General features: G+C 43.8%; 2 protein-coding genes across 5 annotated transcripts; one reads left to right on the top strand and one right to left on the bottom strand.

The window, feature by feature from the left end:
- The first annotated feature begins 1,779 nt into the window (after positions 1-1,779).
- LOC121556113 (transcription termination factor 1-like) lies at positions 1,780-16,805 on the top strand. 2 transcript variants are annotated; one of them, XM_045212457.1, is made up of 11 exons: positions 1,780-1,869; positions 4,717-5,796; positions 6,086-6,213; positions 8,994-9,179; positions 9,320-9,401; positions 11,575-11,705; positions 11,849-12,044; positions 13,643-13,735; positions 14,213-14,278; positions 15,249-15,334; positions 16,565-16,805. In XM_045212457.1, the coding sequence occupies exons 2-11, from the start codon at positions 4,877-4,879 to the stop codon at positions 16,705-16,707; spliced, it is 2,031 nt and encodes a 676-aa protein (XP_045068392.1). In that variant the 5' UTR covers positions 1,780-1,869; positions 4,717-4,876; the 3' UTR covers positions 16,708-16,805. The 2 variants fall into 2 exon arrangements, with proteins under 2 accessions (XP_045068392.1, XP_045068393.1); XM_045212458.1 differs by lacking the exon at positions 15,249-15,334 and having other exon boundaries at positions 16,565-16,656.
- A 5,086-nt stretch (positions 16,806-21,891) lies between these two features.
- On the bottom strand, positions 21,892-57,499 carry LOC121556115 (gap junction beta-1 protein). 3 transcript variants are annotated; one of them, XM_045212455.1, is made up of 9 exons: positions 57,231-57,499; positions 45,193-45,331; positions 41,893-42,803; positions 40,676-41,169; positions 40,213-40,346; positions 35,508-35,644; positions 34,784-34,944; positions 33,406-33,488; positions 21,892-25,610 (listed from the first exon to the last, which is right to left on the bottom strand). In XM_045212455.1, the coding sequence occupies exons 1-9, from the start codon at positions 57,363-57,365 to the stop codon at positions 24,769-24,771; spliced, it is 3,036 nt and encodes a 1,011-aa protein (XP_045068390.1). In that variant the 5' UTR covers positions 57,366-57,499; the 3' UTR covers positions 21,892-24,768. The 3 variants fall into 3 exon arrangements, with proteins under 3 accessions (XP_045068390.1, XP_045068391.1, XP_041725937.1); XM_045212456.1 differs by having other exon boundaries at positions 40,213-40,343; XM_041870003.2 differs by lacking the exons at positions 33,406-33,488; positions 34,784-34,944; positions 35,508-35,644; ... (3 more) ...; positions 45,193-45,331; positions 57,231-57,499 and adding an exon at positions 30,727-30,807.
- Between the last annotated feature and the right edge of the window lie 14,590 nt (positions 57,500-72,089).

The following is a 72,089-nucleotide window of genomic DNA, read 5'->3' as shown; positions in this document are numbered from 1 at the left end:
GACTGGCACGGGCACCACCTCACAGCCACAGCCACTCCTCCACTGCAGGCTCCTCCAGCTGCTGTCTACTCTGCCCTCTCCAGCCTCTGCCGATGGACTGGCACGGGCACCACCTCACAGCCACAGCCACTCCTCCACTGCAGGCTCCTCCAGCTGCTGTCTACTCTGCCCTCTCCAGCCTCTGCCATGGACTGGCACGGGCACCACCTCACAGCCACAGCCACTCCTCCACTGCAGGCTCCTCCTGCCGCCCAGAGACCACCAGCCCCCAGAGACCACCAGCACCCAGAGACCACCAGCACCCAGAGACCACCAGCACCCAGAGACCACGAGCCCCCAGAGACCACCAGCACCCAGAGACCACCAGCACCCAGAGACCACCAGCACCCAGAGACCACCAGCACCCAGAGACCACCAGCACCTCACAGCCCGGCTCAACGCAGCCAGACAGAGAATAAGTCAGTAAAGGACAGGGTAATGTTTAGAAGGAACAACATGTCAGAAAACACAGTGAAACAGAAGGTAGAATACTATCTGAACTTGTCCAATATCAAACGCTTGTTGCTGTTTTTTTGTTGCAACACGTTTTGTTATGGTGTGTTGAACCAAGCTTCAATAAAGAACATCAATAGAGGACAACATCAACAGGTTTCAGTTCAGGACCATCAATAGAGAACAACATCAACAGGTTTCAGTTCAGGACCATCAATAGAGAACAGCATCAACAGGTTTCAGTTCAGGACCATCAATAGAGAACAGCATCAACAGGTTTCAGTTCAGGACCATCAATAGAGAAACAGCATTAACGAGGTTTCAGTTCAGGACCATCAATAGAGAACAGCATTAACAGGTTTCAGTTCAGGACCATCAATAGAGAACAACATCAACAGGGTTGAGTTCAGGTGGATGACAATGAACACGTTGAAGTTAGCAGTAGGCCTAATGGAATGAGTAGAGACGATATGATTAATTGCTAGACCTACCTGGCAGAGAGACACATAAGATAATATATAGACAATTCATTTCTATCTGAACTTTCAACAATGTTTTTATCTACTGAACACAGCTCAGACACACACACACAATGACAGAGAGAGGTGAGTGACTACAACTAGATAGAACAAGATAACCAAACCAGGTTATCCCAATCCTTTAGTGTGTGTGTGTTTATGTGGACATGTTTAACCATTCTTGTGGGGACCAGGAGTCCCCAAAAGAATACTAAACAAACAAAAATGTGACCAACTGCGGACATTTTGTTGGTCCCCACAAGGTCAAATGCTATTTCTAGGGTGTTTAGGGTTAAGGTTAGAATTAGTGTTAGGGTTAGAATTAGTTTTAGGGTTAGGGTTAGGAGCTAGGGTTAGGTTTTTGGGTTAAGGTTAGGGTAAGTGTACGTGTTAGGGGTTAGGGAAAATAGGATTTGCGCCATTACCATCTATCTATTTGTAGCTAGCTAAACTTAGCTAGCTAGCTAACGTTAGCTAACCAAGCTAGTTAGATAGCTAGCTATCTAGCTGATCGTTTTGTGAACAGAACTCGTGAGCATCGCATTCAGATTAGCTTTTTAAAAATAAAATAAATAAATAAAAAAGTAAAATATTATTTGTTGCAAGCTAAGTAGCTATGTATATGATTTCTGATGACCCCATTGATCTCATCCATGATGTCTTAGGACCAATGAGAGTAGAGCTACTGAGTTTGGACGTCACACAGACATGTCCATATATGGCATTGCGTTGGCAGCCATGTTGGATTTTGTATCCGGTGGTGTCACATGAACCGGGACCACGTTTTATCTCGCAGTCGAGAGTGTTTTTTTCAAGCATGGCGGGGATAGATGGAGAAAATAAACCGGTATTGGAGATGGTAAGCGTTCCTAACTACTTTAGCGAAAAGGGGAACTAAAATATGCCACTGAATATTTGTCTGAAATTGTTCTCATGTGGTGCCATAGCTGAGCTTTCCACCCCTCGTGTGGAAGAAGATTCACTGTCACTGGTCGTGATTTTAACTAAAGTAGCGTTACGTCAGACCAGCAACTGTTAACTCAAATACACAATGTACATAATGATTTTAATGCAGCCTAATCCATGCTGTCTGTTGTGGTGGGGAGGAGTGGATGGTGGGGAGGGAGGGAGGAGGAGTGGATGGTGGGGAGGGAGGGAGGGAGTGGATGGTGGGGGAGGGAGTGGATGGTGGGGAGGGAGGGAGGGAGGGAGTGGATGGTGGGGAGGAGTGGATGGTGGGAGGGAGTGGATGGTGGGGAGGGAGGGGGGATGGTGGGGAGGAGTGGATGGTGGGGAGGGAGTGGATGGTGGGGAGGGAGGGAGGGAGTGGATGGTGGGGAGGGAGTGGATGGTGGGGAGGGAGGGAGGGAGGGAGGGAGGGAGTGGATGGTGGGGAGGGAGTGGATGGTGGGGAGCGTTGAGGGAGCAGCCCGCGCGCAATTTGTGACCACTTTTTGCCAGTTGTACGTATGCTATTTACATTGTCATTATGGAGACACCTATTTCCATAAAACATATTAATCCGCTAGAACTGGTGCACATCAATAAATAATGGAGTCACGACTTTGGGCGCATTGCTCAGGTGGTTTGAACTGAATTATAATGTTGACTTTGCTAATGGCGGTAAAGCAAAAAGCGAATTGTAATTAACTGGTCAATAATCCTAACAGTCAGTCTGTTACCTGATAAACCAGACAACTACATCCCAACAAGAGTGAAAGGACAGAGGGATACACTAGCTAGGACAGAGGGATACACTAGCTAGGACAGAGGGATACACTAGCTAGGACAGAGGGATACACTAGCTAGGACAGAGGGATACACTAGCTAGGACAGAGGGATACACTAGCTAGGACAGAGGGATACACTAGCTAGGACAGAGGGATACACTAGCTAGGACAGAGGGATACACTAGCTAGGACAGAGGGATACACTAGCTAGGACAGAGGGATACACTAGCTAGGACAGAGGGATACACTAGCTAGGACAGATGGATACACTAGCTAGGACAGAGGGATACACTAGCTAGGACAGAGGGATACACTAGCTAGGACAGAGGGATACACTAGCTAGGACAGAGGGATACACTAGCTAGGACAGAGGGATACACTAGCTAGGACCTTCTCGTCGCGGATCTGGTAGGACGAAAAGCATCAGCATGGCCAGTTTTGTTTCCCCCCCATGTTGTTCATGAGGTACTTCTGCTGTGGGTGACAGACGAGTTATGTGGACCAATTAAACAGCATAAAACCAGGTGATTTAAATTAATTAGCCAGTTAATTAATTAGCCAGTAAGTTTGAGAAACATTGATACATTTTCCCGTGTAGCTCAGTTGGTAGATGAAAAATATATGCACTCACTAACTGTAAGTCGGTCTGGATAAGAGCGTCTGCTAAAATGACTAAAAAATAAATGGTTAAGTTTACATTTACATTTTAGTCATTTAGCAGACGCTCTTATCCAGAGCGACTTACAGTTAGTGAATACATATATATATTTTTTTATACTGGCCCCCCGTGGGAATCGAACCCACAACCCTGGCGTTGCAAACGCCATGCTCTATCAACTGAGCTACATCCCTGCCGGCCATTCCCTCCCCTAACCTGGACGACGCTGGGCCAATTGTGCGCCGCCCCATGAGTCTCCCGGTCGCGGCCGGCTGCGACAGAGCCTGGATTCGAACCAGGATCTCTAGTGGCACAGCTAGCACTGCGATGCAGTGCCTTAGACCACTGCACCACTCGGGAGACTAAGTGGATTTTTTTGGTCAAATAAGAAGCTAGCTGGTAGCTTGCTCGCTAGTTAGACTTGAAATTGGCATGGGAGCTAACTAAACTAATATCTGACTAACTTGGAAATATAACATTATTTTAGAATGAAGGTTACCTGGCTAGCGCATCATGCTTTGTGACATGTTAGCTAGCTATCCCCAGTTAGATAATGTGTTTTCACTTATTGCATACGTGCTTGTTGGGTTCTCCCTGGTTTACATTTTTCTTAATTGTAGGTTAGGGTAAGGCATAAGCTTAGCAGTGTGGTTAATGTTAGGTTTAAAGTCACATTTCTAGAAGATACATTGTAACAATAAGCTACAAATGGAACAGCACAACACTATAGATCAACCATAGATCAACTGTTGTATTTTAAACACCAGTGGTGCAACTAGTGTTTTCTAACAGCACTGAACCAAAACAGCGGCGGGCGGGCGGCAGGGAAGCGAAACTTTAGTGGGAATAACCATTCATCTTCAGGAGACGGGGCAAAATGCAATCTGTTAATTATTTATTATATCATATATATATATATAAAAAATGGACGTACTGTATCTATTTTAATACAGACTAGCTCAAAACATTACTAATCATTGAAAATGACAAATGACCCAATGGATCAGGATTATTTAGTCTTCGAAAAGTGGGGGTGGCAAAAACAAAACATACGTTTGCACCCCTATTTTGAAAGTGGGGATGCAGCTGCTCCGTTGTTCAGGTGACTGTTTATGTGTGTGTTTGCAAGATGCACATGTTTACATTAGAACAATGTTGTGTGTAATCCCGGGCTATTCTTTGGGTGCTGAAATCAGTCGTTTTTGATAACTTCATTTTATTTTACATCTGAGCTCCAGTCTTCCCACACTAGACGGCGATCAACTCCATGGTAAATCGTGGAGTTGAGTTTAATATTGCTATTGTCTTTGTGCTATAGATGGAGCAAATAAGTTATGCAGCTGCCACCATGCTGGGGACGACACCCACAGAACAGAGCGAGTGAGATTCCCTTATTGCTTGAGATATTTCCAACATCCCCGTTTATTTGAAGACGTTCCTGAATTATTCTCATCAGCGTTACCTGACACAGTCAAGGGATGCAACAAAAGTCCAAAAGAAGAGGGGAAAAGACTAAAGTAGGCTCTGAACAGGGACAGGAAGAAAGACAGGAAGTAGAGAGAAGTAAGAAACAGCATGACGAGCAAACCGTGACGGAGTTGGAAATGGTGGAGAACGAGAGGAAGAAACGTAAAAGGCAAAAGAAGAAAGAGAAGCGCGTGAATGTTCAAGCTGAAATGGAGGAACGAACTGAAGGGAAAACGAAGAAAAAGTCAAACGATCTTCAAACACAACGAGACGATGGAGCGACTGTTGCTGAGGAGGCGATGAGTAGCTGGAGGAAAAAGACACACCATAATGACAGACGGACAGAAGACGGGATGGCCAGTGGCCTCTCAGCGTCTGCAGTAGATGTCTCGGATGTAAGAGTGCCAGAGGAGGCCAGAAGGAGTAAGAAGAAGCACAAGAACAGACGAACGGAGCTTGGAGATGGAGCGGAAAGCCGTCACACAGTTTTAAGATTAGCAGATGATCCTGAAATCATAGAACTATACACTGACACGGTTGAGGGAGGTGAAAATGTGGTAACGGAGCTACAGAACAATGTAAAGGAGAAGAGGAAACGAAAAAAGGAAAAAGTTGAAGAGATTCAACTGAACGTTTGTCCAGATGAAACGGAGCTTCCGGGTATTATAGAACAAACTGAGAGAAAAGGGAAGACAACGAGGCTGACAACCCAACCGGACGGAGGGTCTGCTGCTGTAGAGGGCAGCGGGAGGAAAAAGAGAAAACGCTGCAGAGAGTCCGACACGGGAATGGACCGTGTGCCCTCGACGTCTGATAACGGGACACCTGATGCTGGACCAGAACCTGAGACAGGGGAGGATGGCCCCCATACAACCATGGTTGCGACAAGGACCCAACACCGCAGACGCAGCCCAAAGGAGAAACCTCTAAGGTCAGTAGAAAGGAACCTCGTACACTCGTTTTTAAGTGTGAAATGTAGCATATTTTGAAGAGTGATTTCCCTTACTGGTGGTTAGTGAACATAACCATTGACAACAGGATTTGCTGGTGAAAGCAGACCTTTTGTGAATCATTGTGCGGTGTACCAGAGTTGAATCTGAAACCTCTTCCTGTGCAGAGAGGAAGCAGTCCTGTCCTGCTCTGTCTACTCAGAGGTTTCAAAACATATTTCAGATTGAGATGTTATGTTATTTAGATGTTCTCCCCTCCCTATGTTACAGTGATAAAGAACGGAGGGCTATGAATGAGCTCAAAGAGTTTATTCCCAATATTGAGTCTCAGGCTGATAAGGCGATCAGAGCAATGATAAAGTATGATCTTGATCGATTCAAGGGATTCCGAAGACAAGGTACGTTTATTCTTGAGTCCCTCATGGTGTTTATCACAGTCCATGGAAGAGATGTAATGTAACATGTTACTGTGTTGATGTATGATGAGAAATTGATTTCAATTCTGGAAAAAAAGGAACATGTGATTTGCTCCCTTAACACAATCAATCAACTTGTATTTATAAAGCCCTTTTTACATCAGCAGATGTCACAAAGTGCTATACGGAAACCCAGCCTAAAACCCCAAACAGCAAGCGATGTAGAATCACGGTGGCTAGGAAAAGACTCCCTAGAAAGGCAGGAACCTAGGAAGAAACCTAGAGAGGAACCAGGCTCTGAGGGGTGGCCAGTCCTCTACTGGCTGTACTGGGTAGAGAGGAACCAGGCTCTGAGGGGTGGCCAGTCCTCTTCTGGCTGTACTGGGTAGAGAGGAACCAGGCTCTGAGGGGTGGCCAGTCCCCTTCTGGCTGTGCCGGGTGGAGATTATAACAGTACATGGCCATTAAGGCCAGATTTTTCTCCAAGATGTTCAAACGTTCATAGATGACCAGCAGGGTCAAATAATAATCACAGTGGTTGTAGAGGTTGCAACAGGTCAGTACATCAGGAGTAAATGTCACTTGGCTTTTCATAGCCGGCATTTAGAGGTTGAATCCACATTTTAGTGTTTTGCCCTCTGACTGAATGTATTATCTTTTAGACCCAATGGGTTAAACCAGGCCTCTAGACTGACACCATTTAGTCACATTTTGCAGCCTTAAAGGCGTCCGCACACGGTAAACTTTAGACTTGGATGTGCAAGGAACTGTTTTTATTGGTCGCATTGATGTGAGCTGTGTTTTGAGTTTCCTCTTACTCAGGTGGGGAATTAGCCCCAAATAAATTAGCATATGATATTAGATTTAGGCAAATTTTATCTCTATTGAAAAAAGAAAATTCGAAACATTCTGGAGCCCTATTTTAACAGTCAACTATAACTACTATAACCTAATTGTCAACCCAAAATTCATCACTGGATTAGGTTGCACATTAAAATATCCTGAATCATGCATCTCTGCTAGGACATGTTAGATTAACCAATGTATTTCTTGAATCTCAGTAATCTGTTCCACCTCTTGATAAAGCACTGGGAACGACTTTAAACATTATACTTGTTCTATTACGTGACACCAACTTTTTTTGGGTGCGACCAAATCATGGGCTGGTGCCACCAACTGAAAAAGTACCAGTGTTACAGGAGAACATGTTAGGGGCACCAGTGTTACAGGAGAACATGTTAGGGGCACCAGTGTTACAGGAGAACATGTTAGGGGCACCAGTGTTACAGGAGACCATGTTAGGGGCACCAGTGTTACAGGAGAACATGTTAGGGGCACCAGTGTTACAGGAGAACATGTTAGGGGCACCAGTGTTACAGGAGAACATGTTAGGGGCACCAGTGTTACAGGAGAACATGTTAGGGGCACCAGTGTTACAGGAGAACATGTTAGGGGCACCAGTGTTACAGGAGAACATGTTAGGGGCACCAGTGTTACAGGAGAACATGTTAGGGGCACCAGTGTTACAGGAGAACATGTTAGGGGCACCAGTGTTACAGGAGACCATGTTAGGGGCACCAGTGTTACAGGAGACCATGTTAGGGGCACCAGTGTTACAGGAGAACATGTTAGGGGCACCAGTGTTACAGGAGACCATGTTAGGGGCACCAGTGTTACAGGAGACCATGTTAGGGGCACCAGTGTTACAGGAGAACATGTTAGGGGCACCAGTGTTACAGGAGAACATGTTAGGGGCACCAGTGTTACAGGAGAACATGTTAGGGGCACCAGTGTTACAGGAGACCATGTTAGGGGCACCAGTGTTACAGGAAAACATGTTAGGGGCACCAGTGTTACAGGAGAACATGTTAGGGGCACCAGTGTTACAGGAGAACATGTTAGGGGCACCAGTGTTACAGGAGACCATGTTAGGGGCACCAGTGTTACAGGAGACCATGTTAGGGGGCACCAGTGTTACAGGAGAACATGTTAGGGGCACCAGTGTTACAGGAGACCATGTTAGGGGCACCAGTGTTACAGGAGAACATGTTAGGGGCACCAGTGTTACAGGAGAACATGTTAGGGGCACCAGTGTTACAGGAGAACATGTTAGGGGGCACCAGTGTTACAGGAGAACATGTTAGGGGCACCAGTGTTACAGGAGACCATGTTAGGGGCACCAGTGTTACAGGAGAACATGTTAGGGGCACCAGTGTTACAGGAGAACATGTTAGGGGCACCAGTGTTACAGGAGAACATGTTAGGGGCACCAGTGTTACAGGAGAACATGTTAGGGGGCACCAGTGTTACAGGAGAACATGTTAGGGGCACCAGTGTTACATGAGAACATGTTAGGGGCACCAGTGTTACAGGAGACCATGTTAGGGGCACCAGTGTTACAGGAGACCATGTTAGGGGCACCAGTGTTACAGGAGACCATGTTAGGGGCACCAGTGTTACAGGAGAACATGTTAGGGGCACCAGTGTTACAGGAGAACATGTTAGGGGCACCAGTGTTACAGGAGACCATGTTAGGGGCACCAGTGTTACAGGAGACCATGTTAGGGGCACCAGTGTTACAGGAGAACATGTTAGGGGCACCAGTGTTACAGGAGAACATGTTAGGGGCACCAGTGTTACAGGAGAACATGTTAGGGGCACCAGTGTTACAGGAGACCATGTTAGGGGCACCAGTGTTACAGGAGAACATGTTAGTCTGGAGCCCTAGGTTAAGCCTCTGTGGAATCTTCTGTCTTTCTCAGGCATTTCCCTGCGAACTGGACGATTCAGTGCACAGGAGAACAAACAACTCACGAGGAACATAGACGACTTCCTGGCTCTCACAGGGATTGAGGATGCCTCTAAGCTCTTCCATACAACGCGCTTCACAGACGAAGTAACCAAGATCCAGAGGTTGAAGAGTCATCACAGTTTCCCTGAAAGAATAGGTGCGGTGTATTCCAGCCAGGTTCATAAGATAACTTGTTGTCAGATAAAGCTTCATCCCCACATTGTATCCCTGTTCTTTAGCGTTGTCTACAGTGATCTGTGAACTGATCTCCCTTCTCCCTAACCTGTACTGTTCCAGCTGAAGGGATCCCAAGGCCTTGGCATACGATCTATACTCGAGGTGGGAGGAAAATGTTTGATGGCAGCAGCTACAAGGGCAGGTAAGACGGGGCTGGTTACATTAAGGCTAGGTAAGACGGGGCTAGTTACATTAAGGGCAGGTAAGACGGGGCTGGTTACATTAAGGCTAGGTAAGACGGGGCTAGTTACATTAAGGGCAGGTAAGACGGGGCTGGTTACTTTAAGGCTAGGTAAGACGGGGCTGGTTACTTTAAGGGCAGGTAAGACGGGGCTGGTTACTTTAAGGCTAGGTAAGACGGGGCTAGTTACTTTAAGGGCAGGTAAGACGGGGCTGGTTACTTTAAGGCTAGGTAAGACGGGGCTGGTTACATTAAGGCTAGGTAAGACGGGGCTAGTTACATTAAGGGCAGGTAAGACGGGGCTGGTTACTTTAAGGCTAGGTAAGACGGGGCTGGTTACTTTAAGGGCAGGTAAGACGGGGCTGGTTACTTTAAGGCTAGGTAAGACGGGGCTAGTTACTTTAAGGGCAGGTAAGACGGGGCTGGTTACTTTAAGGCTAGGTAAGACGGGGCTGGTTACTTTAAGGCTAGGTAAGACGGGGCTGGTTACTTTAAGGGCAGGTAAGACGGGGCTAGTTACTTTAAGGCTAGGTAAGACGGGGCTAGTCACATTAAGGCTAGGTAAGACGGGGCTAGTCACATTAAGGCTAGGTAAGACGGGGCTAGTTACTTTAAGGGCAGGTAAGACGGGGCTGGTTACTTTAAGGCTAGGTAAGACGGGCCTGGTTACTTTAAGGGCAGGTAAGACGGGGCTGGTTACTTTAAGGGCAGGTAAGACGGGGCTGGTTACTTTAAGGGCAGGTAAGACGGGGCTGGTTACTTTAAGGCTAGGTAAGACGGGGCTGGTTACTTTAAGGCTAGGTAAGACGGGGCTGGTTACTTTAAGGCTAGGTAAGACGGGGCTGGTTACTTTAAGGCTAGGTAAGACGGGGCTGGTTACTTTAAGGCTAGGTAAGACGGGGCTGGTTACTTTAAGGCTAGGTAAGACGGGGCTGGTTACTTTAAGGCTAGGTAAGACGGGGCTGGTTACTTTAAGGCTAGGTAAGACGGGGCTGGTTACTTTAAGGCTAGGTAAGACGGGGCTGGTTACTTTAAGGCTAGGTAAGACGGGGCTGGTTACTTTAAGGCTAGGTAAGACGGGGCTGGTTACTTTAAGGCTAGGTAAGACGGGGCTGGTTACTTTAAGGCTAGGTAAGACGGGGCTGGTTACTTTAAGGCTAGGTAAGACGGGCTGGTTACTTAGCGGTAATAATCGGCTTTGACGGTGTACAAAAGTGTAGTGATATTGAATAGGACTTACAACAGGGTTATCTTTCTGACATGAAGCACTTTACAGTTCGCTAACATTTGCAGACCTACAGTGTATATCCATATACACTAGATATACAGGGCATACAGAAAGTATTCAGATCCCTTAACTTTTTCCAAATGTTTGTTACGTTAAATTTGATTAAATTGTTTTTTTCCCCTCAATCTACACACAATACCCCATAATGACAAAGCAAAAACAGGTTTTTAGAATTTTTTGCAAATGTATTCACACAAAAGACCCGGAAATATCACATTTGATATAAGTATTCAGATCCTTTACTCAGTACTTTGTTGAAGCACCTTTGGTGGTTCCAAACTTCTTCCATTTAAGAATGATGGACGCCACTGTGTTCTTGGGGACCTTCATTGCTGCAGAAATGTTTTGGTACCCTTCCCCAGATCTGTGCCTCGACACAATCCTGTCTCGGGAGCTCTACTGACAATTCCTTCGACCTCATGGCTTGGTTTCTGCTCTGTCAACTGTGGGACCTTATATAGACAGGTGTGTGCCTTTCCAAATCATGTTAAATCAATTTAATTGACCACAGGTGGACTCCAATCAACTTGTAGAAACATCTCAAGGATGATCAATGGAAACAGGATGCGCCTGAGTTCAATTTCGAGTCTCATAGCAAAGGGTCTGAATACTTACGTAAATAAGTTCTGTTTTTTATTTTAAATACATTTGCAAAAATGTATAAAAACCAGTTTTCGCTTTGTCATTATGGGGTATCTTGTGTAGATTGAGGACATTTTTTTATTTAATCCATTTTAGAATAAGGCTGTAACGTAACAATGTGGATAAAGTCAAGGGGTCTGAATACTTTCCCAATGCACTGTATATCACCACTTCGTTTGAATTCTAATTTCTTTGAATTCTTAGACGAAGGTTCAGCGAAGATGAACTTGCCTCTTTGAGAAAACTGCAAATGTTGCACGGCAACAAATGGGTGAAGATCTCGCGGTTGACTGGTCGAAGCGAAACGCCCCTTCTGAAACGCTTTTCTCAGATGTGTAAGTCATTAGGAACTTGGGAATTGAAATATAATGACTCTTGATACTTGCCTGACATCCCCATATATTTTGGGACATTTGTTACCCAGCGTTGTCTGAACCATGTTCCCGCTTTGTTTGGTGTGTGTTTTTTTTTTTTTCAGTCGCAAACTTGGGTTCTTGGAGCGAGGAAGAACTGAAGAGACTAATGGAGGCTGTTCGAGACCACCTGCTGGGACAGGCAGAGCCTGGCAGTGGACCTGCCACCATCAGGAAAGACAAGCTGTACAAACACATCCCCTGGTCAGATGTGTGCCGGAGGGTGAAGACACGCCACCGGGACCAGTGTAGAATGAAATGGTGCGTAGTTTTCATTGGTTACGGGGTTTCAGGGTTAACATTTTGTAACAAAAAAAACTATGGGCGTCATTGTCATAGTGCAAAATAGTGCAGAAATTAAAATTCATTATGATCTGGAGATTGAATTTGGAAACTTTTCTTCAGTGTGCGAGGACAGACTGTAAACATAAATAGTACTGTAGAATCTGTCGAGACTATTGGATGCGTCAGATAACGAGCAAATAATGCTTGTAGACTTAACAGTGAAATGCTTACTTACGGGTCCTTTTCCAACAATGCAGATTTAAAGATAAAATACAACATTGAAATAGCGACACAAGGAATAAATACACAGTGATGTAATGATTACAAATAAGTTGGCTATATACAGGGAGTACCTGTACCGAGTCGATGGGGTACGAGGTAATTGAGGTAGCTAAAGTGCATTCGAAAAGTATTCAGACCCTTTACTCAGTACTTTGTTGAAGCACCTTTGGCAGCGATTACAGCCTCGAGTCTTCTTGGGTATGACGCTACAAGCTTGGCACACCTGTATTTGGGGAGTTTCTCCCATTCTTCTCTGCAGATCCTCTCAAGCTCCGTCAGGTTGGATGGGGAGCGTCGCTGCACAGCTATTTTCAGGTCTCTCCAGAGATCGGGTTCAAGTCCGGGCTCTGGCTGGGCCACTCAAGGACATTCAGAGACTTGTCCCGAAGCCACTCCTGTGTTGTCTTGGCTGTGTGCTTAGGGTCGTTGTCCTGTTGGAAGGTGAACCTTCGCCCCAGTCTGAGGTCCTGAGCGCTCTGGAGGAGGTTTTCATCAAGTATCTCTCTGTACTTTGCTCCGTTCATCTTTCCCTCGATCCTGACTAGTCTCCCAGTCCCTGCCACTGAAAAACATCCCCACAGCATGATGCTGCCACCACCATGCTTCAACGTAGGGATGGTATTGGCCAGGTGATGAGCTTGATGGCTCTTTTGTGGGAATAAACTCATTCTGATTGGCTGAGCCTGGCTCCCAAGCTAAAATGGCTCTTTTGTGGGAATAAACTCATTCTGATTGGCTGAGCCTGGCTCCCAAGCTAAAATGGCTCTTTTGCCAGTCAACCTTTTTAAGGACAACTGTTGCAGTGGCTTTAACGAAGGGATGGAATGGGCACTGCTAAGATTCTATGATGGAATGGGCACTGCTAAGATTCTATGATGGAATGGGCACTGCTAAGATTCTATGATGGAATGGGCACTGCTAAGATTCTATGATGGAATGGGCACTGCTAAGATTCTATGATGGAATGGGCACTGCTAAGATTCTATGCTACGGATGTTAAACGGGTTAATTATCAGAAATTATTCATATAGCTAACACGTCTCAGAAGATTTGAGTTCTGGGTTAACCCAGATTAATTGCTCACTAAACTCTAGTTAAATAGTCGCCTCCTTTATAACTCGCCTTGTTTTAAAATTTTGCAAGATAATAATTAGGTTGACTGTGTTTTTTGCACATTGCACAATTCTTGCACTATGAAAATATCGCCCTTGTTTTGTTTCCACAAGCGTTCAGATTCAGAACATGGTCCAACTTTTGAGACGGAGGCTGCATCTTTTCTCCTACTTTTCCAGGTTGGGTGTTCTGGCACACAAAATGACATATGGACGACCAGTATTCAGTGGAGGTGTGAAAACCATAAAGGCTAAAGTGGATTTGATCAAAGCGTAAGTTTTGTGGTGATTTTAAATGCTATTGTAGATCTGTGTTTAGCTGATTTTATTTTGAAGATTTATTAGCCCAGTCTAATTTATATTTTATTTTATTTATTTAACTCGGCAAGTCAGTTAAGAACAAATTCTTATTTACAATGACGGCCTACACCGGCCAAACCCGGACGACGCTGGGCCAATTGTGCGCCGCCCTATGGGACTCCCAATCACGGCCGGTTGTGATACAGCCTGGAATCGAACCACGGGGTCAGTAGTGACGCCTCAAGCACTGAGATGCAGTGCCTTAGACCGCTGCGCCACTCGGGAGCCCAATAATAATAATAATATGCCATTTACTTTACCTTTCTGCGTAGTCCTGATTTACAGGGCCAAATGTAGTATTTTGTTGTTGTTATAAAGGCATATGAAACTGGCATTGGTCCACAATTTTTATTTTGGGAATGTTGATTCAATGTCATTTCGACCTTTCAGGTTGAACGCAATGCAGGTGGAAGATGCTTCAGATGTTGACTGGGAAGAAATTGCTCACACAATTGGGTAAGAGGTTGTTATTATAATTGGGTAAGAGGTTGTTATTATAATTGGGTAAGAGGTTGTTATTATAATTGGGTAAGAGGTTGTTATTATAATTGGGTAAGAGGTTGTTATTATAATTGGGTAAGAGGTTGTTATTATAATTGGGTAAGAGGTTGTTATTATAATTGGGTAAGAGGTTGTTATTATAATTGGGTAAGAGGTTGTTATTATAATTGGGTAAGAGGTTGTTATTATAATTGGGTAAGAGGTTGTTATTATAATTGGGTAAGAGGTTGTTATTATAATTGGGTAAGAGGTTGTTATTATAATTGGGTAAGAGGTTGTTATTATAATTGGGTAAGAGGTTGTTATTATAATTGGGTAAGAGGTTGTTATTATAATTGGGTAAGAGGTTGTTATTATAATTGGGTAAGAGGTTGTTATTATAATTGGGTAAGAGGTTGTTATTATAATTGGGTAAGAGGTTGTTATTATAATTGGGTAAGAGGTTGTTATTATAATTGGGTAAGAGGTTGTTATTATAATTGGGTAAGAGGTTGTTATTATAATTGGGTAAGAGGTTGTTATTATAATTGGGTAAGAGGTTGTTATTATAATTGGGTAAGAGGTTGTTATTATAATTGGGTAAGAGGTTGTTATTATAATTGGGTAAGAGGTTGTTATTATACACAGATTAAACTTTGTTTTAGACAATGTTGCATTTTTATTATTCATGACATTTTCACTGATAGAGGGTTTTATATTGTGTACGTTTTTTAGATTCTCAAATCTCTTAATACAACGCTGAGATGTTGTAATTGTCTACTAACTCGGTCAATAATCGTCAAAAGAACGGGGATCTTGTACAGTACAAAGCAAAGCCTTTGTAGATGTTTGCTTATCGTCTAGGAGTGAGGAGTACAACAGCACGTGGCAGGGTTATTGAGGAGGAATGCAGTGCTGTGCGCTAACATCTCTTTCACGTTCGAAGGGGTGTTACTCCTTACTACCTACAGAAGCACTACCACAAGCTAAAAGTAACCAAAGTTCCGCTGCGGGAGAGCATGACCTTCTGTGGTAGGTGTAAGCTGCTGTCATGTGTTTCCATCACTAGGTTTTTAGCATACGGTTGAGGGAATGCAATGTCTCTTTTCATTAGAATAGTTGAATGCGAGTCACTGTGACATAACTTCCAAGGGAGAGGAAGTGTAGCCCTGTTTTTAACCTGTTCATCACCAGCACTATAAAAGTAGACTGTTTTTAACCTATTCATCACCAGCACTATAAAAGTAGACTGTTTTTAACCTGTTCATCACCAGCACTATAAAAGTAGACTGTTTTTAACCTGTTCATCACCAGCACTATAAAAGTAGACTGTTTTTAACCTGTTCATCACCAGCACTATAAAAGTAGACTGTTTTTAACCTGTTCATCACCAGCACTATAAAAGTAGACTGTTTTTAACCTGTTCATCACCAGCACTATAAAAGTAGACTGTTTTTAACCTGTTCATCACCAGCACTATAAAAGTAGACTGTTTTTAACCTGTTCATCACCAGCACTATAAAAGTAGACTGTTTTTAACCTGTTCATCACCAGCACTATAAAAGTAGACTGTTTTTAACCTGTTCATCACCAGCACTATAAAAGTAGACTGTTTTTAACCTGTTCATCACCAGCACTATAAAAGTAGACTGTTTTTAACCTGTTCATCACCAGCACTATAAAAGTAGACTGTTTTTAACCTCCTATTCATCACCAGCACTATAAAAGTAGACTGTTTTTAACCTGTTCATCACCAGCACTATAAAAGTAGACTGTTTTTAACCTGTTCATCACCAGCACTATAAAAGTAGACTGTTTTTAACCTGTTCATCACCAGCACTATAAAAGTAGACTGTTTTTAACCTGTTCATCACCAGCACTATAAAAGTAGACTGTTTTTAACCTGTTCATCACCAGCACTATAAAAGTAGACTGTTTTTAACCTGTTCATCACCAGCACTATAAGTAGACTGTTTTTAACCTATTCATCACCAGCACTATAAAAGTAGACTGTTTTTAACCTGTTCATCACCAGCACTATAAAAGTAGACTGTTTTTAACCTATTCATCACCAGCACTATAAAAGTAGACGTTTGTATGTGAAAATTAGTTTTTTTCTACATTCTGAAAGATATGAAAAGCTCAATGTCATCACAGTAAAAACACTGATCGCCCCCCAAAAAATGGAAATCCCCTTTTTAAATATAAACAAGGAAGATGTTGTTGTTTGCTGATTTTAATGTATATGTGTTTTACTTTCAGAGATCATTGATTTCCTGTACAGTAGTGTTCTGCCCCAGTTTGAAGAGCTCCTCCGCCAGGTTCAGACGGAGTCAGGGGAGACTGAGTCCGGAGACGAGCCACGAGAGTTCTTCCTGCTTTCAGAGATATTTGAAAATGACTGAGATTATTACAGCGAGGTTCAGAGCAGATAAATAATCAATACATAGAACACAGATCTGTCTCAGAAGCTCAATGGGGTTTTTTTCTGGGTGAAAATAGGGGGGTGAATTTTAGAGGCCACAATCTTACTCCATGGAGTTGAGATTTTTTTTTGTAGTTTTAAAGCACATTTCCTGTAATTCTATGCATTTTGTCTTGGCTAATACTGTGTTCTTTTGCTCAAACATAACAAAATCGATACTGCTAAATTCCTTGTTTTTGGAATTTCAATTCTCTTTGCTTTTATTTTGATTGTTACTTCTCAAAGATTATATTATAAAATATATATAGGTCCTTTATATTTTAATTTCTATATCTGGTTTTAGTCGTTTAAGTTTACACTCAAAGCGTTTTTCCATCCTGAAAATATACACTATACATACAAAAGTATGTGGACACCCCTTCTAATTAATGTATTCGGCTATTTCAGCCACACTCGTTGCTGACAGGTGTATAAAATCGAGCACACCACCATGCAATCTCCATAGACAAACATTGTCAGTAGAATGGCCTTACTGAAGAGATCAGTGACTTTCAACGTGACACTGTCATAGGATGCCAGTTAAGTCAGTTAATCAAATGTCTGCCCTGTTAGAGCTGCCCCGGTCAACTGTAAGTGTTGAATCACGCTTCACCATCTGGCAGTCCGACGGACAAATCTGGGTTTGGCAGATGCCAGGAGGACGCTACCGGCCCGACTGCATAGTGCCAACTGTAAAGTTTGGTGGAGGAGGAATAAGGAGGCAGGGTGGCTGAGAGATTCCTTTAGTGAGGGTGGAGACTCCCAGGTCTAAACCAGTCCCTGATTTACAGGGGAAGAATGAATAAAGCAGTGGAACTGGCTTCGAGGTCGGGTTTGAATTGAAAATAACCTACAGTATGTGAACTACTCATCCGTACAGTCACCTCAAATGTAGACGTTGGGATTGGTTTCCTGTCAGGGATGAGTAGTAGTCCTAGACTGTACAAATATAAGATAGGAGTCATAGTGTAAAATGGAGAGCGTGAACCATGATGATGATGATGATGCCAGGGATGAAGACGCGTCTAGCAGCCGCTGAGGCCCAGCGTGATGACGCAAACGATTTATGACATTGTCTGGATGGATGACCATATGCTGACTATCACAAGAGTCAAACACACCTTATCCGTGTCTTTCTCCAGGGGGCGGACCCCGGAGGTGTGATGAGGGATAAACTTGAATCAACTAAATTAATGTTAATTAATATTTCCTTGTTTTGGTTTGTTTCGAGAGTTCATAAAGCGCTGCGAATTTTTATGTTCTATTGTACTTTAAGTAATATGGATTTATTTTTACAGAGTTACTGTGTTAATCTGTTCGTCGGACAGTGGTCAGTTCAAAGAGGAAGCGACATACAGTACCAGTCAAAGGTTTGGACACACCTACTCATTCCAGGGTTTTTCTTTATTTTTACTATTTTCTACAGCGTTCTGCAGCGATACGCCATCCCATCTGGTTTGGGCTTAGTGGGACTATCATTTGTTTTTCAACAGGACAATGACCCAAAACACACCTCCAGGCTGTGTAAGGGCTATTTTACCAATAAGGAGAGTGATGGAGTGCTGCATCAGATGACCTGGCCTCCAAAGTCACCCGACCTCAACCCAATTGAGATGGTTTGGGATGAGTCGGACGGCAGAGTGAAGGAAAAGCAGCCAACAAGTGCTCAGCATATGAGGGAACTCCTTCAAGAGTGTTGGAAAAACATTCCAGGTGAAGCTGGTTGAGAGAATGCCAAGAGTGTGCAAAGCTGTCATCAAGGCAAAGGGTGGCTATTTGAAGAATCTCACATGTAAAATATATTTTGATTTGTTTAACACTTTTCTTTGGTTACTACATGATTCCATATGTGTTATTTTATAGTTTTGATGTCTTCACTATTATTCTACAATGTAGAAAATAGTAAAAATAAAGAAACCCTTGAATGAGTAGGTGTGTCCAAACTTGACTGGTAGTGTGTATATATATATATACACACACTTTCATTCAGGTATTCATTGTAAACCAATCTCCTGGTGATACGGTTCATATGCCATAGTGTTTATACTTTTATACTTAGATATTTTGTGACTTCTGGTAGGCTACTGTATGTACCATTTGATAATTGTATTCTTATTGCATTACTAATAAATCTGTACTTTTAAATGGATACGTACGTTAGTCCTCATATTTCTGAGTAATATTCCTTGAATTATTCTTTGATGTATGGTCTAATGGTAAATGTTATTCACACTACACAAAGCATTATGCTTGGCTTCTAAAGGCATTGTCCACATGCTTCCCATCCAAAACAGTTCGGAAAAGTTTGTGCATATAGTATGATGAAATTCTGTGACGTTTATGTTCACTTTGGTCTTCGTCAAGGCTTTTTTCGGTTGTTCGTGCACAAAAACTTTTTCTTGAGGCAAGCCGAAGTTTGGTATCGGAAGCCTATGCCCCTTCGTCGGTTATTGGTCAACTTTAGTGGTGATGAGAGTTTCTTCTTTTCGATTCAGGCCGAAACTGTGTGCATTCAACATGGCGAACGACAACTTTGAGAATCGCTTGGACGAGGAGGTACACAAGCAAGACAGAAGGAAACATGCCGTCTTCACCAGAGGATGATGTACTGTATGTGAAGGGAATGGTAGACGTAGTAGTAATAACTATTCTAGTATGTGAAGGTGGAAGTAGTACTAGGGTGACCATAGGTCCTCTTTTTCCCGGACATGTCCTCTTTTTGGACCTAAAAAAATGCGTCCGGCCGGGATTTCTAAATCGCCCAAAATGCTTAGAATGAGAATAGATGTATTTCGAAACACAGCAATCCAGAGTGGAAGACAAACAGAAATCTCTCTCTCTCTCTCTCTCTCTCTCTCTCTCTCTCTCTCTCTCTCTCTCTCTCTCTCTCTCTCTCTCTCTCTCTCTCTCTCTCTCTCTCTCTCTCTCTCTCTCTCTCTCTCTCTCTCTCTCTCTCTCTCTCTCTCTCTCTCTCTCTCTCTCTCTCTCTCTCTCTCTCTCTCTCTCTCTCTCTCTCTCTCTCTCTCTCTCTCTCTCTCTCTCTCTCTCTCTCTCTCTCTCTCTCTCTCTCTCTCTCTCTCTCTCTCTCTCTCTCTCTCTCTCTCTCTCTCTCTCTCTCTCTCTCGAAGGAATGCCCTTGAATGAACAGGAAACACCAGACCAGCCCACAACAAGGCCGTTCCACACTACGGGACACACCAACACACTCATTCAGTCAAGGCTTCAACCAGGACCTACAGTTCCTCTCCAACCCTCTCTCCCTTCCAACCAGCTGAACACTGCTACTACTGATACTGCTGCTAGCCTCTCCCTCCCGATCCCCTCAGGGTTACATTTGGCCCAGGGCTGAGGGCGCTCTCTAATGTAAACTATGAGAGCCCCTGGCCAAACTCCCCTGCCTGTTGAGGTGATTGACAGGGCAGCTGGCCAATAAGCTTGACTTCCTGGTCTGTCTGGCATCAAGTGCAGCTCATTGCTAAATATAGGGAGAGGGTATCTATCACTGTGGTGGAGGAGGGGGGGAGGGCATGACTCTAGGGAGAGGGTATCTATCACTGTGGTGGAGGAGGGGGGGAGGGCATGACTCTAGGGAGAGGGTATCTATCACTGTGGTGGAGGAGGGGGGGAGGGCATGACTCTAGGGAGAGGGTATCTATCACTGTGGTGGAGGAGGGGGGGAGGGCATGACTATAGGGAGAGGGTATCTATCACTGTGGTGGAGGGGGGGCAGGGCATGACTATAGGGAGAGGGTATCTATCACTGTGGTGGAGGGGGGGCAGGGCATGACTATAGGGAGAGGGTATCTATCACTGTGGTGGAGGGGGGGGGCAGGGCATGACTATAGGGAGAGGGTATCTATCACTGTGGAGGAGGAGGGGGGAGGGCATGACTATAGGGAGAGGGTATCTATCACTGTGGAGGAGGAGGGGGGGAGGGCATGACTATAGGGAGAGGGTGGGGGGGCAGGGCATGACTATAGGGAGAGGGTATCTATCACTGTGGTGGAGGAGGAGGGGGGGAGGGCATGACTATAGGGAGAGGGTATCTATCACTGTGGTGGAGGAGGGGGGGAGGGCATGACTATAGGGAGAGGGTGGGGGGGGCAGGGCATGACTATAGGGAGAGGGTATCTATCACTGTGGTGGAGGAGGAGGGGGGAGGGCATGACTATAGGGAGAGGGTATCTATCACTGTGGTGGAGGAGGAGGGGGGAGGGCATGACTATAGGGAGAGGGTATCTATCACTGTGGTGGAGGAGGAGGGGGGGGCATGACTATAGGGAGAGGGTATCTATCACTGTGGTGGAGGGGGGGAGGGTATCTATCACTGTGGTGGAGGGGGGGCAGGGCATGACTATAGGGAGAGGGTGGGGGGGCAGGGCATGACTATAGGGAGAGGGTATCTATCACTGTGGTGGAGGAGGAGGGGGGCATGACTATAGGGAGAGGGTATCTATCACTGTGGTGGAGGGGGGGCCGTTTGGGACACAGCTTTGGAGAAGAGCAGCCATTTATGTCCTGAAGCCACTAATGACAGGCAGGCGAATACCGTTAAAGCCACCAATGACAGGCAGGCGAATACCGTTAAAGCCACCAATGACGGAGTGGAAAGGAGGTAATGACAAACTCCAGGAAGGCTGGGGACACGCACATCTACATGGATTTACTGTACACTAAGACATTATCCATCTACATGGATTTACTGTACACTAAGACATTATCCATCTACATGGATTTACTGTACACTAAGACATTATCCATCTACATGGATTTACCGTACACTAAGACATTATCCATCTACATGGATTTACTGTACACTAAGACATTATCCATCTACATGGATTTACTGTACACTAAGACATTATCCATCTACATGGATTTACTGTACACTAAGACATTATCCATCTACATGGATTTACTGTACACTAAGACATTATCCATCTACATGGATTTACTGTACACTAAGACATTATCCATCTACATGGATTTACTGTACACTAAGACATTATCCATCTACATGGATTTACTGTACACTAAGACGTGAAACCAGAGGTTAGGAAGTACAACAACATACCGGTACTGACACTTTGCAATGTCAGTCAATGTTATAAAGAACGTCTACACATTTGAGTTGTTCAAATAATTATGGATTTTATTCCTTAATGTACAATAATATACATATATACATTGTTACAACCTGTTTAACCGGTCATATATACACCATGGACTGGTTAGGGTTGCAAAATTCTGTTTACTTTTACCAATATTCCCAATAATCCCGGTTGCAAAATTCCAGGAAGCAATAAAGCAGGAAATCCAGAATCCTCCAACCAGGATTTCTGGAAAACAAGGACATTTTGGGAAAGTAACCGGAATGTTGCAACCCTAGACTGGATGTTTACCCATAGTAGATGGACATTAATACTCTAACTAAAGCAGAAATAAAGAGCTGCTTTACAGCTGAATGAAAAGCACAGGTTAAATTCAATATCTTTATAATTCTTGTATTTTTACTGTACAACAAAATGTATTTAGCCTTTTATGAGAACAATGTGTATGATTAAATTGTAAACTGACGAACTGGAAACTAGACAGGAATAAAGAGGAGATGGAGCAGGATTATATTCAAGTACAATAACTTTCCTACATTAAATATGAAATAAATGTGTAAAATGAATAATATTATGCAAATAAAATGATTTAACAGATTAAAATGATTGTGGGTAAATGTAAAATGGCAGCAGCCTGTTTTCAACCAATCGAAAACCAGGAAGTTATTGGTTAATCTGATTTGCCTGGCTACGCCCAAGCCTGAAGAAATAATCTCTAATCTTGCCTCTTCATAGGTTCCACTGCACATCATGTGACTTCTCAGCAATGCCACAATTTCACAGATCGAGAATAATGTGTTGAGATGACTGATGTTTAACACGTCTGAGTGTCTAGAAACATCATCAGTAACATGTTGATGACTGATGTTTAACATGTCTGAGTGTCTACACATACTATCAGTATACTATATAGTACCGTCTGAGAGCCTAGAAACACTATGTCAGACTATATAGTACCATCTGAGAGCCTAGAAACACCATGTTAGACTATATAGTACCGTCTGAGAGCCTAGAAACACTGTCAGACTATATAGTACCATCTGAGAGCCTAGAAACACCATGTCAGACTATATAGTCCCGTCTGAGAGCCTAGAAACACTGTCAGACTATATAGTACCATCTGAGAGCCTAGAAACACCATGTTAGACTATATAGTACCGTCTGAGAGCCTAGAAACACCATGTCAGACTATATAGTCCCGTCTGAGAGCCTAGAAACACCATGTTAGACTATATAGTACCGTCTGAGAGCCTAGAAACACCATGTCAGACTATATAGTACCGTCTGAGAGCCTAGAAACACCATGTCAGACTATATAGTACCATCTGAGAGCCTAGAAACACCATGTCAGACTATATAGTACTGTCTGAGAGCCTAGAAACACCATGTCAGACTATATAGTACCATCTGAGAGCCTAGAAACACCATGTCAGACTATATAGTACCATCAGAGCCTAGAAACACCATGTCAGACTATATAGTACCATCTGAGAGCCTAGAAACACCATGTCAGACTATATAGTACCATCTGAGAGCCTAGAAACACCATGTCAGACTATATAGTACCGTCTGAGAGCCTAGAAACACCATGTCAGACTATATAGTACCGTCTGAGAGCCTAGAAACACCATGTCAGACTATATAGTACCGTCTGAGAGCCTAGAAACACCATGTCAGACTATATAGTCCCGTCTGAGAGCCTAGAAACACCATGTCAGACTATATAGTACCGTCTGAGAGCCTAGAAACACCATGTCAGACTATATAGTACCGTCTGAGAGACTAGAAACACCATGTCAGACTATAGAGTACCATCTGAGAGCCTAGAAACACCATGTCAGACTATATAGTACCATCTGAGAGCCTAGAAACACCATGTCAGACTATATAGTACCATCTGAGAGCCTAGAAACACCATGTCAGACTATATAGTACCATCTGAGAGCCTAGAAACACCATGTCAGACTATATAGTACCATCTGAGAGCCTAGAAACACCATGTCAGACTATATAGTACCGTCTGAGAGCCTAGAAACACCATGTCAGACTATATAGTACCATCTGAGAGCCTAGAAACACTATGTCAGACTATATAGTACCATCTGAGAGCCTAGAAACACCATGTCAGACTATATAGTACCATCTGAGAGCCTAGAAACACTATGCTGTTGAAAAGCACAGTCTCTGTGCTGTAGGAGTAGTCTCTGTGCTGTAGGAGTAGTCTCTGTGCTGTAGGAGTAGTCTCTGTGCTGTAGGAGTAGTCTCTGTGCTGTAGGAGTAGTCTCTGTGCTGTAGGAGTAGTCTCCGTGCTGTAGGAGTAGTCTCCGTGCTGTAGGAGTAGTCTCCGTGCTGTAGGAGTAGTCTCTGTGCTGTAGGAGTAGTCTCTGTGCTGTAGGAGACTCAGTGAGTTCCAATACAATGGGTTTCTCAAGTCATGTGCTGAAACAAATGTTCCTTTATCCACCAGTTCCTGCCCCAAGGTTGTGAGACAAAACAGCGGCTGTGTCGATCACCAGGAAACAAAGTTCTCCCTCCAATCCAGCATTGAGTTTGTCTGGGTTGGTTTTATTTTAATTTTTTGGGGCCCATCCAACACCCTCCGTCTGGGTTGGTTTGTTCCTCTTCGTATCCTACCACAGGAAGGAATGTTGAGAACCTAGCACCAGTCACTAGAATAAATGGATGAAGAACTAAATGATGATTGATGTTATGACTAGATGGAGCTATTGAGGATTTCCATCCAGTATGGTTCCAAGCTGGTTAGTTCTTTAGTTTGAAGCCGTGAAAATGAGTAGGAACTAAGACTTGGCAGCCTATCAGAAAGCAGAGCACCTCTCTCCCATCTCCATAGGCAGCGAATCAGAACACCTGCCTCCCTCCAGGGCAGCCTATCAGAAAGCAGAGCACCGCTCTCCCTTCTCCATAGAGGTCTTCCTAGCTCCCATGTTGAACTTGAACTTTGACTGGTCAGCGATCATTTGGTTGATTTCATTCTGTTTGTAGGAGGACAGTTTCTGACCGATCCATGCTACCTTAGTCTCTTCCTGGTTACCATGGATACACCTCAGACAGGCTCGGCCAATCAGGTAGGCCACCTCGGCCAGGTTGAGGAGAACACACACCCCCGACACTGAGAGCATGAACACGGTGAAGATGGTTTTCTCCGTGGGTCGCGACACGAAGCAGTCGACAGTGTTGGGGCAGGGGTATGAGTCACACTTGACCAGACGGAACATCTTGAAGTCAGGGTAGATCAGGTAGAATATATAAAGGAAGCCGACTTCCAGAACGATCCTAAACAGCACACTGATCATATAGGTCCACCAGAGGGCGCCTGTGATCGCAAACTTCTGGTTCTTGAGTTGTTCCAGCTCCTTGGGGGAACCGCGCCCGGACTTCTTCAGGATCTTCTTGTTGATGTGTCTGCGATGGGCTACGTGCATGGCCACTAAGAGAGCAGGCGTGGACACCAGGATGAGCTGCAAGGCCCACAGGCGGATGTGTGAGATGGGGAAGAACTGGTCATAGCAGACAGAGTTGCAGCCGGGCTGCTGGGTGTTGCAGGTGAAGCCAGACTTCTCGTCTCCCCAGACCGACTCGGCCGCCACTACGAGGACCAGGATTCGGAAGATGAAGATGACAGACAACCAGATGCGGCCGATGCCGGTGGAATGCCTGTTTACGCCGCTGATCACGGCGTAAAAGGACCCCCAGTTCATTTTCGATTCCAGGTCTGGAGAGGAGAAACAAGAATGGATTTAGTTCAGACGTTTTAGTGGTTCCGCTCTAAAGCCTTTCTCAACCCCAGGCTGGAAAGGAGAAAGGTCAAGCTGATGATCAGGAGAATAACTGTTCTGTAGAAGAATGTAGGACTTAGGGAACAACTTTATGTTGACAATGTATTGATGACATGTTGACAATGTATTGATAACATATTGACAATGTATTGATGACATATTGACAATGTATTGATGACATGTTGACAATGTATTGATAACATATTGACAATGTATTGATGACATGTTGACAATGTATTGAGACAAGCTGACGTTCAATCACACTCGGAAGGGTGGCCATTCTTTATAAAGAATGACCATGTCAAGGAAACATGTAATGAAGGAATTAGGGGACATCAAAGGAATTAGGGGACATCAAAGGAATTAGGGGACATCAAAGTACATAACATGTCAGTAACATATTGATACAATCGCTGAAACTGTATAATCTCTGAGTCAATCGTTAATAAAGGCAGGCAATCAATCAAGAAAATTAAGAAAGAGTTCTTAAAGATGGATATTATTGTTGACAAAAATAAATCCCACAGGTGTATGTATCCAACCAACAATCATCACAAATACTTGAGCTCAAATCCTGCTCCTCACACAAATCTAAAACACCAGACACATCGGACAGAAAAACATTCTCCAACGTACTAACGTAGACTAAAACAGAACCATCCTCCTACAAAGTAAAAACCCCCAACCTAACACACCCTGTCTGTGTCCCAAATGGCACCCCTTTACCTATAAAAGTGCACTACTTTCAACCAGGGCCCACGAAATAGGGTGTGATTTAGGAAGCAGCGCCTGTTGGTCCTACCAGTCTCAGCCGGCGGTGTCAGCAGCACCGGGTCCGTAAACCACCACCGTCAGGTGTAGCCTGGCCATGGTGCTGGAGCCGTCGGGTCACAGCAACGCCAAACAAGACTCAGCCAATCCCTGGCCTGCGCTTTAAGAACCTTGGGCGATGGCCTAACACGACGCAGCGTCACGCCACGTAACGCTCCGATAGCCAATAGCGAAATGATAACGGAGACATGTGATCCATTCAGCAAGTATTAATACTGACTGACCTCGCAACCTGACCTTCAGACAGACGGAAAGACGGACAAGGCTACACCAGACAGACAGACAGGCCAAGATATATTCTCCAAGCAACGACTCAAACATCCATCTCACAACTAACTTCAGACCGACACCGTCTAAGACCTCTACTGTAACTGAAGAAATATAGCCGTCTTGAAACGGTCTTTAAACTATGCCAATAATAAAATACCCCCAGATCCAACCAAGAGAAGTTATTGTATTCAAGTGAACAGATGTTTCATGTCAGTAACTACCCTCTTTCTCCAGAACACGTCAACCCTCAGATAGTCAGACCCTCTTCTCTTCCTCAGGAATCTCAACATCATCATCACCCAAATGGTTAATAAAGAGAATCAGAGATATTATGATGCATTTTACCTTCAGCTGTGGTGGTACACAAAATGTGTACAAAGAAGGGTTAAATTAAAATGAGTGTATTTTAGCATCGAACCAGAAGGCTCTTGGCTAGTGAACACGATGCGTTGGTAAAATGCTAATCATTCCCGCGACGCTAGCCACTACCCTGCACCGTAGCAGAGCCCAGCGCAGCCCAGTGGTCATATGGTCTTATATAAACTATTACCATACAATGCTGCCCTTTATCAGAGCCCCAACAAGACTGTGTTATTCGGATTAAAACGCCCTGGTTTCCGCCTACCCCCAGCAGAACACGCAGAAGAAAGAATCTGTGTGGACACAAAAGGCCTGAGCCCCGTGCCACATTATTTATTGTGCTGGGAGGGGAGGGCAGAGGGTTTCTGACCCGAACCACAGAGCGAGAGTAGAAAGTAGGCAGAGCAAAATGAGACGAAGCAGAATCATTCAAGAAACTATACATCTGAAACATTTCCAGAAGTGGACAGTCAATGTCTTTGTTTTATGTACTGGGTGTTTACTTAGGGATTAGATGGTTCTGATTGGCTCGTTCCCCTGATCTATCCAAAGATCTGGATCATCTATTCACTCCATTCATTGATCAAATCTCTAAATGTTATTTCTGTTTGTCTGTTTTTCGCTAAGAACAACCTGGTGTACCATTATTCTGCATCTCAATGCCCAGGGCTGTTCCTGCATCAGTTGTGACAAAGACGTGGGAGGGTTGGGTGGTCGGGTTCATTCCGTTTTTGGTTACTACAGATCATTATGAGTTATGATTGCTTGAGAAACGCGTTTTGGACAATATATTACATTTGAATTGTTCTGTCAAATAAAAATGAAGACCAGCGAGAGATCCTGTAATGAAGCAACCGTTTTATTATTAAACGCACAGATACATATCAAATATGTCATGGTCAGAAAACTAGCTAATAATATGACAGAAGGCAAAATAAAAAACGTTTAACATTGCAAACTTGGTGAAGGAAAAATAACAGCATCATTTAGGTTAAATTATTCAAAAGGAAAGTTCACAGTGATGAGCTCTGTTGGCAAATATACACACTGGATCATCCTCAGCTAGCCTGACAAGACAGCAGGTCTGTCAGCCGACAGTCACAAAGGGCCTAAAATAATTTCACACATTAAAACAGTCAAGTCTGCAGCAGCAGAAAGTTGTCACCTGCATCCCAAATAGCACCCTATTCCCTATATAGTACACTGGCTTTGACCAGGTCCATAGGGAGCCATTTTGGACGCAGCAGGACAGCCATGCTGTCACAAAGGCCAAGAACAGACCGAGATGCTGTTACAGTCTCTTAAATGTTTAGGATGTCCGAGTTGAAAAGGGCAATTCCAGAACTTTTCAATGTCATTTTAATTATCTCCAGCACAATAGCAGTGTCTACACATGTGAAAACGGCACATTTCTACACTCTATAGAAAAAAATAGAACATTATGTTCTACATGATGACATCACAAGTTAACAGTTTAAAAATAGTGATTTTCAAAACAGATTTGCGATGATGTGTGGCGCAAGAAAATACCCTCCCTCTGTCTAGAAACTCGTTTTGAAAATCACAGTTTTTCTGATTTTTTATTTTACCCTGTGAATTATAGGACCCCTCATCTTTTTAACCACAAATCATAGAAATGCGCAGTTTTTATATATGTAGACACTGCTATGGTGCTGGGGATAAGGAATAGGAGGTTGTTATATATGTAGACACTGCTATGGTGCTGGGGATAAGGAATAGGAGGTTGTTATATATGTAGACACTGTTATGGTGCTGGGGATAATGAATAGGAGGTTGAAAGTGGCGGCATTGCCCTTTAAGGTTTGTCATCTTTTGTAAATAGACTTGACAAAGACGGGGAATTGGGATTTGCTATTTTGAGGAGTGAGCTTGGTCAAAGGTTTGGACACACCTACTCATTCCAGGGTTTTTCTTTATTTTTACTATTTTCTACATTGTACAATAATAGTGAAGACATCAAAACTATGAAATAACACATATGGAATCATGTAGTAACCAAAAAAAGTGTTAAAAAAATATTTTTTTATTTTAGATTCTTCAAAGTAGCCACCCTTTGCCTTGATGACAGCTTTGCACACTCTTGGCATTCTCTCAACCAGCTTCATGAGGTAGTCACCTGGAATGTATTTCAATTAACAGGTGTGCCTTGTTAAAAGTTAATTTGTGGAATTTCTTTCCTTCTTAATGTGTTTGAGTCAATCAGTTGTGACAAGGTAGGGGTGGTATACAGAAGATGGCCCTATTTGGTAAAAGACCAAGTCCATATTATGGCAAGAACAGTTCAAATAAGCAAAGCGAAATGACAGTCCATCATTACTTTAAGACATGAAGGTCAATGAATACGGAACATTTCAAGACCTTTGAAAGTTTCTTCAAGTGCAGTCGCAAAAACCATCAAGCGCTATGATGAAACTGGCTCTCATGAGGACTGCCACAGGAAGAAGGAAGACCCCGAGTTACCTCTGCTGCAGAGGATAAATTCATTAGAGTTAACTGCACCTCAGATTGCAGCCCAAATAAATGTTTCACAGAGTTCAAGTAACAGACACATCTCAACATCAACTGTTCAGAGGAGACTGCGTGAATCAGGCCTTCATGGTCGAATTGCTGCAAAGAAACCACTGCTAAAGGACACCAATAAGAAGAAGAGACTTGCTTGGGCCAAGAAACACGAGCAATGGACATTAGACCGGTGGAAATCTGTCGTTTGGTCTGATGAGTCCAACTTTGAGATTTTTTGTTCCAACCGCCGTGTCCTTGTGAGACGCAGAATAGGTGAACGGATGATCTCCGCATGTGTAGTTCCCACCGTAAAGCATGGAGGAGGAGGTGTTATGGTGTGGGGGTGCTTTGCTGGTGACACTGTCTGTGATTTATTTAGAATTCAAGGCACACTTAACCAGCAAGGCTACCACAGCATTCTGCAGCGATACGCCATCTCATCTGGTTTGGGCTTAGTGGGACTATCATTTGTTTTTCAACAAGACAATGACCCAACACACCTCCAGGCTGTGTAAGGGCTATTTGACCAAGAAGGAGAGTGATGGAGTGCTGCATCAGATGACCTGGCCTCCACAATCCCCCGACCTCAACCAAATTGAGATGGTTTGGGATGAGTTGGAAGGAAATGCAGCCAACAAATGCTCAGCATATCTGGGAACTCCTTCAAGACTGTTGGAAAAGCATTCCAGGTGAAGTTGGTTGAGAGAATGTCAAGAGTGTGCAAAGCTGTCATCAAGGCAAAGGATGGCTATTTGAAGAATCTCAAATATAAAATATATTTTGATTTGTTTAACACTTTTTTGGTTACTACATGATTCCATATGTGTTATTTCATAGTTTTGATGTTTTCTTTCGAAAACAAGGACATATCTAAGTGACCCCAAACTTTTGAACGGTAGATTTATAATATATAATTATTTTATTTTTAATTTTTTTACACTGTTTGGACTTCGGTGACCCCAAAAAACTCTTAGGCACCAAGGATTACAGAACATTTTAGAACTAGGTGAGATAGTGACGATAGTGGTTAATGTGATGGAGGGTCATGAAGGGTCGAGGGAAAAACACCTTTATCAGCCTGATTTGGAGGCTGTGGGTCATGAAGGGTCGAGGGAGGTGGATTACTTCTTATTCAAACAGGAAATGAGGTACTTGTTCCAGACAGACTCCCGTTTCTTGGTTCGCTCCTGCACACTACCTACAACACACACAGAGAGCGAGAGGCAAAGAGAAAGAGAGAGTGAGAGTGAGAGAGAGAGTGAGAGTGAGAGTGAGAGTGAGAGTGAGAGTGAGAGTGAGAGTGAGAGTGAGAGTGAGAGTGAGAGTGAGAGTGAGAGTGAGAGAGAGAGAGAGAGAGAACACTATATAAACAACAACATGAAGAGCTATCTATCCAAAACGGAGATGTATGGGTAAACCACTTCTCCAATCTTTTTGGCTCTATAACAGAGAACAAACAGCAAAAAAATATACATGATCAAATGCAAATCTTAGAATCAACTATTAAAGACTACCAGAACCCACTGGATTCTCCAACTACAGGACAAAATAGCCTGTGGTGTTGATGGTATCCTCAATGAAATGATAAATATACAGACCACAAATTCCAATTGGCTATACTTAAACCCTTTAACATCATCCTTAGCACTGGCATCTTCCCCAATATTTGGAAGCAAGGACTGATCACCCCAATCCACAAAAGTGGAGACAAATTTGACCCCAATAACTACCGTGGGATATGCGTCAACAGCAACCTTGGGAAAATCCTCTGCATTATCATTAACAGCAGACTAGTTCATTTCCTCAGTGAAAACAATGTACTGAGCAAATGTCAAATTGGGTTTTTACCAAATTACCAAAAAAACACATTTCTTTCCAAAGGGCCGTGGGGTGAGACAGGGATGCAGTTTAAGCCCCACCCTCTTCAACATATATATCAACGAATTGGCAAGGGCACTAGAACAGTCTGCAGCACCCGGCCTCACCCTACTAGAATCTGAAGTCCAATGTCTACTGTTTGCTGATGATCTGGTGCTTCTGTCACCAACCAAGGAGGGCCTACAGCAGCACCTAGATCTTCTGCACTGATTCTGTCAGACCTGGGCCCTGACAGTAAATCTCAGTAAGACAAAAATAATGGTGTTCCAAAAATGGTCCAGTTGCCAGGACAAATACAAATTCCATCTAGACACCGTTGCATTAGAGCACAAAAAAAACTAGACATACCTCGGCCTAAACATCAGCGCCACAGGTAACTTCCACAAAGCTGTGAACGATCTGAGAGACAAGGCAAGAAGGAACTTCTATGCCATCAAAAGGAATATAAAATTCGACATACCAATTACGATCTGGCTAAAAATACTTGAATCAGTTATAGAACCCATTGCCCTTTATGGTTGTGAGGTCTGGGGTCCGCTCACCAACCATAAATTCACAAAATGGGACAAACACCAAATTGAGACTCTGCCTGCAGAATTCTGCAAAAACATCCTCTGTGTACAACGAAAAACACCAAATAACGCATGCAGAGCAGAATTAGGCCGATATCAGCTAATTATCAAAATCCAGAAAAGAGCCGTTAAATTCTATAACCACTTAAAAGGAAGCAATTCCCAAACCTTCCATAACAAAGCCATCACCTACAGAGAGATGAACTTGGAGAAGAGTCCCCTAAGCAAGCTGGTCCTGGGGCTCTGTTCACAAACAGACCCCACAGAGCCCCAGGACAGCAACACAATTAGACCCAACCAAATCATGAGAAAACAAAAAGATAAATTACTTGACACATTGGAAAGAATTAACAAAAAAACTGAGCAAACTAGAATGCTATTTTGCCCTAAACAGAGAGTACACAGTGGCAGAATACCTGACCACTGTGACTGACCCAAACTTAAGGAAAGCTTTGACTATGTACAGACTCAGTGAGCATAGCCTTGCTATTGAGAAAGGCCGCCGTAGGCAGACCTGGCTCTCAAGAGAAGACAGGCTATGTGCACACTGCCCACAAAATGAGGTGGAAACTGAGCTGCACTTCCTAACCTCCTGCCAAATGTATGACCATATTAGAGACACATATTTCCCTCAGATTACAGAGATCCACAAAGAATTCGAAAACAAACCCAATTTTGATAAACTCCCTTATCTACTGGGTGAAAAACCACAGTGTGCCATCACAGCTGCAAGATTTGTGACCTGTTGCCACAAGAAAAGGGCAACCAGTGAAGAACAAACACCATTGTAAATACAACCCATATTTATGTTTATTTATTTTCCCATTTGTACTTTAACTATTTGCACGTCATTACAACACTGTATATAGACATAATATGACATTTGAAATGTCTTTATTCTTTTGGAACTTCGTGGTGTAATGTTTACTGTTAATATTTATTTCACTTTTGTTTACTATCTACTTCCCTTGCTTTGGCAATGTTAACACACGTTTCCCATGACAATACAGCCCTTAAATTGAGAGAGAGAGAGAGAGAGAGAGAGAGAGAGAGAGAGAGAGAGAGAGAGAGAGAGAGAGAGAGAGAGAGAGAGAGAGAGAGAGAGAGAGAGAGAGAGAGAGAGAGAGAGAGAGAGAGAGAGAGAGAGAGAGAGAGAGAGAGAGAGAGAGAGAGAGAGAGACAGAGAGAGAGAGAGAGAGCAATGAGAGTTGGGCTTCAAGACTATTGTATATAGGCTGGTGCCCTCTAGTGGGCAAACTCAGAATGATCACCAGGCAACACTGTAGATGGCACCTACCTCTCTTGATTCCCAGGTTCCTCAGCTTGTCATGTTCAGCATGTCCATTCTGAGCCAGTCTCAGAGACAGAGAGGCTCCTCTCCTGAAAGGGACAGAATGACCAAGCAAAAAGGGCTCTGGTCAAAAGTACAGAGTGCATTCGGAAAGTATTCAGACCCCTTTACTTGTTCCACATTTTGTTACGTTACAGCCTTATTCTAAAATGTATTAAATAGTTTTTACCCCTCATCAATCTACACACAACACCCCATAATGACAAAGCAAAAACAGGGTTTTTAGAAATGTTTGCAAATGTATAAAAAAAAAAAAAAAACTGAAATATCACATTTACATAAGTATTCAGACCCTTTACTCAGTACTTTGTTGAAACACCTTTGGCAGCGATTGCAGCCTCGAGTCTTCTTGGGTATGACGCTACAAGATTGGCACACCTGTATTTGGGGAGTTTCTCCCATTCTTCTCTGCAGATCCTCTCAAGCCCTGTCAGGTTGGATGGGGAGTGTTGCTGCACAGCTATTTTCAGGTCTCTCCAGAGATGTTCGATCGGGTTCAAGTCCGGGCTCTGGCTGGGCCACTCAAGGACATTCAGAGACTTGTCCCGAAGCCACTCCTGCGTTGTCTTGGCTGTGTGCTTAGGGTCGTTGTCCTGTTGGAAGGTGAACATTCGCCCCCAGTCTGAGGTCCTGAGCGCTCTGGAGAAGGTTTTCATCAGGGATCTCTCTCTACTTTGCTCCATTCATCTTTTGCTCGATCCTGACTAGTCTCTCAGTCCCTGCCGCTGAAAAACATCCCCACAGCATGATGCTGCCACCACCATGCTTCACCGTAGGGATGGTGCCAGGTTTCCTACAGATGTGACGCTTGGCATTCAGGCCAAAGAGTTCAATCTTGGTTTCATCAGACCAGAGAATCTTGTTTCTCATGGTCTGAGAGTCCTTTAGGGGACTTTTGGCAAACTCCAAGCGGGCTGTCATGTGCCTTTTACTGAGGAGTGGCTTCCGTCTGGCCACCCTACCATAAGGGCCTGATTGGTGGAGTGCTGCAGAGATGGTTGTCATTCTGGAAGTTTCTCCCATCTCCACAGAGGAACTCTAGAGCTCTGTCAGAGTGACCATCGGGTTCTTGTCCCTGACCAAGGCCCTTCTCCGATTTCTCAGTTTGGCTGCCAGCTCTAGGAAGAGTCTTGGTGGTTCCAAACAATTCCTTCGACCTCATGGCTTGGTTTTTGCTCTGACATGCACTGTCAACTGTGGGACCTTATATAGACAGGTGTGTGTGCGCGCCTTTCCAAATCATGTCCAATCAATTGAATGTACCACAGGTGGACTCCAATCAAGTTGTGGAGTATAGCATTCTGGTGCTCAGGTTGACTAATACCTCATTGCCCCCAGTTTGCCCTTCTCTATGAAGAGTTCCACCGTGGTGTTGTCTCCATCTCCCTGAGGGTAGAGCCGTGCGTACAGCGTCCTGTTGTCCACCATGTCTCTGAACCAAGACACTGACTGCTGGGTCCAGCCACACCCATCCACTGGGCGCACCTGGGATGAGAGGACTATCTTTTATTAGGTCATATAATAATACAGGAGACAAGTATAAAATATATGATCTGCCTACATACAGTGGGTGCAGTTAATACAGGTAATGAGTGGAGAACAGGAGGGCTTCTTAAAGAAAAACTAACAGGTCTGTGAGAGCCGGAATTCTTACTGGTTGGTAGGTGATCAAATACTTATGTCATGCAATAAAATGCTAATTAATTACTTAAAAATCATACATGATTTTCTGGATTTTTGTTTTAGATTTCGTCTCTCACAGTTGAAGTGTACCTTTGATAAAAATTACAGACCTCTACATGTTTTGTAAGTAGGAAAACCCGCAAAATCGGCAGTGTATCAAATACTTGTTCTCCCCACTGTATATCAACAGTGCATCATCAATAACTCATTAATTTATTGAACCTTTATTTGTCCAGTCAAATTGAGATAGAGACTTGTCGTTAACACATTGACAAGTGATGTTATATACCGGTATGGTATAAGTTGTGGTATGGTTAAGTATTAGCCACAGTAGAACATGACAACAACCAGGTTGAACCACTCACATTAGCCAGGGAGACCTGTATGGCCTGTAGAGGAAGTGATGTCATCTCAGCACTGAGTTCCTTGATGTTCCATAGAGACAGACAGGAAGTGTCTCCGTAGTCCAGCCTCCTCACCTCCACCTCCAACTCATTGTTGTCTGACAGACAGAGGAGAAATACATAAGTTGACCTCATTGTTCTCAGAGCTGGCAGAAATACGCTACACGGTCAAAAGTATGTGGACACCTGCTCGTCCAACATCTAATTCCAAAATCATGGGCATTAATACGGAGTTGGTCCCCCCTTTGCTGCTATAACAGCCTCCACTCTTCTGGGAAGGCTTGCCACTAGATGTTGGAACATTGCTGCGGGGATTTGCTTCCATTCAGCCACGAGCATTAGTGAGGTCGGGCACTGATGTTGGGAGATTAGGCCTGACTCGCAGTCGGCGTTCCAATTCATCCCAAAGGTGTTCGATGGGGTTAAGGTCAGGGCTCTGTGCAGGCCAGTCAAGTTCTTCCACACCGATCTCAACAAACCATTTCTGTATGGACCTCGCTTTGTGCACATGGGGATTGTCATGCTGAAACAGGAAAGGGCCTTCCCCAAACTGTTGCCACAAAGTTGGAAGCACAGAACAGTCTAAAATGTCATTGTATGCTGTAGCGTTGAGATTTCCCCTTCACTGGAACTAAGGGGCCTAGCCAGAAGAGTGGAGGCTGTTATAGCTTTGAAAGCGCTGCAAAATCTGGACCCCTACAAATCAGCTGGGCAAATCAACTTGCTACATTTGCACACACTGTATATATATTTTCTGTTGTATTTCTGACTTTATGTTTTACCCCATATTTCTGTTTTTTTGCACTACTTTCTTCGTCGGTTGTAAATGAGATGTTCTATCATGGTATAAAGTGAAAAAGAGCAAAGGGGGACCAACTCCATGTTAATGCCCATGATTTTGGAATGAGATGTTCAAAGAGAAGATGTTCAAAGAGCAGGTGTCCACATATATTACCAAAAGTATCTTCCCCAACCTGTCAGATCTCAGAGCTAAACAGAGTCCTGTTGGATTAGTAGAGAGGATCTGGCATCATATCATGAACCCATTCTGTAGTGTTCTGGGGATTATTAACATTCTGTAGTGTTCTGGGGATTATTAACTTTCTGGGGATTATTAACATTCTGTAGTGTTCTGGGGATTATTAACATTCTGTAGTGTTCTGGGGATTATTAACATTCTGTAGTGTTCTGGGGATTATTAACATTCTGTAATGTTCTGGGGATTATTAACATTCTGTAGTGTTCTGGGGATTATTAACATTCTGTAGTGTTCTGGGGATTATTAACATTCTGTAGTGTTCTGGGGATTATTAACATTCTGTAGTGTTCTGGGGATTATTAACATTCTGTAGTGTTCTGGGGATTATTAACATTCTGTAGTGTTCTGGGGATTATTAACATTCTGTAGTGTTCTGGGGATTATTCACATTCTGTAGTGTTCTGGGGATTATTAACATTCTGTAGTGTTCTGGGGATTATTAACATTCTGTAGTGTTCTGGGGATTATTAACATTCTGTAGTGTTCTGGGGATTATTAACATTCTGGGGATTATTAACATTCTGTAGTGTTTTGGGGATTATTAACATTCTGTAGTGTTTTGGGGATTATTAACATTCTGTAGTGTTCTGGGGATTATTAACATTCTGTAGTGTTCTGGGGATTATTAACATTCTGTAGTGTTCTGGGGATTATTAACATTCTGTAGTGTTCTGGGGATTATTAACATTCTGGGGATTATTAACATTCTGTAGTGTTTTGGGGATTATTAACATTCTGTAGTGTTCTGGGGATTATTAACATTCTGTAGTGTTCTGGGGATTATTAACATTCTGTAGTGTTCTGGGGATTATTAACATTCTGTAGTGTTCTGGGGATTATTAACATTCTATAGTGTTCTGGGGATTATTAACATTCTGGGGATTATTAACATTCTGTAGTGTTCTGGGGATTATTAACATTCTGTAGTGTTCTAGGGATTATTAACATTCTGTAGTGTTCTAGGGATTATTAACATTCTGTAGTGTTCTGGGGATTATTAACATTCTGTAGTGTTCTGGGGATTATTAACATTCTGTAGTGTTCTGGGGATTATTAACATTCTGTAGTGTTCTGGGGATTATTAACATTCTGTAGTGTTCTGGGGATTATTAACATTCTGTAGTGTTCTGGGGATTATTAACATTCTGTAGTGTTCTGGGGATTATTAACATTCTGTAGTGTTCTGGGGATTATTAACATTCTGTAGTGTTCTAGGGATTATTAACATTCTGTAGTGTTCTGGGGATTATTCACATTCTGTAGTGTTTTAGGGATTATTAACATTCTATAGTGTTCTGGGGATTATTAACATTCTGGGGATTATTAACATTCTGTAGTGTTCTGGGGATTATTAACATTCTGGGGATTATTAACATTCTGTAGTGTTCTGGGGATTATTAACATTCTGGGGATTATTAACATTCTGTAGTGTTCTGGGGATTATTAACATTCTGGGGATTATTAACATTCTGTAGTGTTCTGGGGATTATTCACATTCTGTAGTGTTCTAGGGATTATTAACATTCTATAGTGTTCTGGGGATTATTAACATTCTGGGGATTATTAACATTCTGTAGTGTTCTGGGGATTATTAACATTCTGGGGATTATTAACATTCTGTAGTGTTCTGGGGATTATTAACATTCTGTAGTGTTCTGGGGATTATTCACATGCTGTAGTGTTCTAGGGATTATTAACATTCTATAGTGTTCTGGGGATTATTAACATTCTGGGGATTATTAACATTCTGTAGTGTTCTGGGGATTATTAACATTCTGGGGATTATTAACATTCTGTAGTGTTCTGGGGATTATTAACATTCTATAGTGTTCTGGGGATTATTAACATTCTATAGTGTTCTGGGGATTATTAACATTCTGGGGATTATTAACATTCTGTAGTGTTCTGGGGATTATTAACATTCTGTAGTGTTCTAGGGATTATTAACATTCTGTAGTGTTCTGGGGATTATTAACATTCTGTAGTGTTCTAGGGATTATTAACATTCTGTAGTGTTCTGGGGATTATTAACATTCTGTAGTGTTCTGGGGATTATTAACATTCTGTAGTGTTCTGGGGATTATTAACATTCTGTAGTGTTCTGGGGATTATTAACATTCTGTAGTGTTCTGGGGATTATTAACATTCTGTAGTGTTCTGGGGATTATTAACATTCTGTAGTGTTCTGGGGATTATTAACATTCTGTAGTGTTCTGGGGATTATTAACATTCTGTAGTGTTCTAGGGATTATTAACATTCTGTAGTGTTCTGGGGATTATTAACATTCTGTAGTGTTCTGGGGATTATTAACATTCTGTAGTGTTCTGGGGATTATTAACATTCTGGGGATTATTAACATTCTGTAGTGTTCTAGGGATTATTAACATTCTGTAGTGTTCTGGGGATTATTAACATTCTGTAGTGTTCTGGGGATTATTAACATTCTGTAGTGTTCTGGGGATTATTAACATTCTGTAGTGTTCTGGGGATTATTAACATTCTGTAGTGTTCTGGGGATTATTAACATTCTGTAGTGTTCTAGGGATTATTAACATTCTGTAGTGTTCTGGGGATTATTAACATTCTGTAGTGTTCTGGGGATTATTAACATTCTGTAGTGTTCTGGGGATTATTAACATTCTGTAGTGTTCTGGGGATTATTAACATTCTGTAGTGTTCTGGGGATTATTAACATTCTGTAGTGTTCTGGGGATTATTAACATTCTGTAGTGTTCTGGGGATTATTAACATTCTGTAGTGTTCTGGGGATTATTAACATTCTGTAGTGTTCTGGGGATTATTAACATTCTGTAGTGTTCTGGGGATTATTAACATTCTGTAGTGTTCTGGGGATTATTAACATTCTGTAGTGTTCTGGGGATTATTAACATTCTGTAGTGTTCTGGGGATTATTAACATTCTGTAGTGTTCTGGGGATTATTAACATTCTGTAGTGTTCTGGGGATTATTAACATTCTGTAGTGTTCTGGGGATTATTAACATTCTGTAGTGTTCTAGGGATTATTAACATTCTGTAGTGTTCTGGGGATTATTAACATTCTGTAGTGTTCTGGGGATTATTAACATTCTGTAGTGTTCTGGGGATTATTCACATTCTGTAGTGTTCTGGGGATTATTAACATTCTGTAGTGTTCTGGGGATTATTAACATTCTGTAGTGTTCTGGGGATTATTCACATTCTGTAGTGTTCTGGGGATTATTAACATTCTGTAGTGTTCTGGGGATTATTAACATTCTGTAGTGTTCTGGGGATTATTCACATTCTGTAGTGTTCTAGGATTAACATTTAGAAGACATATTTTACTTCCACTCATCATGAAACATATCTTCCCTCATGTTTTACATTTGAGTCATTTAGCAGACGCTCTTATCCAGAGTGATTTACAGGAGCACATAGGGTTAAGTGCCTTGCTCAAGGGCGCACCAACAGATTTTTCACCTTGTCGGCTCGGGGATTCGAACTAGCAACCTTTCGGTTACTGGCCCAACACTCTAACCTCCACTCATCATGAAACATATCTTACCTCCACTGGTCATGAAACATATCTTACCTCCACTGGTCATGAAACATATCTTACCTCCATTGGTCATGAAACATATCTTACCTCCACTCATGCCACATATCTTGGCCACCTGTGCCCGACACCACCTCTCCAGTTGGGGGAACCAGGCCATGACGTAGGTCCCGATGTCTGGAATACACTTCAGCTCTGCTAAACTACTGCTGCCCTTTAATCTGCTGCAAGACAACCAGCCAGTGACAGGGTAGAGAGAAAATGACTAAATGAAAAGGACTTGATTAAAGTCCTGTTTTAGACTTGCGCTCTGCTTAAAAGTAGTGCACTACATCAGTAATAGGGTGCCATTTAGGACGCACCCTGAGTGTGTCTCCTATATTTCTTACACCAATCCAATGCTTCTTGAGGGGAAGTGAACAAGAGCACACTTTGGGGAGAAGGGTACTACGGAGTAAACATTGAGATCAATGAGGCACCATATGGGCCCTGGTCAACAGTAGTACACTCTATAGGGAATAGGGTACCATTTGGGACACCCGATATAACTCACTCAGTGTTGAGGCCCTCCAGCTGGAGGGTGGTGTCGGCCTGTTGGATGTAGAAGTTTCCAGGATGAACCACGTGACTCACCACCACTGCCATCTCCTCAAACTTACGGATCTGGAACCCCGGAATGCTCAGACCCTGGTTGCCCGGGGCAACGAAGGAACAACAGTTCTGGAAACTCTGGAGTTCTGGAGTCAGACTAATATTGTTGACATCTTCCTGAACCTCCCCCATCACATGTCCCTCTTTGTTCTGTAGGCTGTGGATGGATTGAGCTGGGGGGTGGAGGGTCATATTAGAGATCTCTACACTCTGACAGTGGAGACTAGCAGCAGACATCTTGTTCTCTGAGGTGGTGATGACATCAGAGGAAGGACCGCTCCTTGTCACCTCAGTAAAGACGTCTCCTATATCCCAGAGCTCTGTCTTGGTGGCAATTATACAGCTGAAGATCAGACAGCCTCCAGACTCCACACGCTTTACTGTAAACACCGGGGCCTGGGAGGGTAGGAGAGGTATAATGAGATGGTAGGGTAGGAGATGGTAGGGTAGGAGATGGTAGGGTAGGAGATGGTAGGGTAGGAGAGGGTAGGGTAGGAGAGGGTAGGGTTGGTAGGAGATGGTAGGGTAGGAGATGGTAGGGTAGGAGATGGTAGGGTAGGAGAGGGTAGATGGTAGGTTCGGGTAGGAGATGGTAGGATAGGAGATGGTAGGGTAGGAGATGGTAGGGTAGGAGATGGTAGGGTAGGAAAGGGTAGGAGATGGTAGGGTAGGAGAGGGTAGATGGTAGGGTAGGAGATGGTAGGGTGGGAGAGGGTAGGAGATGGTAGGGTGGGAGAGGGTAGGAGATGGTAGGGTAGGAGAGGGTAGGGTAGGAGAGGGTAGATGGTAGATGGTGGGTAGATGGTAGGGTAGGAGATGGTAGGGTAGGAGTTGGTAGATGGTAGGGTAGGAAAGGGTAGGAGATGGTAGGGTAGGAGAGGGTAGGAGATGGTAGGGTAGGAGAGGGTAGGAGATGGTAGGGTAGGAGAGGGTAGTGTAGGAGAGGGTAGATGGTAGGAGATGGTAGGTTAGGAAAAGACATGATTAACTTGAATGTCCCCGAGGTGAAAATGGTTTTAGACTCACAGTAGTGCTGTATATAAAATAGACACTTTACATACATAATACATTACACTATACATAACACTATACATAATACATTACACTATACATACATACATGTTGGTTCAGCTGGTTATCCGTCAGCTCTGAGGACAGCTCCTTCTTCAGGACGCTGACGTTGTTAGTTTCTAGAACATTCTTAGTTTCCTGGGCATTCTTGGTTTCCATGAGGGGGTCAGAGGTCGTTGCCGGGGCGGTGAAACCAGAGGAGGTGTACTGGTAGCTGGCCTTCTGGAAGAAAGCGGCAAACTCCATGAATGGCTCGTTCCTGTGGTTGGTTCGCAGGAATTGCATCAGCTGAGATGAAGTTTGCTTCTGGTGCTGCACTCCGATGTCACTTCCTGGATCTAGAGGGGGAGGAGCCAGGGCTGTCTTCTGGTTGGCTGGGTTAGTAAACCCTGGGAGGAGCTTACCTAGATTTGTTGCTCCAGGTGTTTTTTGCCTGATTTGACTGTCGTTCTCTTTGATTTGAGTGGTTGTAACCGTTGTTGCATTTGGCTGCTGCGGTGTCTTCTCCTTGCGGACGAAGATCCGATCCTTTGCTTCTTTGTCTTTGGTCAGACTGGCTGAGCTGGTTGGTGAGCTGGGGACTGGGAGCTTGGTCACTTTGGAGGAGGAGGAGATGCTGAAGACCTGATCATCTTGAGAGGAGGAAGAGGAGGAGATGCTGAAGACCTGATCATCTTGAGAGGAGGAAGAGGTGGAGATGCTGAAGACCTGATCATCTTGAGAGGAGGAAGAGGATGAAGAGGAGGAGGAGATGCTGAACAGTTTGAGTTGCTGTAGAGACAGCAAGGCTCCCAGCATCTGTACTGCCTTGGTGATGGAGCCGGCCATGAGGATGTTCTGCAGCATGGGACCAAACTTCAGCACGTCTGACGATGTCATGATGCCTCGGTCTCTGGATAGCTCTGGCTGGGACAGGCTGTTTAGCTGTCTGGTGGAAGCTAGGACACTGAATTGTGGATCTGTGGAGCCAATTGCGGAAAGATATCCCTAAGAAATACGGACCATCCCAAAAGTTCCCTTGGACCAGGGTTTCCCCCCCTGGGTGTACGTCTGAGTTGGTGCCCTAGCACTACACAGCCAATTAAAATAACTAACTAACATATCAAGATTTGATTCTTTTAAAACCAGCTGTGTAGTGCTAGGGGAAAAACTAAAATGTGCACCCAGTGGGGAGGGGAGGGGAGGGGAGGGGGGGCAGAACAGAGTTTGGGGATCCCTTGCCTTATTTTTCTTTCTTTAGCGCTGTTGGCTGCAGGTGCACTTGATTCAACAGCCCTAGCGCCGGGAAGGCAACGTGTTGAACCATTTCATGTGTCTGAAGGTAGAACTCCGCCTACCCGGCAGACCCAGAGAGCAAATCAAGTGCACCTATAGGCCTACGGCTGGCCAATCAGATAGCTCAGATCACCGTGTCTGCAGTTTCCTCGAGCGCACAGCAAAGTTGATACTGTGAATCAACGAATACGGCGAAGCGCTGCTGTTTTTATAAGTTCATGTTTAAGTTGTTATTCAGCAATGTCAACACTTTGTTCAACACCTTTATAAGCCATAAAATGTATTAAATAACTAATCTGAGCGGTAGATCTCTGCTTGCTTTGGGACTCAGAAAGTGATCTGGACTCAGAAAAGGTTGGTGAGCTCTGCTCTAGACTCCACGGCACATAGATACCCACTTGTGGAGATGAGAGAGGATTTGAGTGTGCAATTAGTCTTGGGCGGTAAATACCGTCCGGTGTATTTGGAAATAGCCAAGGGATGGTTTTCCAATACCATCAAAACAATTTTTAAACTAAGTTTTTCATTTTTAATGCATTTTAATATTTGTAGCTATTTTTTAAGTAAAATACCAGCAGTCAGCTTGTGCAATGTGTTATGATATAAAGCAGATTGCATTCTTATCTCACCTATCACATTATGAAGCTTACTTAGTTCCCCAGAACGGTTGAGCCAGTCAGGTGTTTGTTTGTAAACAGCACAACAGGAGAAAGTGGAAGCAGGGGAGTCCAGCTGTGTATTGACAGGGGTCGCCTTTTATATTGAAAGTCAGTGTTTTTTTTGCTTCAATAGAGTGATCAGGGACGAGTAACTATAGTTTTCCTTCACAGAAAATACATTAGTGCAACAAATTCGCCAGAAAATAGCTTCATTTTCATCAAATGACAACAGAAGTGCAACGCTATTTGGCTGGCAGCCACACAAATAAATGAGCTTACAATGAAAAAGAAAGGTATTTCTTGCAAAAATGATGCATTGCCATACTTTTTCTAATGTTTAGGCCTATCATAGAAAGAATGTAGCCAGCTACATTTCCTGATGTTTTGCTCAAAGTTAGACTTGCATTTTATCAGAGAAAACTAGGCTGGTTACACTGAGAAAAGTATCTCCACATCAGTCAGAGAGCTGTCTACTGATAGAGTATCTCCACATCAGTCAGAGAGCTGTCTACTGATAGAGTATCTCCACATCAGTCAGAGAGCTGTCTACTGATAGAGTATCTCCACATCAGTCAGAGAGCTGTCTACTGATAGAGTATCTCCACATCAGTCAGAGAGCTGTCTACTGATAGAGTATCTCCACATCAGTCAGAGAGCTGTCTACTGATAGAGTATCTCCACATCAGTCAGAGAGCTGTCTACTGATAGAGTATCTCCACATCAGTCAGAGAGCTGTCTACTGATAGAGTATCTCCACATCAGTCAGAGAGCTGTCTACTGATAGAGTATCTCCACATCAGTCAGAGAGCTGTCTACTGATAGAGTATCTCCACATCAGTCAGAGAGCTGTCTACTGATAGAGTATCTCCACATCAGTCAGAGAGCTGTCTACTGATAGAGTATCTCCACATCAGTCAGAGAGCTGTCTACTGATAAAATGCCCATTGGTGAATTATCATCTGAGGTTAGAAGTGCAACTGAAGCACAACATGTGTCTGAAGCTGAGCAGAAATTACAATAAGAAGCTTTTTAGATCTGCGTTTACAAAACGAAGCAAGATATTTCTTATAGTCAAAGCCCTTTGGATCAGTTGTCTGATCCAAAGTTGCATTTTCTTGCGCCTCCTTGTGTACTAAATCGGTACTACAATATATCCTGGGGAGAGAAGGATATGAAAATCTAGATACCGTTCAACCCAATCAATATGGTAATAGCACCACCTTGCCCTCTGATAGGCCAAGTGGAAAGTTTCACCATATTGCTTCTACCAATCAAATCCTCTCTCAAATCCATAGGGGGTCTCGGGTCCAGTTGGGATTGGGGCATGATGTTGCTATAGCTACACAAGTGTTTTCAATATGCTTTGTGTTCACGATGACCGATACAACGTAACAAATCACTCAGTCGAACTTACCCGTCGTCAGGTTTTTGAATGCAGCTGAAAGTTTCTCAATGGCATAACATTTAGCATCCAAAGACCTGACGAGGTTATCACAGTCCAGCCCATTGGCAGGATGAGGCTCGCTCAGGAAGCTTTGGACCTCCACATTGGCCTGTAGGAAGTCAGAAATGCATCAGTCTTGGGATCTTTTATTACAAAATATAGCTTTATGGACAAGACACAAAGTCAGTGTTGGGGAAGACAGTCTGAAAATATAGTTTACCAAGCTACACATTACTTCACACTGGATGAAGTTAAGCTACACTGAAGCTACCCTTAAGAAAAATATAGTTTACGTAACTAAAGTTACTTTGATAAAGTAGATGACTAAAGCCAAACGACTTTGAAAATGGTTATACAGTGGATACCTACAGCGCCTTCAGAAAGTATTCACACCCCTTGACTTATTCCACTTTGTTGCGTTAAACAGCCTGAATTCAAAATGGATTCAATTGAATTTCTCACCCATCTACACACAACACCCCATAATGACTACATGTTTTTAGAACATTTTACAGAAATATCTAATTTACATAAGCATTCACACCCGAGTCAATACATGTTAGAATCACCTTTCACAGTGATTACAGCTGTGAGTCTTTTATTTATGTATTTATTTTTCTGGGTAAGTCTAGGAGTATTGCACACCTGGATTGTACAATATTTGCACATGATTCTTTAAAAAAAAAAAATTCAAGCTCTGGTTGTTGATCAATGCAAGACAGCCATTTTCATGTCTTGCCAAAAGACTGTCAAGCCGATTTAAATCAAAACTGTAAATAGGCCACTAAGGAACATTCAATGTAGTCTTGGTAAGCAACTTCAGTGTAGATTTGGCCTTGTGTTTTAGGTTATTGTCCTGCTGAAAAGGTGAATTTGTCTCCCAGTATCTGTTGCGAAAAGCAGACTGAACCAAGTTTTCCTCCAGGATGTTGTCTGTGCTTAGCTCTATTCCATTTATTTTTATCCTAACGAACTCCCTAGTCCTTGCCGATGACAAGCATCTCCAGAAGTAGCCAGCTAGCTAATAATACATTGCTTTTTTTTTTTACATTACAAAAATGTATTTACTTACTTGAATAGGTTTTCCCACTGCCTCCGTTTTTGGTGTCCTTACAATATAAAAAATAATGGGCAATCTTCACGATATTTTCGGTGGTAGCAAAGCGCAGCCTAGCTTCGTCCCACAACTAGCTATTTAAATTACCCTTTATGTTAACAATTTTGACTTTTAATGTTGGATGGCTATCTGTAACATTAAAAGTCAACATTTTCAATATAAAATTGTAATTTTAAAAATGGCCTGTTGCAGGACCAAGATATCAGCAGCCATGTGGACAAGAATAAAAGTGTTTGTCAGCAGAGCGGTTTAGAACGTGTTGTGACGTGTTCCTTTACCAGCGTAATCCACTTTCAATAAATATAAAATTGCAGACGACTGTCGGACGCACTTGAAACTAGCAACAACAATTACCCGGACGGAAAACAATGACGCACATAACACACAGCACCCCATCCATCCAATCAAAATCTTGGTTCCGCTCTTAGCGGAACACTCAAACAGTTTTTGCAATACAAAAAAAAATCCTATAAACATTTGTGATATGCTTGGTTGGTCATTTTTAACACGCTTCCATGTCTTAATCAACAAACTACATCATACCTAAAAACACTTTCCTTCTAAACGTAAAAAATGTTAGCATGAACAGACTGTTGCATGGAATGTACGTCACGATTATCAGCCAAAGAGCTCATTCCAACAGACATCTTCAATTAGCTAACTAGCCCTGCTTTTAAGATTCCGAAAAGCTGTTGCGTACCTACAAAAGTAGGAGAAAAGACCACCAAATCAAGTCTCATCAACCACCCAAGGATCGGGTTAGACGAACCTCACGGTTTCAGGCTATTAGCAGTGATGATGAACCTCATTGTTTCAGGCTATTGAACCGTTTAGACTAGAGACCTCTGGTAACATGGGTCATATTGAACCGTTTAGACTAGAGACCTCTGGTAACATGGGTCATATTGAACCGTTTAGACTAGAGACCAGACCTCTGGTAACATGGGTCATATTGAACCGTTTAGACTAGAGACCTCTGGTAACATGGGTCATATTGAACCGTTTAGACTAGAGACCTCTGGTAACATGGGTCATATTGAACCGTTTAGACTAGAGACCTCTGGTAACATGGGTCATATTGAACCGTTTAGACTAGAGACCTCTGGTAACATGGGTCATATTGAACCGTTTAGACTAGAGACCAGACCTCTGGTAACATGGGTCATATTGAACCGTTTAGACTAGAGACCTCTGGTAACATGGGTCATATTGAACCGTTTAGACTAGAGACCAGACCTCTGGTAACATGGGTCATATTGAACCGTTTAGACTAGAGACCTCTGGTAACATGGGTCATATTGAACCGTTTAGACTAGAGACCTCTGGTAACATGGGTCATATTGAACCGTTTAGACTAGAGACCTCTGGTAACATGGGTCATATTGAACCGTTTAGACTAGAGACCTCTGGTAACATGGGTCATATTGAACCGTTTAGACTAGAGACCCCTCTGGTAACATGGGTCATATTGAACCATTTAGACTAGAGACCTCTGGTAACATGGGTCATATTGAACCGTTTAGACTAGAGACCAACTCTGGTAACATGGGTCATATTGAACCGTTTAGACTAGAGACCTCTGGTAACATGGGTCATATTGAACCGTTTAGACTAGAGACCCTCTGGTAACATGGGTCATATTGAACCGTTTAGACTAGAGACCCCTCTGGTAACATGGGTCATATTGAACCGTTTAGACTAGAGACCTCTGGTAACATGGGTCATATTGAACCGTTTAGACTAGAGACCTCTGGTAACATGGGTCATATTGAACCGTTTAGACTAGAGACCTCTGGTAACATGGGTCATATTGAACCGTTTAGACTAGAGACCTCTGGTAACATGGGTCATATTGAACCGTTTAGACTAGAGACCTCTGGTAACATGGGTCATATTGAACCGTTTAGACTAGAGACCCCTCTGGTAACATGGGTCATATTGAACCGTTTAGACTAGAGACCTCTGGTAACATGGGTCATATTGAACCGTTTAGACTAGAGACCTCTGGTAACATGGGTCATATTGAACCGTTTAGACTAGAGACCCTCTGGTAACATGGGTCATATTGAACCATTTAGACTAGAGACCCTCTGGTAACATGGGTCATATTGAACCGTTTAGACTAGAGACCTCTGGTAACATGGGTCATATTGAACCGTTTAGACTAGAGACCAGACCTCTGGTAACATGGGTCATATTGAACCGTTTAGACTAGAGACCTCTGGTAACATGGGTCATATTGAACCGTTTAGACTAGAGACCTCTGGTAACATGGGTCATATTGAACCGTTTAGACTAGAGACCTCTGGTAACATGGGTCATATTGAACCATTTAGACTAGAGACCTCTGGTAACATGGGTCATATTGAACCGTTTAGACTAGAGACCTCTGGTAACATGGGTCATATTGAACCGTTTAGACTAGAGACCTCTGGTAACATGGGTCATATTGAACCGTTTAGACTAGAGACCACCTCTGGTAACATGGGTCATATTGAACCGTTTAGACTAGAGACCCCTCTGGTAACATGGGTCATATTGAACCGTTTAGACTAGAGACCACCTCTGGTAACATGGGTCATATTGAACCGTTTAGACTAGAGACCAGACCTCTGGTAACATGGGTCATATTGAACCGTTTAGACTAGAGACCCTCTGGTAACATGGGTCATATTGAACCGTTTAGACTAGAGACCTCTGGTAACATGGGTCATATTGAACCGTTTAGACTAGAGACCACCTCTGGTAACATGGGTCATATTGAACCGTTTAGACTAGAGACCTCTGGTAACATGGGTCATATTGAACCGTTTAGACTAGAGACCTCTGGTAACATGGGTCATATTGAACCGTTTAGACTAGAGACCCTCTGGTAACATGGGTCATATTGAACCGTTTAGACTAGAGACCTCTGGTAACATGGGTCATATTGAACCGTTTAGACTAGAGACCAGACCTCTGGTAACATGGGTCATATTGAACCGTTTAGACTAGAGACCACCTCTGGTAACATGGGTCATATTGAACCGTTTAGACTAGAGACCAGACCTCTGGTAACATGGGTCATATTGAACCGTTTAGACTAGAGACCCCTCTGGTAACATGGGTCATATTGAACCGTTTAGACTAGAGACCAGCCTCTGGTAACATGGGTCATATTGAACCATTTAGACTAGAGACCAGACCTCTGGTAACATGGGTCATATTGAACCGTTTAGACTAGAGACCCTCTGGTAACATGGGTCATATTGAACCGTTTAGACTAGAGACCTCTGGTAACATGGGTCATATTGAACCGTTTAGACTAGAGACCTCTGGTAACATGGGTCATATTGAACCGTTTAGACTAGAGACCTCTGGTAACATGGGTCATATTGAACCGTTTAGACTAGAGACCCCTCTGGTAACATGGGTCATATTGAACCGTTTAGGCTAGAGACCACTCTGGTAACATGGGTCATATTGAACCGTTTAGACTAGAGACCTCTGGTAACATGGGTCATATTGAACCGTTTAGACTAGAGACCCTCTGGTAACATGGGTCATATTGAACCGTTTAGACTAGAGACCTCTGGTAACATGGGTCATATTGAACCGTTTAGACTAGAGACCTCTGGTAACATGGGTCATATTGAACCGTTTAGACTAGAGACCGACCTCTGGTAACATGGGTCATATTGAACCGTTTAGACTAGAGACCTCTGGTAACATGGGTCATATTGAACCGTTTAGACTAGAGACCTCTGGTAACATGGGTCATATTGAACCGTTTAGACTAGAGACCCCTCTGGTAACATGGGTCATATTGAACCGTTTAGACTAGAGACCACCTCTGGTAACATGGGTCATATTGAACCGTTTAGACTAGAGACCTCTGGTAACATGGGTCATATTGAACCGTTTAGACTAGAGACCTCTGGTAACATGGGTCATATTGAACCGTTTAGACTAGAGACCAACCTCTGGTAACATGGGTCATATTGAACCGTTTAGACTAGAGACCACCTCTGGTAACATGGGTCATATTGAACCGTTTAGACTAGAGACCTCTGGTAACATGGGTCATATTGAACCGTTTAGACTAGAGACCAGACCTCTGGTAACATGGGTCATATTGAACCGTTTAGACTAGAGACCCCTCTGGTAACATGGGTCATATTGAACCGTTTAGACTAGAGACCTCTGGTAACATGGGTCATATTGAACCGTTTAGACTAGAGACCAGACCTCTGGTAACATGGGTCATATTGAACCGTTTAGACTAGAGACCTCTGGTAACATGGGTCATATTGAACCATTTAGACTAGAGACCACCTCTGGTAACATGGGTCATATTGAACCGTTTAGACTAGAGACCAGACCTCTGGTAACATGGGTCATATTGAACCGTTTAGACTAGAGACCATCTGGTAACATGGGTCATATTGAACCGTTTAGACTAGAGACCTCTGGTAACATGGGTCATATTGAACCGTTTAGACTAGAGACCTCTGGTAACATGGGTCATATTGAACCGTTTAGGCTGGAGACCAGACCTCTGGTAACATGGGTCATATTGAACCGTTTAGACTAGAGACCTCTGGTAACATGGGTCATATTGAACCGTTTAGACTAGAGACCTCTGGTAACATGGGTCATATTGAACCGTTTAGACTAGAGACCAGACCTCTGGTAACATGGGTCATATTGAACCGTTTAGACTAGAGACCACTCTGGTAACATGGGTCATATTGAACCGTTTAGACTAGAGACCTCTGGTAACATGGGTCATATTGAACCGTTTAGACTAGAGACCAGACCTCTGGTAACATGGGTCATATTGAACCGTTTAGACTAGAGACCTCTGGTAACATGGGTCATATTGAACCGTTTAGACTAGAGACCACCTCTGGTAACATGGGTCATATTGAACCGTTTAGACTAGAGACCAGACCTCTGGTAACATGGGTCATATTGAACCGTTTAGACTAGAGACCTCTGGTAACATGGGTCATATTGAACCGTTTAGACTAGAGACCACCTCTGGTAACATGGGTCATATTGAACCATTTAGACTAGAGACCTCTGGTAACATGGGTCATATTGAACCGTTTAGACTAGAGACCATCTGGTAACATGGGTCATATTGAACCGTTTAGACTAGAGACCAGACCTCTGGTAACATGGGTCATATTGAACCGTTTAGACTAGAGACCTCTGGTAACATGGGTCATATTGAACCGTTTAGACTAGAGACCTCTGGTAACATGGGTCATATTGAACCGTTTAGACTAGAGACCAGACCTCTGGTAACATGGGTCATATTGAACCGTTTAGACTAGAGACCTCTGGTAACATGGGTCATATTGAACCGTTTAGACTAGAGACCTCTGGTAACATGGGTCATATTGAACCGTTTAGACTAGAGACCACCTCTGGTAACATGGGTCATATTGAACCGTTTAGACTAGAGACCTCTGGTAACATGGGTCATATTGAACCGTTTAGACTAGAGACCATCTGGTAACATGGGTCATATTGAACCGTTTAGACTAGAGACCAGACCTCTGGTAACATGGGTCATATTGAACCGTTTAGACTAGAGACCTCTGGTAACATGGGTCATATTGAACCGTTTAGACTAGAGACCAGACCTCTGGTAACATGGGTCATATTGAACCGTTTAGACTAGAGACCTCTGGTAACATGGGTCATATTGAACCGTTTAGACTAGAGACCTCTGGTAACATGGGTCATATTGAACCGTTTAGACTAGAGACCACTCTGGTAACATGGGTCATATTGAACCGTTTAGACTAGAGACCACCTCTGGTAACATGGGTCATATTGAACCGTTTAGACTAGAGACCACTCTGGTAACATGGGTCATATTGAACCGTTTAGACTAGAGACCTCTGGTAACATGGGTCATATTGAACCGTTTAGACTAGAGACCTCTGGTAACATGGGTCATATTGAACCGTTTAGACTAGAGACCTCTGGTAACATGGGTCATATTGAACCGTTTAGACTAGAGACCCTCTGGTAACATGGGTCATATTGAACCGTTTAGACTAGAGACCTCTGGTAACATGGGTCATATTGAACCGTTTAGACTAGAGACCATCTGGTAACATGGGTCATATTGAACCGTTTAGACTAGAGACCAGCTCTGGTAACATGGGTCATATTGAACCGTTTAGACTAGAGACCACCTCTGGTAACATGGGTCATATTGAACCGTTTAGACTAGAGACCTCTGGTAACATGGGTCATATTGAACCGTTTAGGCTAGAGACCAACTCTGGTAACATGGGTCATATTGAACCGTTTAGACTAGAGACCGACCTCTGGTAACATGGGTCATATTGAACCGTTTAGACTAGAGACCTCTGGTAACATGGGTCATATTGAACCGTTTAGACTAGAGACCACTCTGGTAACATGGGTCATATTGAACCATTTAGACTAGAGACCCTCTGGTAACATGGGTCATATTGAACCGTTTAGACTAGAGACCCTCTGGTAACATGGGTCATATTGAACCGTTTAGACTAGAGACCAGACCTCTGGTAACATGGGTCATATTGAACCGTTTAGACTAGAGACCTCTGGTAACATGGGTCATATTGAACCGTTTAGACTAGAGACCTCTGGTAACATGGGTCATATTGAACCGTTTAGACTAGAGACCTCTGGTAACATGGGTCATATTGAACCGTTTAGACTAGAGACCAACCTCTGGTAACATGGGTCATATTGAACCGTTTAGACTAGAGACCACCTCTGGTAACATGGGTCATATTGAACCGTTTAGACTAGAGACCAGACCTCTGGTAACATGGGTCATATTGAACCGTTTAGACTAGAGACCCCTCTGGTAACATGGGTCATATTGAACCATTTAGACTAGAGACCTCTGGTAACATGGGTCATATTGAACCGTTTAGACTAGAGACCAGACCTCTGGTAACATGGGTCATATTGAACCGTTTAGACTAGAGACCTCTGGTAACATGGGTCATATTGAACCGTTTAGACTAGAGACCTCTGGTAACATGGGTCATATTGAACCGTTTAGGCTAGAGACCTCTGGTAACATGGGTCATATTGAACCGTTTAGACTAGAGACCTCTGGTAACATGGGTCATATTGAACCATTTAGACTAGAGACCCTCTGGTAACATGGGTCATATTGAACCGTTTAGACTAGAGACCTCTGGTAACATGGGTCATATTGAACCGTTTAGACTAGAGACCAGACCTCTGGTAACATGGGTCATATTGAACCGTTTATACTAGAGACCTCTGGTAACATGGGTCATATTGAACCGTTTAGACTAGAGACCTCTGGTAACATGGGTCATATTGAACCGTTTAGACTAGAGACCCTCTGGTAATATGGGTCATATTGAACCGTTTAGACTAGAGACCAGACCTCTGGTAACATGGGTCATATTGAACCGTTTAGACTAGAGACCTCTGGTAACATGGGTCATATTGAACCGTTTAGACTAGAGACCTCTGGTAACATGGGTCATATTGAACCGTTTAGACTAGAGACCAGACCTCTGGTAACATGGGTCATATTGAACCATTTAGACTAGAGACCTCTGGTAACATGGGTCATATTGAACCGTTTAGACTAGAGACCAGACCTCTGGTAACATGGGTCATATTGAACCGTTTAGACTAGAGACCAGACCTCTGGTAACATGGGTCATATTGAACCGTTTAGACTAGAGACCTCTGGTAACATGGGTCATATTGAACCGTTTAGACTAGAGACCCTCTGGTAACATGGGTCATATTGAACCGTTTAGACTAGAGACCAGACCTCTGGTAACATGGGTCATATTGAACCGTTTAGACTAGAGACCTCTGGTAACATGGGTCATATTGAACCGTTTAGACTAGAGACCACTCTGGTAACATGGGTCATATTGAACCGTTTAGACTAGAGACCTCTGGTAACATGGGTCATATTGAACCGTTTAGACTAGAGACCCTCTGGTAACATGGGTCATATTGAACCGTTTAGACTAGAGACCTCTGGTAACATGGGTCATATTGAACCGTTTAGACTAGAGACCACCTCTGGTAACATGGGTCATATTGAACCGTTTAGACTAGAGACCTCTGGTAACATGGGTCATATTGAACCGTTTAGACTAGAGACCAGACCTCTGGTAACATGGGTCATATTGAACCGTTTAGACTAGAGACCTCTGGTAACATGGGTCATATTGAACCGTTTAGGCTAGAGACCTCTGGTAACATGGGTCATATTGAACCGTTTAGACTAGAGACCAGACCTCTGGTAACATGGGTCATATTGAACCGTTTAGACTAGAGACCAGACCTCTGGTAACATGGGTCATATTGAACCGTTTAGGCTAGAGACCTCTGGTAATATGGGTCATATTGAACCGTTTAGACTAGAGACCTCTGGTAACATGGGTCATATTGAACCGTTTAGACTAGAGACCTCTGGTAACATGGGTCATATTGAACCGTTTAGACTAGAGACCTCTGGTAACATGGGTCATATTGAACCGTTTAGACTAGAGACCACCTCTGGTAACATGGGTCATATTGAACCGTTTAGACTAGAGACCACTCTGGTAACATGGGTCATATTGAACCGTTTAGACTAGAGACCTCTGGTAACATGGGTCATATTGAACCGTTTAGACTAGAGACCAGACCTCTGGTAACATGGGTCATATTGAACCGTTTAGACTAGAGACCTCTGGTAACATGGGTCATATTGAACCGTTTAGACTAGAGACCACCTCTGGTAACATGGGTCATATTGAACCGTTTAGACTAGAGACCTCTGGTAACATGGGTCATATTGAACCGTTTAGACTAGAGACCTCTGGTAACATGGGTCATATTGAACCGTTTAGACTAGAGACCTCTGGTAACATGGGTCATATTGAACCGTTTAGACTAGAGACCTCTGGTAACATGGGTCATATTGAACCGTTTAGACTAGAGACCTCTGGTAACATGGGTCATATTGAACCGTTTAGACTAGAGACCAGACCTCTGGTAACATGGGTCATATTGAACCGTTTAGACTAGAGACCTCTGGTAACATGGGTCATATTGAACCGTTTAGACTAGAGACCTCTGGTAACATGGGTCATATTGAACCGTTTAGGCTAGAGACCTCTGGTAACATGGGTCATATTGAACCGTTTAGACTAGAGACCTCTGGTAACATGGGTCATATTGAACCGTTTAGACTAGAGACCTCTGGTAACATGGGTCATATTGAACCGTTTAGACTAGAGACCTCTGGTAACATGGGTCATATTGAACCGTTTAGACTAGAGACCCTCTGGTAACATGGGTCATATTGAACCGTTTAGACTAGAGACCACCTCTGGTAACATGGGTCATATTGAACCATTTAGACTAGAGACCAGACCTCTGGTAACATGGGTCATATTGAACCGTTTAGACTAGAGACCTCTGGTAACATGGGTCATATTGAACCGTTTAGACTAGAGACCTCTGGTAACATGGGTCATATTGAACCGTTTAGACTAGAGACCTCTGGTAACATGGGTCATATTGAACCGTTTAGACTAGAGACCTCTGGTAACATGGGTCATATTGAACCGTTTAGACTAGAGACCTCTGGTAACATGGGTCATATTGAACCGTTTAGACTAGAGACCTCTGGTAACATGGGTCATATTGAACCGTTTAGACTAGAGACCAATCTGGTAACATGGGTCATATTGAACCGTTTAGACTAGAGACCCTCTGGTAACATGGGTCATATTGAACCGTTTAGACTAGAGACCTCTGGTAACATGGGTCATATTGAACCGTTTAGACTAGAGACCTCTGGTAACATGGGTCATATTGAACCGTTTAGACTAGAGACCTCTGGTAACATGGGTCATATTGAACCGTTTAGACTAGAGACCTCTGGTAATATGGGTCATATTGAACCGTTTAGACTAGAGACAATACGTTTTCTTTGCTGTAAAGATACAAGCATGTCTGTCTCGAACTGGTGGTCCATTTTCCCTCTCTGTGACATGACAGTGAACTTGCAACGTCTACTCAGACCGGTCTGTGCTCTTGGTTATAACAGGCGATTAAATGATACAACATTGCTCGCTGCTCCAATGTAACAAATCTAACAGAAGACTCATCAGGGTCTCGGTCTGCATCCCCACCATCGCTAAATTATATATATTTTAAACTGAGGGAGAATAAACGGAGAGAAGCAGGTGAGTGCTGGCTGATTACAGCTACTAAACGAATTAGACTACCTTCATCTAAATCTGTGTCTGGAATCAATTATGACAGTAGTAGCCAACCATGCATTTGGCTATTTAATTGCCTATTTAGTTGATAATTGAATAGGACTAAATCGTGCATTTTCATCTGTCGGGGGTCGTTTACCTTTGAACAATGCGAATGAGTGAAGGAACATAATGATGTGCTTGAGTGATAGCCCAGTAAACGCACTTGAGGTATAGGCTTTACCGGCAGTTAACGGGCACTACCGTGTTTCCAATCACGAGTATCCTACGACGAGATCCGTACACCCAGCTAGTTCACTACTCCCCAACACTGCCTAAAGTTCACTAAACCAACTACCATATTCATTACCTTGCTAGCTAGTTATCGTGCAATGAGTAAGTCATGATTTAATGTTCAATCACAGACAAAAGGGGGAAATTTACCAGTATCTTTGGCTCAATCTAGCGTTTAGCTAACTAGGTAACGTGAGGCCCCAACTCTGCATTCACAAGTTTCCAGCTAGCGTTAGCATAGCCAGCTAGCTAGCTAGATCATGCCTTGCCATGCGGTATAGCGATGAACCTACAATTGAATTGTTGAGGCTAGCTAGCTATTTAACTAGCTGTATTTACCCAATTACCTTTTCGGTGAAACGTCTTAGTTGTTTGTCCAGTGTAGTCCTGGCGTTCTCCAAGATGAGCAGTTTGTACATGAGACATCTTTTGGTGACATTGAGGTCGGTGGGAAGCCACACAGGACTGGGCTGCTGCGGCATTACGGTGACTGATGAGACTCACTGGCTGGAGCTCAACTCGACCGAACCTTTTTAGTTGACACCTTCACCTGACAGCGTGACACTTGATGTTCTTCTTCTTTGATGTTTAATGGCGGCGTGGCCGAAATTCTGGGTGCGTTTGTAAATTGCCTCCATTGTGTCAGTGTGCTCTGGGTGCGTTCGTAAATTCAGAGGCAAAAACAAACATATACTGATCAAAAATAAGCATCACGCAACAATTTCAAATATTTTAATGAGTTACAGTTCATATAAGGGAATCGGTCAATTGAAATGAATTCATTAGGCTCTAATCTATGGATTTTACATGACTGTGTATACAGATATGGATCTGTTGGTCACAACAACAACAACAAAAAAGTTGGGGCATGGATCAGAAAACCGGTCAGTATCTGGTGTGACCACTATTTGCCTCATGCAGTGCGATACATCTCCTTTCGCATAGAGTTGATCAGGCTGTTGATTGTGGCCTGTGGAAGGTTGTCCCACTCCAATGGGCTGTGTGAAGTTGCTGGATATTGGCAGGAACTGGAACACGCTGTCCTGCACCTCGATCCAGAGCATCCCAAACATGCTCAATGGGTGACATGTCTGGTGAGTATGCAGGCAATGGAAGAACTGGGACATTTTCAGCTTCCATGAATTATGTACAGATCCTTGTGACATGGGGGCTGTGCATTATCATGCTGAAACATGAGGTGATGGCGGCAGATGAATTGCACGACAATGGGCCTTTGGTTCTCGTCACGGTATCTCTGTGCTTTCAAATTGCCATCAATAAAATGCATTTGTGTTCGTTGTCCTTAGTTTATGCCTGCCCATACCATACTGTATAAGAGAGATATACAGTGCATTCGGAAAGTACTTATGTAAATGTCATATTTCAGTTTTTTATTTTTAGTAAATTTGCTGACATTTCTAAAAACCTGTTTTTACTTTGTCATTATGGGGTATTGTGTGTAGATTGATGAGGGGAAAAAAACAATTTAATCCATTTTGGAATAAGGCTGTAACGTTACAAAATGTGGAAAAAGTTAACGGGTCTGAATACTTTCCGAATGCACTGTATAAATACACACGCCACAGAAACCTGAGCGACTGACCAAGAATCACAGAGGGGGAGGAGCCCAAAGATGACTACTACCTCTGTAAGTTATATTATCCCTCCCTCCCTCCCTCCCCCTCCCTCCCCCCTCCCTCCCTCCCCCCCCTCTCCCCCCTCCCTCCCACCCTCTCTCCCCCCTCCCCTCCCTCCCTCCCCCCTCCCCCCCCCTCCCTCCCTCCCTCCCCCCTCTCCCCTCCCTCCCACCCTCTCTCCCTCCCTCCCCCCTCCCTCCCTCTCCCTCCCTCCCCCCTCTCTCCCCCCTCCCCCTCCCTCCCCCCTCTCTCCCCCCTCCCCCCTCCCTCCCCCCCTCTCTCCCCCTCCCCCCTCCCTCCCTCCCGCCCTCCCTCCCCCCTCCCTCCCTCCCTCCCTCCCTCCCTCATTCTTTTCCTCCCTCTTAAACTCTTTCATTTCCTTTCTCCAAGTCACTCTGGTGTCTTACAATTACCATGTTCTGTTTATCTTTCTCTCCCAGACTGTGAAGACTTCATCGAGGAGCGTGAGCGCCACAGTTCTCCCCTCTTCGTCCCTGACATCCCTGCCCTTCTAGGAGTTCCCGACAGAGCCAGACTCACCCCTGCCACCCGGCCTGGAGGTCAGGACGTCAGGCATCGCTGGAGCAGGACTGGGGGGTGTTCAACTAAGGAAACACTGTGGACCTTATGAAGGAGAGATCACAGACAAGGACCAGGCCATGGAGACTGAAGACTCCTGGGTGGTGAGAGAGTAGTGTGTCTGTCTGTCTGTGTGTGAGTGGGTAGGTTAAAATTTAAATAATTCAAGTCTGGTTTTAGCACTAGATTAGTCCAAAGAATAGGTTAAATGTCTGGACTGTTGTTCATAGTCAGTGCTTCAGGCTCTGAACATGCTTTGGCCACAGTCATAGGCTCTGGCTTGAGGTTTCAAACTTGATCGAAACTCTAAAGTTGTGTTGTTTTCCTCAGATCCAACAGACACTGGGAGGACTACAGTTGTTTTCCTCAGATCCGTAATACACTGGGAGGACTACAGTTGTTTTCCTCAGATCCATCAGACACGTGGAGGACTACAGTTGTTTTCCTCAGATCCATCAGACACGTGGAGGACTACAGTTGTTTTCCTCAGATCCGTCAGACACGTGGAGGACTACAGTTGTTTTCCTCAGATCCGTCAGACACGTGGAGGACTACAGTTGTTTTCCTCAGATCTGTCAGACACGTGGAGGACTACAGTTGTTTTCCTGTCATCTGTCTCTCTCCCCATCCCCTCTCTCTGTTTCTCTTTATTTCTGTCTCTTCCCATCCCCTCTCTCTGTCAGATATGCTAACTGTCCCCGTTGTGAGGAGGAACAGAATCTGGTGGCCTTCCAGTACAGAGGAGGGATTCTGTACCGCAGCTGTAAGCCCATAGCTGTTTGTTTGGTATGGAGAGGAGTATCTATGGGGCATAAAGAGCTCTGCTAAAGGTACTTTACCTCATTCCACCCTCCTCTTTTTACCCCCCATGTTTCTTTACGTATGACTTTACTTTGACTAATTTCTCAATCAAAACTCTTCATTGATTTGAATGATAATTTTCTACCGTGTATTACGTTGTGTTTTATCATAAATGTCCTAAGTTTTTCACGTCAAGTGGCCAGGAAAAATGTATTGTTGTAATTATCATTAATGTGGTGATCTTTCCTCCTCTTAAAGGAATAATCCATGATTTACAGCAGGGTTCCCCAACTGGCAGCCCGCGGCCAAATTTGGCCCCCAACATTTTTTGTTGTTGTTGTAATTTTCATTGTTGGACATAAAAATACTTAAAAAACACCAGGAAATCAGCTCCAAATGATTTTTATTTTGGAAATCTGTTCCCAAGTATTCCCACTCATAATAGAGAGACGTGATTGTATACAAATGTAAGCAAGGTTTGAAATTATTGTTTGTCAAATTTCTGCAGTCTACAAATGATTTATAATTATGCTCTGGCCCCGACCATCGGCTCAAGGTCGAATCTAGTTGATGATCCCTGATTTGTGTTCAATAACTCTGTGAGAACAACATTTATTTGTTTCATTTTGTTGTTATATTAAGATTGGGAGCAGCGTGTGGAAATCTGTTGCAGCTAAGTCCACTATAAAATCCACAATGCTGTGTTCGCTCTCTGGTCAAGCTGGCTAGCTAGCTAGCTAGCAAATGTAGCTACACACATTAATACCAAAGTCAATATCAGCATGTGAAGTAGCTAGCTAGCGGTAAAATCACAGAATCAAACTGCACTATCATATTAGGAGTCTACAATCTCACCATGTTCAACATGGTAGTCAGGGTCAGGGTTCCCCACAGTAGATGTCATTTAAAACCTTCAATGTTGCTGAAACAGTGCTGTGGCCAGACCTAAAACCTGACTGCATTCCATTTAAGATGTTGTTTTCTTGGAGGTAGGCCTTCAGCTGTCTACTCCAGTACCTTAGACAGTACAGACAATCTTGATATGGGTCGATAGTTGTCAAGTAGCGAAGGATCTCCGTAACTTCGGGATTTCCTTAACGTCAAGCGTGAGGTTAAAAATACATGTTAAGGGGGGAGCAACGATGTCTGCAGCTTGGTGTAGGAGGCGGGGTTGTAGATCGTCAGGGCCAGGGGATTTCTTTCTATCAATTTCTTTCAGGGCTTTACGCACTTCTGAAACAGAGAAGGATGAGAAGGAAAACCTGGCGAAGGAGGGCACCGGGGTGTCAGGTAAATTCACAGGGGGCTCATTTAGACCTTTAACCTTTTCAAATAAACTGCCTGCATCTAGGAAATGCTGATTTAAAGCTTTCAGAATAGAGGGTCTCTCGGTTCCAATCTCTAAGACGTTTAAAAGCCATCCAATCATCTGCTGAACCAGACCCTCTTGCTTTAGCCCCCATAGCATTTAGTTCCCTTATGATCTTAGTAAGTTCATCAGTAAACCAACAATTCTCTCTGCCCTTAATCCTGAATGTTTTGAAAGAGGCTCGTTGTTACATCCTGGAAGTAAGAAAAGGCTAATTCAACATCAGGGATTAATTATATTCTATTCCATTCAATGCTAAATACATAATGCAAAAAAAAAATTTGAATATCAAACTGCTTCCAGTTTCTTTTCGTAATGACACGTGGAGATCGCTTAGGAATTTTACCATCTCTCACACAGGCAATAGCACAGTGATCACTAATGTCATTTGAAAAACACCAGAAGCATTAAAACAATGGTTTAAGATTAAATCTATCAAAGAGGATTTCAGAGGACACTTTATACTCAACCTGGTTACACTGTTGACAATCTGAGTGAGATTATAGGTATTGCATAGAATTGAGTTGATCAGAGCTAGATGTTAACCAATCCTGATTCAGAACACCCATCAAGACAAACTCAGAGTTGACATGCTGTGATAACAATTCGAAAAATACAATCCAGGGATCCATTAGTAGCAGATGGAGGTCTATGACAACAAGAAACAACAATATTTAAAGATGAGCTGAGGTTTAGGTTTAACGACAGATATTAAAATTGCTTAGGTTTAGTAACAGAAGTCAGAACAACCGCCGAGAACTTGTCTTTTACAGCAACACCACCACCTTAAGGTTTACCATCTGCACGAAAAACAATGTAACCATTTATGGCAATATTTTTGTCAGTAATAGATTTTTTGAGCCAGGTTTCAGAAAGCATAAATATGTCAGGCTCGGCAGTTTTTATCCAGATATTCACAAAATCAAGCTTCGGCAGAAGACTTCTTCAGTTGCTTGCGAAAGTATTCACCCCCCTTGGCATTTTTCCTATTTTGTTGCCTTACAACCTGGAATTAAAATTGATTTTTGGGGGGTTTGTATCATTTGATTTACACAACATGCCTACCTCTTTGAAGATGCAAAATATTTTTTATTGTGAAACAAACAAGAAATAAGACAAAAAAACTGAACTTGAGCGTGCATAACTATTCACCCCCCCCAAAGTCAATACTTTGTAGAGCCACCTTTTGCAGCAATTACAGCTGCAAGTCTCTTGGTGTCTCTATAAGCTTGGCACATCTAGCCACTGGGATTTTTGCCCATTCTTCAAGGCAAAACTGCTCCAGCTCCAAGACATTTAAATGTTTCTGTCACGCTCTGGTTCCGGGACGTTGTGAATGAACCAGGGTGTGTTTGTTTTGTTGGGTATTTGTTGTGGGGTTGGTTGTAAGGGTGTATTCGGTTGGTTGTGTTTTGGGTGTGTTAATTGTGGTGTCGTGTGACTCCCAATCGGAGGTAACGAGTGTCAGCTGTCGGCTCGTTATCTCTGATTGGGAGCCATATTTATTCTGTCTGTGTTCTCATGTGGGTTGTGGGTTTTTGTTCCAAGTTTAGTCTTTGTTACTGTTGGACTTCACTTTCGTCTTTTGTTTTGTATTGACGTGCTTGTCTAATTAAAAGTCATCATGTTCACTCGCAACGCTGCGCCTTGGTCTCCTGTTATAGACGATCGTGACAGAAAAACCCACCACAAGAGGACCAAGCAGCGTAACAAGCGACAACAGGACCTACCTACACAGGATTTATGGACGCCTCCAAAGGATTCATGGACATGGGAGGAGATACGGGCTGGAAAGGGTCCTTGGGCACAACCGGAGGAATATCACCGCCCTCGTGAAGAGCTGGAGGCAGCTAAAGCAGAGAGGAGGTGGTATGAGGAGGCAGCACGGAGGCGAGGCTGGAAGCCCGAGAGTACTACCCAAAAATTTCTTGGGGGGCTAAAAGGGAGTGTGGCGAAGTCAGGTAGGAGACCTGCGCCTACTCCCTGGACTGACCGTGGAGAGCGAGAGTACGGGCAGACACCGTGTTACGCAGTAGAGCGCATGGTGTCTCCTGTACGCAGGCATAGCCCGGTAAGGTACATTCCAGCTCCACGTATCGGCCGGGCTAGATTGAGCATTGAGCCGGAGGTCATGAAGCCGGTCCTACGCATCAAGCCACCAGTGCGTCTCCTCGGGCCGGCTTACATGGCACCTGCCTTACGCATGGTGTCCCCGGTTCGCCCACATAGCCCGGTGCGGGTTATTCCTCCTTCCCGTACTGGTCGGGCGACGGGGAGTATACAACCAGGTAAGGTTGGGCAGGCTCAGTGCTCAAGGGAGCCAGTACGCCTGCACGGTCCGGTATTTCCGGCGCCACCTCCCCGCTCCAGCCCAGTACCACCAGTGCCTACACCACGCACCAAGCCTCCTGTGTGTCCCCAGAGTCCTGTGCGTCCTGTTGCTGCTTCCCGCACTAGCCCTGCGATGCGTGTCCTCAGCCAGGTACCTCCAGTTCCGGCACCACGCATCAGGCCTACGGTGCGTCCCCAGGGCCAAGCATGCCCTGTTGCTGCTTCCCGCACTAGCCCTGAGATGCGTGTCCTCAGCCCGGTACCTCCAGTTCCGGCACCACGCATCAGGCCTACGGTGCGTCCCCCAGGGCCAAGCATGCCCTGTTGCTGTTTTCCGCACTAGCCCTGAGATGCGTGTCCTCAGGCCGGTACCTCCAGTTCCGGCACCACGCATCAGGCCTACGGTGCGTCCCCAGGGTCCAGCATGCCCTGTTGCTTCTCCCCCGCACTCAGCCCTGAGATGCGTGTCCTCAGCCCGGTACCTCCTGTTCCGGCACCACGCACCAGGCCTACGATGCGCCTCAGACGGCCAGAGTCTGCCGTCTGCCCAACGGGGCCTGAACTGTCCGTCTGCCCAACGCCGTCTGAACTGCCCGTCTGCCCAACGGCGCCTGAACTGCCCGTCTGCCCAACGCCGTCTGAACTGTCCGTCTGCCAAGCGCCGCAGGAACTGCCCGTCTGTACTGAGCCTGCAAAGCCGCCCGTCTGCCATGAGCCTTCAGAGCCGTCCGCCAGACCGGGAGCCGCTAGAGCTCTCCGCCAGACAGGAGCAGCCAGAGCCTTCCGCCAGACAGGATCAGCCAGAGCCTTCCGCCAGACAGGAGCAGCCAGAGCCTTCCGCCAGACAGGATCAGCCAGAGCCTTCCGCCAGACAGGATCAGCCAGAGCCTTCCGCCAGACAGGATCAGCCAGAGCCTTCCGCCAGACAGGATCAGCCAGAGCCTTCCGCCAGACAGGATCAGCCAGAGCCTTCTGCCAGACAGGATCAGCCAGAGCCTTCCGCCAGCCAGGATCCGCCAGAGCCGTCCAGCCAGGATCCGCCTGAGCCAGCCAGCCAGGATCTGCCCCTCAGTCCGGTGCTGCCCCTTAGTCAGGTACTGTCCCTTAGCCCGGTGCTGCCCCTTAGTCCGGTGCTGCCCCTTAGTCAGGTGCTGCCCCTTAGCCCGGTGCTGCCCCTTAGTCCGGTGCTGCCACTTAGTCCGGTGCTGCCCCTTAGTCAGGTGCTGTCCCTTAGTCCGGTGCTGCCTATTAAGCAGTTTGTGACTGTGGTGGGGTGGGGATCACGACCGGGGCCAGAGCCGCCACCGTGGACAGACGCCCACCCAGACCCTCCCCTAGTCTTTATGTTGGTGCGTCCGGGGTTCGCACCTTTAGGGGGTACTGTCACGCTCTGGTTCCGGGACGTTGTGAATGAACCAGGGTGTGTTTGTTTTGTTGGGTATTTGTTGTGGGGTTGGTTGTAAGGGTGTATTCGGTTGGTTGTGTTTTGGGTGTGTTAATTGTGGTGTCGTGTGACTCCCAATCGGAGGTAACGAGTGTCAGCTGTCGGCTCGTTATCTCTGATTGGGAGCCATATTTATTCTGTCTGTGTTCTCATGTGGGTTGTGGGTTTTTGTTCCAAGTTTAGTCTTTGTTACTGTTGGACTTCACTTTCGTCTTTTGTTTTGTATTGACGTGCTTGTCTAATTAAAAGTCATCATGTTCACTCGCAACGCTGCGCCTTGGTCTCCTGTTATAGACGATCGTGACAGTTTCCCCTTAAACCACTCGAGTGTTGCTTTAGCAGTATGCTTAGGGTCATTGTCCTGCTGGAAGGTGAACCTCTGTCCCAGTCTCAAATCTCTGGAAGACTGAAACAGGTTTCCCTCAAGAATTTCCCTGTATTTAGCGCCATCCATTATTCCTTCAATTCTGACCAGTTTCCCAGTCCCTGCCGATGGGAAAAAAATATATAATTAATAAATATGCCATTTAGCAGACGCTTTTATCCAAAGCGACTTACAGTCATGTGCGCATACATTTTTACGTATTGGTGGTCCCGGGGATCGAACCCACTACCCTGGCGTTACAAGCGCCATGTTCTACCAATTGAGCTACAGAGGACCAGAACAAAAACATCTCCACAGCATGATGCTGCCACCTCCATGCTTCTCTGTGGGGATGGTGTTCTCGGGTGATGAGAGGTGTTGGGTTTGCGCCAGACATAGCGTTGGCCAAAAAGCTCAATTTTAGTCTCCCCATATGTTTGGGGAGTCTCCCACATGCCTTTTGGCGAACACCAAACGTGTCTGCTTATTTTTTTCTTTAAGCAATGGCTTTTTTCTGGCCACTCTTCTGTAAAGCCCAGCCCTGTGGAGTGTACGGCTTAAAGTGGTCCTATGGACAGATACTCCAATCTCCGTTGTGGAGCTTTGCAGATCCTTCAGGGTTATCTTTGGTCTCTTTGTTGCCTCTCTGATTAATGCCCTCCTTGCCTGGTCCGTGAGTTTTGGTGGGCGGGCCTCTCTTAATAATAATATAATAATAATAATATGCCATTTAGCAGACGCTTTTATCCAAAGCGACTTACAGTCATGTGCGCATACATTTTTACGTATGGGTGGTCCCGGGGATCGAACCCACTACCCTGGAGTTACAAGCGCCATGCTCTACCAATTGAGCTACATACAGTGAGGGGAAAAAGTATTTGATCCCCTGCTGATTTTGTACATTTGCCCACTGACAAAGAAATGATCAGTCTATAATTTGAATGGTAGGTTTATTTGAACAGTGAGAGACAGAATAACAACAAAGAAATCCAGAAAAACGCATGTCAAAAATGTTATAAATTGATTTGCATTTTAATGAGGGAAATAAGTATTTGACCCCTCAGCAAAACATGACTTAGTACTTGGTGGCAAAACCCTTGGTGGCAATCACAGAGGTCAGACGTTTCTTGTAGTTGGCTACCAGGTTTGCACACATCTCTTTGCAGATCTTCTCCAAGTCATTAAGGTTTCGAGGCTGACGTTTGGCAACTCAAACCTTCAGCTCCCTCCACAGATTTCCTATGGGATTAAGGTCTGGAGACTGGCTAGGCCACTCCAGGACCTTAATGTGCTTCTTCTTAAGCCACTCCTTTGTTGCTTTGGCCGTGTGTTTTGGGTCATTGTCATGCTGGAATACCCATCCACAATCCATTTTCAATGCCCTGGCTGAGGGAAGGAGGTTCTCACCCAAGATTTGACAGTACATGGCCCCGTCCATCGTCTCTTTGATGCGGTGAAGTTGTCCTGTCCCCTTATCAGAAAAACACCCCCAAAGCATAATGTTTCCACCTCCATGTTTGACGGTGGGGATGGTGTTCTTGGGGTCATAGGCAGCATTCCTCCTCCTCCAAACACGGCGAGTTGAGTTGATGCCAAAGAGCTCGATTTTGGTCTCATCTGACCACAACACTTTCACCCAGTTCTCCTCTGAATCATTCAGATGTTCATTGGCAAACTTCAGACGGGCATGTATATGTGCTTTCTTGAGCAGGGGGATCTTGCGGGCGCTGCAGGATTTCAGTCCTTCACGGCATAGTGTGTTACCAATTGTTTTCTAGGTGACTATGGTCCCAGCTGCCTTGAGATCATTGACAAGATCCTCCCGTGTAGTTCTGGGCTGATTCCTCACCGTTCTCATGATCATTGCAACTCCACGAGGTGAGATCTTGCATGGAGCCCCAGGCCGAGGGAGATTGACAGTTATTTTGTGTTTCTTCCATTTGCGAATAATCGCACCAACTGTTGTCACCTTCTCACCAAGCTGCTTGGCGATGGTCTTGTAGCCCATTCCAGCCTTGTGTAGGTCTACAATCTTGTCCCTGACATCCTTGGAGAGCTCTTTGGTCTTGGCCATGGTGGAGAGTTTGGAATCTGATTGATTGCTTCTGTGGACAGGTGTCTTTTATACAGGTAACAAGCTGAGATTAGGAGCACTCCCTTTAAGAGTATGCTCCTAATCTCAGATCGTTACCTGTATAAAAGACACCTGGGAGCCAGAAATCTTTCTGATTGAGAGGGGGTCAAATACTTATTTCCCTCATTAAAATGCAAATCCATTTATACAATTTTTGACATGCGTTTTTCTGGATTTTTTTGTTGTTATTCTCTCACTGTTCAAATAAACCTACCATTAAAATTATAGACTGATCATTTCTTTGTCAGTGGGTAAACGTACAAAATCAGCAGGGGATCAAATACTTTTTTCCCTCACTGTATGGCTCTTGGTGCCATATTCTTTCCATTTTTTCATAATGGATTTAATGGTGCTCCGTGTGATGTTCAAAGTTTCTGATATTTTTTTATAACCCAACCCTGATCTGTACTTCTCCACAACTTTGTCCCTGACCTGTTTGGAGAGCTCCTTGGTCTTCATGGTGCCGCTTGCTTGGTGGTGCCCCTTGCTTAGTGGTGTTGCAGACTCTGGGGCCTTTCAGAACAGGTGTATATACAGTTGAAGTCAGAAGTTTACATACAAGTTTACATACAATTTCACAATTCCTGACATTTAATCCTAGTAAAAAATTCCCTGTCTTAGGTCAGTTAGGATCACCACTTTTATTTTAAGAATGTGAAATGTCAGAATAATAGTAGAGAGAATGATTTATTTTCTGCTTCATGTCCCACTGTTGGTCAATGTGATGGCTCGTTGCAGTGATGTATGACAGCCTGTTCATAGACGTGTGGTGTTAGAGAGCTCACGCTTTAGACTTGCAGAGCTTATCCATCAGGGCTTATCATCTTATCATCTTGTAGTCTGGTTCTAGATATGTCATAAGGGTATTGAAGCCGACATCCTCTACCATTGACAATTGCTGCATATCAACAGCTAGCTGCATGTGTAATATAACTCTACCAGTCGTAGTTATGATATCATTAACAAAGACTATAAAATGTTTATTTTTTTTCTTCAAAAATTAATTTGAACAAATTAATTAATTAGGATATTTAAGTTTAACCATAATATTTGTTGTAATACTTGTTCTGTCTTTTCTGGTGGATTAAACTGAAATTGCAACCAGCTTTTCTATAGCTTGTTTTTAAAAAAATAGCAATATTCTGGAGATGTTTTCATTTTCAAATAACCGAAAGTGAGAGGTTATAATCTGAATAAAGGGAAAAATGACATTTTTGAACACGGGGTGAGCCATTCTTACTAATTTGCTAGAGAACCAGTTTGGATTTAAGTACAACTTTTGTATGACTGAAGCCTTTAGTGAGAGGTCTAATGATTTAATATTTAATAATTTCAGCCCTTCGAATTCATATTCATTATATAAATAGGCCTGTTTAATTTTGTCTGGCTTGCCATTCCAAATAAAGTGGAATATTTTTTGCTCATATAATTTAAAGACAAGTCGTTCGGTGTAGGCAGGGCCATAAGCAAATAGGGTAACTGGGACATGACTAAAGAGTTAATCAGGGGGATTTTAAACAGGCAGGTATTTACCTTCCCATGGCAGCAAGAGCTTATCTATATTTGCTAACTTTCTATTAAAATGTATTGTTGTGAAATCGTTTCTTTCTTTCGGGATATGAATACTGAGTATGTCCACTTCACCATCAGAACATTTTATTGGTAAACTACACGGTAATGTAAAAGCAGTATTTTTTTGCAATCCAATAGGTAATATGGTACACTTATCATAGTTCGGTTGTAATCCAGAGAGGTTAGATATATTAACTAGGTCCTCTATGAGGCTGAGAAGGGATCCATCCAGATTGCGGATTTAAAACAAAACATGAGTTGTCAGCTGTAGTCATGACTGGTACGTCTGTGGTTAGACTGTAGTCATGACTGGTACTGCTGTGGTTAGACTGTAGTCATGACTGGTACTGCTGTGGTTAGACTGTAGTCATTACTGATACTGCTGTGGTTAGACTGTAGTCATGACTGGTACTGCTGTGGTTAGACTGTAGTCATGACTAGTACTGCTGTGGTTAGACTGTAGTCATGACTGGTACTGCTGTGGTTAGACTGTAGTCATGACTGGTACTGCTGTGGTTAGACTGTAGTCATTACTGGTACTGCTGTGGTTAGACTGTAGTCATGACTGGTACTGCTGTGGTTAGACTGTAGTCATGACTGATACTGCTGTGGTTAGACTGTAGTCATGACTGATACTGCTGTGGTTAGACTGTAGTCATGACTAGTACTGCTGTGGTTAGACTGTAGTCATGACTGGTACTGCTGTGGTTAGACTGTAGTCATGACTGGTACTGCTGTGGTTAGACTGTAGTCATTACTGGTACTGCTGTGGTTAGACTGTAGTCATGACTGGTACTGCTGTGGTTAGACTGTAGTCATGACTGGTACTGCTGTGGTTAGACTGTAGTCATGACTGGTACTGCTGTGGTTAGACTGTAGTCATGACTGGTACGTCTGTGGTTAGACTGTAGTCATGACTGGTACTGCTGTGGTTAGACTGTAGTCATGACTGGTACTGCTGTGGTTAGACTGTAGTCATGACTGGTACTGCTGTGGTTAGACTGTAGTCATGACTGGTACTGCTGTGGTTAGACTGTAGTCTTACTGGTACTGCTGTGGTTAGACTGTAGTCATGACTGGTACTGCTGTGGTTAGACTGTAGTCATTACTGATACTGCTGTGGTTAGACTGTAGTCTTACTGGTACTGCTGTGGTTAGACTGTAGTCATGACTGGGTACTGCTGTGGTTAGACTGTAGTCATGACTGGTACTGCTGTGGTTAGACTGTAGTCATGACTGGTACTGCTGTGGTTAGACTGTAGTCATGACTGGTACTGCTGTGGTTAGACTGTAGTCTTACTGGTACTGCTGTGGTTAGACTGTAGTCATGACTGGTACTGCTGTGGTTAGACTGTAGTCATTACTGATACTGCTGTGGTTAGACTGTAGTCATTACTGATACTGCTGTGGTTAGACTGTAGTCATTACTGATACTGCTGTGGTTAGACTGTAGTCTTACTGGTACTGCTGTGGTTAGACTGTAGTCAATGCTGATACTGCTGTGGTTAGACTGTAGTCATGACTGGTACTGCTGTGGTTAGACTGTAGTCATTAATGATACTGCTGTGGTTAGACTGTAGTCATTACTGATACTGCTGTGGTTAGACTGTAGTCTTACTGGTACTGCTGTGGTTAGACTGTAGTCATGACTGGTACTGCTGTGGTTAGACTGTAGTCATTACTGATACTGCTGTGGTTAGACTGTAGTCATGACTGGTACTGCTGTGGTTAGACTGTAGTCATTATTGGTACTGCTGTGGTTAGACTGTAGTCATTACTGGTACTGCTGTGGTTAGACTGTAGTCATTACTGGTACTGCTGTGGTTAGACTGTAGTCATGACTGGTACTGCTGTGGTTAGACTGTATTCATGACTGGTACTGCTGTGGTTAGACTGTAGTCATGTCTGGTACTGCTGTGGTTAGACTGTAGTCATGACTGATACTGCTGTGGTTAGACTGTAGTCATGACTGGTACTGCTGTGGTTAGACTGTAGTCATGACTGGTACTGCTGTGGTTAGACTGTAGTCATGACTGGTACTGCTGTGGTTAGACTGTAGTCTTACTGGTACTGCTGTGGTTAGACTGTAGTCATGACTGGTACTGCTGTGGTTAGACTGTAGTCATTACTGATACTGCTGTGGTTAGACTGTAGTCATTACTGATACTGCTGTGGTTAGACTGTAGTCATTACTGATACTGCTGTGGTTAGACTGTAGTCTTACTGGTACTGCTGTGGTTAGACTGTAGTCATGACTGGTACTGCTGTGGTTAGACTGTAGTCATTACTGATACTGCTGTGGTTAGACTGTAGTCTTACTGGTACTGCTGTGGTTAGACTGTAGTCATGACTGGTACTGCTGTGGTTAGACTGTAGTCATTACTGGTACTGCTGTGGTTAGACTGTAGTCATTACTGATACTGCTGTGGTTAGACTGTAGTCTTACCTGGTACTGCTGTGGTTGGACTGTAGTCATGACTGGTACTGCTGTGGTTAGACTGTTGTCATTACTGGTACTGCTGTGGTTAGACTGTAGTCATTACTGATACTGCTGTGGTTAGACTGTAGTCATGACTGGTACTGCTGTGGTTAGACTGTAGTAATTACTGGTACTGCTGTAGTTAGACTGTATTCATGACTGGTACTTCTGTGGTTAGACTGTAGTCATGACTGGTACTGCTGTGGTTAGACTGTAGTCATGACTGATACTGCTGTGGTTAGACTGTAGTCATGACTGGTACTGCTGTGGTTAGACTGTAGTCATTACTGGTACTGCTGTGGTTAGACTGTAGTCATGACTGGTACTGATGTGGTTAGACTGTAGTCATGACTGGTACTGCTGTGGTTAGACTGTAGTCATGACTGGTACTGCTGTGGTTAGACTGTAGTCATGACTGGTACTGCTGTGGTTAGACTGTAGTCATGACTGGTACTGCTGTGGTTAGACTGTAGTCATGACTGGTACTGCTGTGGTT

The sequence above is a fragment of the Coregonus clupeaformis genome, unplaced genomic scaffold (genome assembly GCF_020615455.1).
Source record: "Coregonus clupeaformis isolate EN_2021a unplaced genomic scaffold, ASM2061545v1 scaf0015, whole genome shotgun sequence".
Lineage (NCBI taxonomy): Eukaryota > Metazoa > Chordata > Actinopteri > Salmoniformes > Salmonidae > Coregonus > Coregonus clupeaformis.
This window is presented reverse-complemented; position numbering and strand designations above follow the sequence as displayed.

Bases quoted from the DNA above. Each gene is read 5' to 3' on its own strand.
- LOC121556115 (XM_045212455.1), bottom strand. From the start codon at position 57,365: ATGCCGCAGCAGCCCAGTCCTGTGTGGCTTCCCACCGACCTCAATGTC. The intron at 41,170-41,892 runs GTATGTATGTAT...CTACCCTCCCAG, and splicing joins ATAACCAGCTGAACCAACAT to GCCCCGGTGTTTACAGTAAA. The intron at 40,347-40,675 runs GTGAGTTATATC...GTTGTCTTGCAG, and splicing joins CTGGAGGGCCTCAACACTGA to CAGATTAAAGGGCAGCAGTA.
- LOC121556113 (XM_045212457.1), top strand. From the start codon at position 4,877: ATGCAACAAAAGTCCAAAAGAAGAGGGGAAAAGACTAAAGTAGGCTCT. The intron at 5,797-6,085 runs GTCAGTAGAAAG...CCTATGTTACAG, and splicing joins CCAAAGGAGAAACCTCTAAG to TGATAAAGAACGGAGGGCTA. The intron at 13,736-14,212 runs GTAAGTTTTGTG...TCGACCTTTCAG, and splicing joins AAAGTGGATTTGATCAAAGC to GTTGAACGCAATGCAGGTGG.